The following is a 57,847-nucleotide window of genomic DNA, read 5'->3' on the forward strand; positions in this document are numbered from 1 at the left end:
GACCTAAAAGATGATAACTCTAAACTTAAATAGTTCCTGGTCATAGGATTACTAACTGGTAATTAATAATCCACAAAGATCGGTACATACTATGCTTGCTTCATTTTGAAGGATATCTGTTCTCATATATATTTATGTGGTGACACTTTAGCTAGTATGTAGGTGCTTATTATAGAATAAGTTCACTGAACATGACTCGCACAGCTGAACAACTGATGGAGTTCACTCACGTGTCAGCAGTTGTTCACATAGTGATAGTTGTACAAGTATCCTTAGACTTGAGGTCATCATAGTCATCTTGTGTACACTGAACTATGCTTTGGTTTAGTTATTAGTCTTCAGGGACAATTATTAGGGCTCTACTGGGTATAGGAATTTGTACACGAAGATAGTGTATGATCAATAAAGGATCTACCCCTTCCAGTGAAGGAAGCGAATGTTCAAGGCTGATCCACTTATGCTAGTTCAGGAATCTCTGGCCAGAGTGAATGAAATTAGAAAGGAGTTTTTAATTTGCATAGAACTAAGCATAGTAAATGGTAAGCAAGTGATTAAATTAGATAGGCTTGACACAAGATCCATGCCTTGTATTTAATCGGGACATTGTAGGGTAGAAGGAGTTTATTGTACGGTAACTATTCACTGAATAGGTTCTTGGTATTCTAAGCAGTGAATTCGTATTATCCGGATAGTCGCTATATGCTGAGAAGTATCCCTCACGGTGTAGAATAAATATGATTAATTAATTAATCATATTTAATAAATTAGAGAATTTATATAAATAATGATAAAATAGTTTTATTATTATTTATTTCTACTACCAGCTTAATATTGAACCTACAGGGTCACACCATAAAAATAGAATGATTTAATGGTGGAGGAATTAATTAATAATGGATGATAATTATTTATTTATGAAATAAATAATTAATTGGCAAATTTAATAATTGATTAAATGAGATTTAATTGATTATAAGTTAATTAAGAGAAGTTCTTAATATTATTAATTAAGAATTTAATTTTTAGAAATTAAATCAAGAGAGAGAATTATTTCTAAAGTATTTAGAAAAAGGATTAATAATTAAAAGGTGTTTTAATTATTAATGAGAATAATAAATGGAATAATAATAATAATATTTATGGGAAAATTTCAGCTGAAAATTTTGCCTATAAATATACTATTATAAACCCTATTTTTATTCTAACCCAAAACCCAAAAGTTTTAGAAAAACCCAATTCTGTCCACCTCCTTCTCCACCTTAACGTCGTTTTCTTGGTGGATACCGGTGGAGTGCTTCACGTTTGAGGAGCAGCTGCTAAGGATCTCCGATCGTTGCTCTTGGATCGCATATTAAAGGTTAGTAATCGATCCCTATGTTTTTACGACGATTTATATGCTTTTATTTGGATTTTGTATGTGTAAAAGTGTTTTGCCATGCTTCCGCTGCGATTAAAATCCAACAGTTCAACCATAAAAAGCTCAAGAAAAGCATAAAAATAGTAAAACACATTCACTCCCCCTGTGTGTTATTCATTTCCTAACAAGTGATATCAGAGCAAAATCTGAAAGTAAACAGATTCAAGATATTGGAAGAATGAATACACAAAAAATCAGTAGCATCAAAATTTCTACATTTGACAAAGCTAACTACACTCTTTGGAAAAAAAATGTTGTTGTTTATCAGGATGGCCAATCCACTCTATATTCAGATTCTCAAAAATGGGTCCTTCACTCCTTTGGTTAGAGTTGAAGAATCAACATATGGTGATATGGTCATTCCAGCTCATTATGCTCCAAAAGACCCTCCTGAGTACAGTGAGCCTGAAAAGGAGAAAGTTTCCCTGGATAGTGGCTTGCAATTAATATTGATAGAGTCACTTGATAATGTGATGTACAACAACATTGTCAATTATGACACTGCCAAGCAAATATAGGAAAATATTGAAATACTCTGTGAAGGAACTGGGGAAGTTAGATCTAATCAAAGAAGGATACTGATTTCACAATATGAGGGTTTCATGGCCAAGCCAAAAAAAAGTATAACTGATGTGTTTGAAAGATTCAATAAGCTGATAAATGACTTGCAGCTCCATGATAAATACTATGAAGCTGAAGAAGTGAACTTAAAGTTCTTGCTTACTCTCCCTGATCATTTGGAACATAAAATCTCAGCAATCAGGGAAGGGAGAGATTTGAGCAGAATAACACTGGAAGTTCTATATGGAATTCTTAAAATATATGAACTAGAAATAATTCAAAGGAAATCATTGAGATCTGGTCAAGGACATGTTGTAGATGGCTCAAGTGTCTTAATTATCAATGAAAGCCAAACATCTAACGATGAGCCAAGATCTCAAACTCCAGTTGCCTCACCAAGTGAGCAAAGAACAAATGATTCACAGGAACAAGTCATTCTGGAATTGGAAGAAGATGAGTTCTACACTCTTGATGAACTGGATGAGCCAGATCAGTCAATGGCCTATATTGCAAGAAAGTTCTCTAACATTAGAATAAAGAAGTCAAGATTCTTCAAGGCTAAAGGACAGTCTTTCAACAAAGACAGCAGCTGGAAAGAAAAAGGGAAGTACACATCTGATAGCAAAAATGGTTACAAAACTGGGTTTGTTGACAGATCAAGGATAAGGTGCTTCAACTGTGATGAACTAGGCCATTTTGCTACAAAATGCAGGAAACCCAAGAAATCAAAGAAGGATAATGCAGAGGGAAAGAGTTGGGATGATTCTGATAATGATGAAGATGAGGAAGTTGGAAATTATGCTTTAATGGCCTTGGAGCAGGGAGAATCATCCTCATCAAAATCACATGACTTAAATGTGAGTCAATATAAGGAAACTGTATAAAAGATGAGCACAGAAATGTTTCACATACATACAAGTATGGTTGCTGCTAATGAAGAAGTTAGCAGACTGACAAAGATAAATGAGAATCTTGAAAGTGAGAAATAAGAAGCTGGATTATTATTGGTGGAGCCTGAAACTGTAAGACAAGAAAATGCATATCTGAAGAACAAGCTCAAGTGTGCAAGTGAAATTGAAGCAGTGCTAAGGGAGAAGCTGGAAAAGAATGAAGTTAAATTGAAATCCTTCAAGAATGCATCTGAGTTAATTGGACAGTACCATGAGAAAAATAAGCCATGTGCAAACATTGCTATTGGTCTTGACTATGATGCCTTGAACAGCAAAAAAAAGATATAGGTGACAGAGGAAAAGCAACAGAAAATGAAAATATTCCAGCAATGCTGAAAAGGTTGTCTCACCTATGTTCAAGACATGTGAAGTTAATTTCAGTGAAGAAGAGTTGATTATCAAGCAAGAAACTGCTGATGAAGATAAAGAGAAGAAAAATGCAGAAGCAACTCCATCTTCCAAAGCTAAAGAGAAGCTCATGGACAAACAAAGTTCCAAGACACTCGTCAAAGAGACCAAGACTGAAGATGCAAGAAAGAAGAAGAAAAATAGAAATGGGAAAATTGGGATAAACAAAAGCAATAATTTTGCTTATGTTGCAGATGCTCCAAGAAAGAAGTGTGAAAATGTGGCTCTGTAAATCATCTTACTCACCTTTGTAAAAAGGATATTAGCAAGCCAGCTGAAGGAGCCTGCAAATACCCTGAAGTAGATGCAAATGATCCCTACTCATTCTGTGACAAGTTTGACTGTATCCCTTGCAACTTGAAAGTGATGAAAAGTTGTCACAAACTAAGAGTAAACCTCAAGAAAACAAAACTTGGGTCTACAACAGATAGGGAAAATGCTCAACAGTCATTCAATTCTATTTTATCTTAAACAACTAATTATACTTCTGCTAAATCAGTTAATAAGAAGAAAGTACCTAACACTGCTTGGGTTGCTAAACACACTTAAAATTTATTGTGTGCAGGGCAAAGTGAAGAAGGTCATATGGATCATTGATAGTGGATGTTCCAGACATATGACAGGTGATAAGGCCCTGCTATCATAGTTTGAGGCGAAGGCTGATCCTTTGGTGACCTTTGGAGACAACAACAAAGGATTCACAGTGGGATATGACAAGATTGTTTCTAAAAATGTTATCATTGATGATGTAGCACCGGTAGCTGATCTTGAAGTGAATCTTCTCAGTGTTAGCCAGTTTGCAGATAAAGATTTTGAAGTCTTATTCAACAAAGAAGAATACACTTTTATCAGCAAGAAAACTGTTAAAATTGCTCTGAAAGGAGCAAGGAAAGGAAGCTTGTTTGTTACAGACTTGGACTCGACAAATAAGGATGGAATTTGTTGTTTCTACACCAAGGCATCAGAAGAACAAAGCAAGTTATGGCATAAGAAGTTGTCTCACTTGAATTTCAAGGCAATTAACACATTGGTCAAAAAGGAGTTAGTAAGAGACATGCCTAAACTGGAGTTTGCTCAAGTTGAATTTTGTGAGGCTTGTCAGAAAGGAAAAATGAAAAGATCAAGTCACAAGTCAAAAACTGTGAATTCTATAAGTGCACCATTGCAACTTATTCACATGGACTTGTTTGGACCAGTAAATGTCTTATCAATTTCAAGGAACAAATATGCACTTATGCTGGTGGATGATTTCTGAAGATACACTTGGGTAGAGTTCATGCACTCTAAAGATAAAACTCCACACATTATAATTGAGCACATCAAGAACATAGAAAAACAGGCTGACGATCACAATTGTGTAAAAAGATTGAGAAGTGACAATGGAACAGAATTCAGAAATGCAATATTGAATGAATTCTGCAAAAATAAAGGCATTGTTCAAGAATTTTCAGCTGCTAGAACAACTCAACAAAGTGGAGTAGTTGAAAGGAAGAACATAACATTAGTTGAAGCTGCTAGAACAATTCTGCAAGATGCCAAGTTGCCAAAAAGTTTTTGGGAAGAGGCTGTTAACACTGCATGTTACACTCATAACATATATCTCATTAGCAAGACACATGGCAAATCACCATATTCAATCATGTCTAAGAGAAAGCCTACTGTAAAGCATCTTCATGTGTTTGGAAGCAAGTGTTACATTTTAAAAGACAACTCTATATATGTGGGAAAATTTGACTCAAAAGTTTTTGAAGCAATTTTTCAGGGATATTCATCGGAGAGAACTGCCTACAAGGTCTATGTGATAGATCAAAAGAAGATTATAGATAGCACAGATGTGAATTTTGATGATGACAAGTGTCCAGGCTTGGAATGTCTTGATGTAAATGAAGTTGAAACCCTTGCATTTGAAAACCTCAACATTGATAGTGATTCTGATGGTGAAGATGAAGTCAATGCACAACAGATGTTGAATGAAGATATTACTGAACAGGAAAATCATGGGAATGGAAGCTCATCTCAAACACCTGAATTTGATAGCAAAAACTCAGGGGGAGAAAGAGAAGAATGATATATCAATCATACCAATCATGAAGAAAATGATGTAAGCACAAGTCAACAAACTCATACAAGGAAGTGGGATAGAAGTCACACTAGAGAAGCAATTATTGGTGATCCTACTGCTGGTGTGAGAACTAGGAGTGCAACTGCTAATGAATGTCTACATGCATGCTTTTTGTCTCAAATGAAACCCAAGAAAACTGAAGAAGCTCTAATGGATCCTGATTGGATATCTGCTATGCAAGAGGAGCTTAATCAGTTTGAAAGGAACAAAATTTGGGAGTTAATTCCTACACCAAAGAATAGAAACATTATTGGAACAAAATGGGTGTTCAGGAATAAGATGGATGAAAATGGTATAGTTACTAGAAACAAACCAAGGTTGGTTGCAAAAGGCTACTCACAAGAAGAAGTAATTGATTATGATGAAACTTTTGCTCCAGTTGCAAGACTTGAAGCAATAAGGATTTTTCTAGCATTTGCTGCACATTCAATTTTTAAAGTGTATCAAATGGATGTCAAAAGTGTCTTCCTAAATGGTGAGTTAGAAGAAGAAGTTTATGTGCAACAGCCACCTGGCTTTGAAGATCAAAAATTTCCAAATTTTGTGTACAAATTACTCAAGGCTCTATATGGACTAAAGCAAGCACCTAGAGCATGGTATGATATATTGTCAGAATTCCTACTGAAACATGGTTTTACTAGAGGTACTATAGACAAGATTCCCTTCTACAAGAGACATGGGGAAGTTATGATCCTAGTTCAGATCTATGTGGATGATATCATCTTTGGTTCTACAAATGAAAAGCTTTGCCAAAGATTTTCTAAGCTTATGCAGAGTGAATATGAAATGAGTATGATGGGGGAATTGAGTTACTTGCTTGGACTACAAGTCAGTCAAAGAAGTGATGGGATCTTCATCAGCCAAACTAAGTATGTCAAGGACTTATTGAAAAAGTTTGGTATGGTTGATTGTTCACTTGCTTCTACACCTATGTCTACAACAACAAAGTTGGATGAAGATAAAAAAGGCAAGAGTGTAGATATTTCAAGCTATAGAGGAATGATTGGATCATTGTTTTACCTAACTGCAAGTAGACCAGACATCATGTTTGCAACATGTCTATGTGTAAGATTTCAAGCCAATCCAAAAGAGTCACATTTGATGGATGTGAAAAGGATTTTCAGATATTTGAAGGGGACTACAAACTTGGGATTATGGTATCCTAAGGGAACTGGTTTTGAAGCTGTTGGTTACACAGATGTAAATTTTGCTGGATGCAGGGTTGTCAGAAAGAGTACTAGTAGAAGCTGTCAATTTCTTGGTCAAAGACTTGTATCCTGGTATAACAAGAAAAAACAATTTGTATCAACTTCTACAGCAGAGGCTGAATACATAGCTGCTGGAAGTTGTTGTGCTCAAGTGCTTTGAATTAGAAATCAGCTAATGGATTATGGCCTAGTGTTACAAAAAATTCCTATCACGTGTGACACTACCAGTGTTATATCTATATTGGCTAATCCAATTAATCAATCTAGAACAAAGAACATTGATGTAAGTTACCATTTTATTAGAGAACATGCTACAAATGGTACCATTGAGCTCATTTTTGTTCCAACAGAAAAATAATTAACTGACATTTTTACTAAACCTTTGGATGAAGTAACTTTTATTAGACTTGTAGGTGAAATTGGAATGTTTAATTCTTCATCATAAGGCAAGAACTCAGCTAATGTTTTGTGGCAGATTAATTTCTAGTAAATCAAAATTAATTTGATTTAATTGGAAATTAACTGAAATATGAATTATAAATATTTCAGAAATCTCTGCATATTTATTTTTCAAAACAAAATACTTAACTTGGAATTTTTCAAATTCTAAATAAACTACTCAGTTGTTAATTTACATTCTTAATATGTGAAATTAACACAAGGCAGAATTAAAGTGTTCAAAAGTATATAGAGAACTGAGTTCTCGATAAATCTAACCGACTTATCGACAAGTCATTTTAAGACTTCTCGAGTGAGTTCTCGATAAGTCAATTTACTGACTTCTCGAGTGACTTCTCGATAAGCTTTATTATGACTTATCGATAAGTCCTTGTAGAGTTCTCTAGTAGTGTTAATTCACAAGAGTTATTAACAAGTATAATTTTTAGACTTCTCAATAACTCAGAACTAAAATAATTCAACTTAATAAATTATTTTGGTAAAATACTTTTGGTAAATTTATTCTAATTTTATTTTGAAGTTATTCAAATAAAAGTTAGAATTAATTCAGTCCAATTTTTGGACAAACTGAGTATTTATTTGACATCTCGATAAGTCACTTTTTAGTTCTCTATAAGAGTAATTTAAAATGACTTCTCGATATATAATTTCATTCTTAAAATGACTTCTCGATAGACTAATTCCAAACATCTATTTTTTAATTCTTGACAAGTCATTTGCTTTTACTATAAATATCCATACATCTCGATACATATACATACTTACAATTTTTGAGATCTCAAGTGACCTAGCCTTTCAATCCAAAACCAACAATGGCACAAAACAACAATTTTCGAGATCTCGTTTTTACTCATTTCTCAAAAAAAAATCTTACCCATTCACACTCACTAAACAACAATGGCACAAAACAATGTTAGAGCAACTATCCCAGAGAAAGGAACAAACTACCTCGCTTTTACTGATGGTAACCAAGCTCCTGACAGTTTCAAGGGGTTTGTGAAACTTTTGGCTGAATCTTATCTTGCAGGAGCTTTGACCGCAAATCATGTTCTGTATCTGGATGTTCTACATGAATTCTGGACTACAGCAGTAGTGAGGACTGATATGAATGACAACACTCTCTCTATGGTGGTGACATTCACAATTGGAGGCCAACTAATAGAGTTCAATGAACAAGATGTGAATAGAGCTTTGGGGCTGCCAACTGAAAATCTGGTGGAGGTACCAACTCCTGATGAACTGACTGAGTTTATGGACTTCATCAACTATGGTGGAAGAATCAACCTGTCAAGCTTGAATATAACAAATCTAAGGAAGGAGTGGTCCTTTATCTTTGATTCTGTGGTGAGGGCCTTCACATACATGAAGACACGGTATGATAATATTTCAAGTGTGGTACAAAAGCTGGTGTACTCAATTGCCCACAACCGACACTTGAATGTTGGTCTATTGATCCTGGAAGAACTTGCAACCAGGATAACAATGCCCCTGTCAGCTAGAGGTAAGGAAATTTTCTTTCCTATATTTATTATGTCCACTTTAAATCATAAAGTAGAAGATATACATTTATTAAATTGTATAGATAGCACAAAAATAGGCAATTATAAGCAAGTGTCCAATATAATATTTGGTTCACTTACTACAAAGAATAAAGTAAATGTAAGTCTGAAAATCACTTTATTCATGTTGGAGAGGTTTAGGACTTACTTTTATCCAATGCCTAACATGAGATCAAATGTACAATCTAGCACAACTATGATCCCTGAATCTGTGGAAGTACAAATACAGGAACACCCACAGGGATCTTCTCAAGCTAAAACCATTCCTTCAAAACCTATAGAAGCCAGGAAAACAACCACCTCATCTTCTCAAAAGGATGAGGTGAGTAAAAAGAAGAGAAATGGGGTAACCTTAGAATTTATAGCTGAGAGTTGTGAGGATTAAATAGAAGCTGAGTCACCCTTGGTCAAAAGATCAAAGAAGAGTAAGAAATCTGAGTTGACCACTCAAGCCACCTCTGTATCCTCCCAACATGATGCAGTTGTAAAAATGGGGTCTAAAGAGACTCTAGATACATCCTCTCAACATGGTGTGTCTATTGAAAAGAGCATTTAACCCAATGCACCCTGTACAGGCACAGCCTACACCTGAAGCAATTCAAGTGTATGGTAGGAGAAATAAAGATGATACACACAGTGAGAGCACATCTTTTGAAGCTCCCTCATCCATTCAGGGGGAGCTGCCAACACTCACAGCTGAACAACAATCTCTCATATCTCAAATTTCTTCTCTACCAACAACACTTGAATTCAATTCTCAAGTGCAAGCTCACTCAAGTGACCTGGTTCAAGAAACCTTGCTCACCACCCATACAATTCATTCAGATGGTGAGAGGCTACTAGCTGGGATAGACCTTGATGACACCATCAAAACCATGGGGGATTCATCAGTTTTTACTGAAGACCCCATGGAGATACTAAATGCACCTTCATGTGCAAATTAGTCTTCACAGACTATAAGGTTTGAGGGTAGTACTCCTGAGGGGAAGCTATCTAAATCCTCTCCAATTCAATTGAAGGTTCCTCATGAAGGAACAACTCCCCTCAAAACCCTATCAGAAATTGCTTTGGCAGTTGATGCTAGGAGTACAATTGCCAATGATCCTGCAATGAGGGAGACAAGTTTATCACATTCAAGTGACAGTGCTTTGCAAGAAGCACAAGGGTTTGAGGCTGGTGTACATGACAGTAACACAGTCAAATTCCCTCCAATTCAATTGGAGGTTCCCACTACAAGTGGAGAATAATACACTGTCAAAACCACAGAGCGGCCTGTGAGTCAAACTGTGACATCAGTCACAGGTGGTTCTAATGCTCAACCTTCTACCTCTCAATCACATCTCATCTCTCAATGGCTCCAAGACACTGCAAATCAACCATTTACAATTGAAGATCTTAGGGTTGATCAACTTGGTGGCCTGACTAAATTCTCACAACAACTACTCACATCAAATATGTCCAATCAAGACTACCAAACTATCATGCTCTCCTACCAGGATGATGTTGAAGAAAATCAAGCAAAGATTGTTGATGAAGCTGGTCAAGATGCTAACTATGATGCTTGGTTGGACAAGGAGTTTTCAATTGAAATGGATGTTGTGTTGGCAAAATTCAGGGAGGAGTACATTACAATCTTGGGAAGCAATGCCAGATCCCTCACTCCACAAGAGGTGTATGATGCCATCAATGAGGTCTACAAGGCTCAAATCATGGCTTTTAACAATTTTGAAAAAGCTCTACAAATAACATTGAATGGTCATCAAGACAAAGTAATGAAGCTGGTCAGAGAAAAGATGGACCAAATCATCCCTTTTCAAACTGAGATCAAAACTCAATTCAAGCACTTCTCAGAACAGATGTCTAGATATGATCTCAGGGGGATTGATAAGAGTTAAATCAACTCAAGGAATCATTTGTAGCCTTACACAAAGTTGTTCAAGATCATATCAGTAAAACCAATGACACAAGGTTGAAGTTGGATCAAATGCACACTACAAGATACACTCCTTCACCTTTGGTCATGGATGAAATTCAGAAACTTGTGCAAGCTACTTTTGGCTAATCTACTACTATCTCTGCTACAAGCTCCTCTTCTCCAGACATCCAAGCACTCAAGACTCAAGTAGCTTCTTTGGCTAACTACAATGCTTCTCTCAACACTCAAGTTCAAGCTTTGACTTCTCTAGTCAAAAGCCAACAGACATACATCAAGACACCGGTGGACTCTCACAGGGACCTTCAAATGCAAAACTCTGTTGCTTTGGGAGCCATCATGGGAAATATCAACATCCCTCCACCATCACTTCCAGAACAGATAAGGCCTGAAATTCCTACCCCCTCCTCAAGCCTGCCAACACGACTAAGGGGGAGTTAGAGGCTAGGTTGACAAAATCCAGATCATCTCAACAAGTCCAAGATACTGAAAAGAACTTAAATCAAGAAGTAGATCTTGACATGGAGAGACTCATTAGGGCTGCTGAAGGACCAAGTTTAAGCAGAGAATTTGATGAATTGCTTAAGGCCCTAAAAACTTCTCTCAATGATAATCACTTCACATAGAAAAAGGCCCTAGACTGGACAATAAACTACTTAAGGGTGGTCATGGTGAATCAAGACAATTTTCTCCAAAAGGGGATTGTGGTCAATATAAATGACTCAGGGATAGACAGATGTATGCAGGTGTCCCTCAATTATCCTGTCTCAAGGAGGGCATCTGAATTGGACATTATGATCAACAAAGTCAAAGTTGTAACTCATGAAGATACCATGCTGCTAACTGAATTGAAGAATGCACAAGTGGTTATTTTTCCTAAAGCATACCTACAGCCAAACAAGGGTATATTATACATTTTTCCAAACACCAGACACTTCAAACATTTTCAAATCCCTAAACAATATGTCATGGCCAATAAGAAGCTTATCATGATTCTGGAAACTGACTTAAAATCAAAGAAGAATAAGAATAATGATGATGTAGAGATGATACAGCTTTTGGGGAGATACTTGAGTGATGCTAAAGCTAACTTGCCTAAAATTCAAATCAACAAGGATAATTTGGATGATGATGAACAAAAGAAAGATGATCAAAATTCTTCTGGCTCAAATTCAAGTCAATCCACTAAGCCATCTGGAAACAAGGGTGGAGAGAAGAAGAAGAAGGATGATAAGAAAAATGATGAGTAGAAGAGAGCAAGTGAGAGAACGAGCAAGAGAAGACATGATGGTTCAAAACCACAGCAAACCCTAAAAATCCAAACAGCTCTAGCTCAACCTCTAGCCAAAACTTCTGTATCAACAACCTCAATCAACAAACCACTTCCAACCTCTAAACCAAAATTTATATACAATCAAACAACTTACTCTTTTCTGAAAATTCCAATCATCGCAAGCCAGACAAATCTCAAGAAAATCATAGCCTTACCTTTAGCCAAGCCTTCACTAAAAGTTAATCTCAAATCTGTTGGAAGAAAGCCTAAGAAAGACAAGCTTACAGAGAAAGGAGAAGTCACTGAAAGGGCCATCTGGAACTGTTTCAAGCAATCCGACTTTCTACCTTTGAAATGGTGAATCTCAGATGAAGATCATTTTCAACAACTTGCTGAGGAAATAGTCAGAGTCTGGGCTTCCACAAAAATTAAGAGAATAATAAGTTTGCTAAAGGACAAGGATACTGCTACAAGGACATGGAGATCAGTTATAGCTGAATGGTTGATTACAAGGGAGAAAATAAGAAAAAGAAATAAGGCTGAATCTGAAGAAAGAGTGAGGAAATATGATGAGGAAATAGAGATGTTCATTAAAAGATCAGAAGAACTCAAGGCCAAAGGAATGAGTAGAATCTCTAAGGATGGGAAATTTCTAAACATCAAAACTGGTGGATTCTCAAGATTTAGGATTGATTTACTAGATAGTGGTTATCCAAAGGTAGCAAGACAAAAACTTGTAGAAGCTCTAAGTGGAACACCTATAATAGAAGAACTTGAGATTCTTGATCACTTGAAGGATGTTCTTAGGGAAGAAGCAGATACAAAAACTGTCTTTATCTGATACTTGTAACCATTAAACTTTGTAAATCTCCTAATGTATAAAAGTTGTAATTCTATCAAGCTTTATGTATTGATTTCATTTTCCATTTTTTTTAACTTGGGGTTAGTCTTGTTAACATGAATGAATTTGTGTTAAGCAATCTTCTCACAAATTGGGGGAGATTGTTGTGCAAGACATGCCTGTACTTTAACAAGACTAAGTCAAATTGACAATTCTAAGTACGTTGTATTGTAATCTTAGTTTGCATTTGTACATGTAACATTTAAAGTCTGTAAAAATATAAAAGAGCAGACTGCAGTCTTTTTGTTTAAACATCATCAAGCTTAAGGATTCTATCTGAAAGAAGATCAAGAAGATCATACCTCAGAAGAATTATGAAGAAGCTTGGAGTTGAATAAATCTGTTTAGATAAAAATATTCTAAGTCAAAGATCTCTACAAGTCACAAATTTAGTGTTATAGAGAAGTTACTCGAGAACTCCAAATGACTTATCGAGAAGTCAGAAAAGCTTATAGAGAACTCACAGAGATATCGACAAGTCAAATTGAAGACATGAAGATTGGAGATATCGACAAGTCATTTCCTCACTAGAGAACTTAGAGATCGACAAGTCAACATTCATTAAAGAACTCCGAGTTATCGATAAGTCAAATTCCAGTAGAGAACTCAGAGATATCGATAAGCCAAAATTCACTAGAGAATTCTGAGTTATCAATAAGTCAAATTTGACTAGAGAACTCTGAGTTATCGATAAGTCAATAAGTCATTAGAGAAATCAGAGATATCGATAAGTCAAAGTGAAGATATGAAGATTAGAGATCTTGATAAGCCAAAATTCTCCTATAGAGAACTCAGAGATCTCTACAAGTCAAATTTACTATGGAGTACTAGAGATCTCAATAAGCCAATATATTTATCGAGATGTCAAGTTCTCAATAGACCAAATGGAGATCTCGAGGCAAAATCTCAAAGTACAATTTACAGATCAGTTCAATATCCAAGATTTACAATCAACAAACAATCCAAATAGCTGGATTGCCAAGTCTACAAAAAGCAGCTTGAAGGATGTGCAAGATCAATGGTGAAGATTAACTGACAAAGGAAGATCAAAGTAAACATAAGATGCTAAGATATGCTAAACCAAAAATAGAAGATACACTTTTCCTGAAATGGAAATGATAAGTGACAATTTACTAAAGTTAATAGCATGTCTAATTGTACACTGTGAAAACCAATAGAAATTTATAAAGTTAACAGTGGTCCTTTAGTTAGTTGCAACATTTTGAGATAGAAAATCTTATAACACTCTCAAGAAGAAACAAAGCTCTTTATTAACAAAGAGCCTAGAATTTTTGTAGCAAAACATTCTTAATTTTAATATAAAATTAAGTGAGTTTTGAAAGATCTGTGTTCTTGATTATTGCATGTTTGATTTCTGCAATAACACATTTCACTACAAGATTTAATTAACTTTGTTCAACCATAAGAAACTCAAGAAAAACATAAAAACAGTGAAATACATTCAACCCCCCTCTGTGTGTTAAATTTACCTGTAAAATTATATTTGAATTATTAATTTTAAAATTAAAAAAATTGACCGATCATTATGATAGAGTTAATCATAACTACAGTAAAAACTCGATAAATGAATGTTCGATAAATAAGTAATCTCAACAAATTAATATTTTTTATGATCATGGCTTGAGCAAATTTTTTTAATAAACATTCTCGCAAAATGCGTTAATAAATAAAAAAGATTTAGTCTCTATAAGTACTATTTAAATATAGATAAATAATTATAATAGTTCATTTAATATATTTATATATATAACTACATTTAATTAAATATATACTTTCCATTTTATTGATCATTATTGGTTTATGACTGAGATATTAAAAATAAGATATGGAATATATGGTTGATTATATGTAACCGATCTTCTCCGATTGCCGATTTTTAAAACAAGGACTACACCAGGTGAATAAACATAATCGTACTTATTTCATGCATACATGGATGTAAAACTAATTTAGAATGTTAAAGAAATTAACATAATTAAATTTCACATATATATTATAATCATAATAAATTTTAGGTACATTTGAATATAAAATATTGTAAAGAAATTATAAAAAAGTTTGAAATAATGTCTAAAAGAATAATTCATTTATTGATAAATAAATAAAATATTAATTAAGAGATAAATAAATAATCTGTCTAAATTCTAAATGAATATGTAAGCTATTTATTTATCGGAATTTTAGTGTAAAATTAAAAATGATGATAAATTATTGACAGAAAAATGATGATAAATTAAGATACTTTTGGGCCGAAATAGAAAGGGGGTTAACCCGGAAAGAATCTAGGGCACGGCTTTTGGGGTTTTTTCCAATTCAATTTCACTCATTCCCCTGCACTCACTCACTCCCCTCTATCTCACTAGGTATCTATCTTTATTTGCATCTCTCTATTTATCTTCACGTTTTTAACTTCTTTTATTTCTATATATTCTCAATTACACTGTCCTTTGTTTAATTATACGACTTTGTTTGTTTGTGTGTGTGTGTGTGAGTTTAGAATATACCTGTTTAGTTAAAATCTTATTGCCATTTCTAGTATGTTTTATTGAATTCAAAACTGTATTCGTAGTTCAGGGTAGACTTACATTGTGTACTGGCGTATTTCTCGTATTCTTCGATGGTTTTTTTTAAAGACAATTGTTATTTTACTCTTTCTGGACTCGTATTCTTAGTTAAAATATAAATTTAAGGTCGCTATTAGGCTTATTAACTCATTTGAACGGTATTGTAATCGATACCAATTAGATTTCTACTTTCTGTTTATAGTCAGTGTCTCAGTGTTAATTTGGTAATTGTAATTTTGTTTCTCTTTAACTGCATGTGCATGGAGTTCACTGTACTTTACATTTATTAGATTAGAGTTAGTTGTATTTTACTTGGTTCCGTAAGTTAATAGGGATGGGCTTCGGAACACTTTGGGGTCGGCATCTCGGGGAGAGCTATCCTGCCCCTGATCTCCACCCTAACTCACTCCCAGAACAGGGATTTTTTTTCCTCCCCAATCCCCGCTCCGAATGGGGGATTTAACATTTTTTTATCAAATAAAATTTTATATTTTTAATGCTTTTTAAATAAAAACAATTTAATAAATAATGATATGTAAGTATATCTTGTATTAAATATCATATTTTAAATAGCATTTTATATGTATTTATACTAAAACATAAAATTAAAATTATCGTAATTAAATCATATTCTATTCTGGAAATTTAATATATTAAAAAGATTAAAAAAATTAGAATTTCAAGTATGTATATACATTATATTTATTCATAAGAATTTAGTTAGTATACATTATACCAAATTCAAGTTCAAAAAAGTATCAATAGTTCAATACTATATTTTATGCACCTTTCTAGAGCTCAGAGTCTAAATTATCTTGAAGTTTTTGTTAAAATTTACTAAGCAGGACAAATTCGTTTCATAACATATTCCTTTAATGGTCCGTGAGATGACATATTCTGCCCATGAGTAGGTATCTAATAACAATGAGGTTGCATAGGAATTTTAGGATATCTAGTACCCTCTTGGTTCAATTAAACACAAAGGATATTGTTAAACACATGGATATTATTAAACCCAAAGGATATTTAGTTTAGGATAGATCTAAACAAGTATATTGGATAACATATGGCAGCAGAAATTTCAGATAATACTTGAAGTAAACATAATCTTGTAAGTTGTAAACACATGGCAAAGCGATACTTTCCCCCTCAAACCTTAAATTTATATTATTAATACACGTTTTTTATAAATTCCAAGACGGCTATCCTTTTTTCCTCTTCAATTTCTCATTACCCTTCTCTTCCTCTTTCAGCTGGTCAAAGTGTCCAATTTACATCAAAGAAACAAACACATAACAAGTGTATGTCCAAGAGTCCGACACAAAACATAATAGCTGCATTAACACACACATTCTGTTACAAATTTAGTTTCTCCAGTATTATCAAGCAGTGGAAGAACTAGAGGAGGGTAGGCTAGTTTACAATCTCAACCGAACTTCAATCATCTATAGAATATATATATATAACCTTGCTTTTAAGGTAAAAAAAATAAAATATTATTCCCACTTGTCTTCCAAAAATTAACAAAACAAATTTTTAGCTTCGGCTTTATCAAAAATCCCGGTTCCGCCGCCGCTACCGTAAACTGAAAAGGCATCTAAAATTCAAGAAAAATAGGAAGGAGGGAATAAAAATTATATAAAAACTACACAAACCTGGTTGATCAGTAATAGCCTTAGGATAAAGTAGGATGACTTCTGCTAGCAGGTAGGTGGTCTTCTAATTAAGTTAATTGACTGATGAGCCCTTGTTGAACATGGTGAAGAAGAAGAACAAGTGAAAGGTTTATGAAAAGGAGCATTAAAGAACTTAGGGGTAGTTATGGTAAACCCCATTTTGGTGGCCATTTTTTATGGTGAAGCTATGGAGATGGTGATGAACAAGAGAAAAATGAGGTGTGCATTTGATATAATTTTTACAAATTGGAAAATGATAAAATCAAGTATAAGGCTACTTTCTTCATGTGTGGAGGAAAATTTGTGAACAAATCATGTGTATATATTCTCTATTTCTTACGTTATGGTATGCCAGGTCAACAACAGAAAAATGCTCACCATCTGCCACGTCCATCTGCCACGTGCTCCTTGTTTCATGTGGTTTCCTGTTTTCCACTTGTTCTTCATCATTCCACGTGTGCTTATCTTTTTTCTTCTAATATGTACTAGAATTGTCGGAACTAATCGCCGATTAAATGCTAGACGGTGACTAATGGACTTGATTATGTATAAAATTGGGCTAAAAATCGGTTTTGGTAAAAATCTGTCGAAATCGGTAAAAAAATCGGTTTAAACAGTCAAAAATTGGACTTATTGATAAATATTAGTAAAAAAATTAAGATAATAGTCAAAATTAAAAAGATAGAAAGTGTAAAATAAGAAAACAAATATTATTCTCGTATATATAATTATTAATTTATACGGTTCAATCACAAACTTAGTTTTTCCTCTCAAATTGATCCTTAGTTCAAAAATTAGATATTGAAATTTTTAATTATTCAAATCAAACAATATATTTAAGTATTTATATATACATATATGTTATTATATATATGTATAACTAAAATAATAAAACAAATGTATATAATAAAAAATATAAAAATATTATAAGATTAATTTTGATCGGTGATGCGATTAATTTTCGGTTATCTGATTAAATCCTGAATGGTGTCTTTGCTCTCATTCCCGTCTTTTACAACAGTGTGAAATGTTATAAAAAGTTCTTAAATCTAGAAAATTTAAAATTAATATGTTTTTAAGTGTAAAAGATGAATTAATTTAAAATTTAATTTTTATTCACAATACATATAATGAGTGAACTTTCAAGAAAACCTTCTAAACAATAACTAGAGAACCCGAAACTTAAAATGTAGTTTTAAGTATTTTGATTCAATTACAAAATAATTATATTATTCACATTTAAATATACATTTCAATCACTGATTAAGTATTACAAAAGAACATAAAATTTTCAAAATTTTAAATAAATTTATTATGAGATTCAAAAATATATAAATTTCCCAAAATTTATTATACTCAAAAACTAATTCCAGTTTTTTTTAGAATCTTCTTAAAATTTACAAAAATTGTTGATTGTTATAAACTTTTTAAAAGATTGTAGGAATATATTTTTCTTTATAATTTTGAGATGGTTCACTCGATATATTTTTAGAGGGTTAATTCTTTAGTCTACTTTCAAATAAATTTTATAACCTAATGGTAATTAATTATCTCTTGTCATCCCGGACATGATTCTCGCTTATCCAGAAATTTATAAAATAATAAATACTATTTATTAATTTGTAAACTACGTAAAAAATGTTATTGTTTATTCTTTTAGAAATTATTTTAACTTTTTTCATAACCATTTTAAATTAAATCAAATCAAACATACCCATTAAGTATCGCTTAAATATCGCTTAAAGCAGTGTTTGAGGAGGGTAAGATGTACGCAGGCCATGCCCCTGCTCCGAAGAATAGGAAGACAGTTTCCGGGAAGACCTCGACTAAGTGCATGATATAAGTTCTATGTGATAAATGTAAACAGTAACAAAAATGATAGATATTAATACAACAATAAAGTAAGAAAAGTGCACTAGACAAACCTGAGCCCATGGTTATTCACATGGGACGTACCTACAAAGGCCGCCTCTCAGAATTTAAGATGCTTCGTGTTCCCATACTTACTGATATTTATGACACCACTAATCTCGCAATATCTCATCTACTATAATGCATTTTTTGCCCCCAACCGATATATCTTTAATCTTTAACTCCTCACTCTATCCTGATTTCCGTCTCCATTTTGTCAAGTATTTTCCTTACTTCAAAATCTGAAATCAGGAGAAGGGGTGAAGATGGGGGTTCTGGAATGGCGGTTTGGGTAGGGGGTTGTGGAGTGGGTGTTTGGGTAGGGGCCTTTGGAGTGGGTGTTTGGGTATGATATTTTGGATTGACATTTTTTTATAACCATAACGAAGGAAATAGAAAATGATTAATGAATTTAGCAACCTTTTTTATCATCTATAAATTTGATAAATGTAGATATGTTTAATTCTTTTAATTAAAATGCAGATCGTGTTTTTGGGCCAAATCGTGCTTTTGGGCCAAATTAGAAAAGGGGCTTAACCCGGAAAGAATCTAGGGCACGTCTTTTGGGGGTTTTATCAATAAAATTTCACACTCCCCCTGCCCTTGCTCAATCCCTTGCGCTGCTGCTTCTCCGCTAAAGGTATCTCTCCCTCTCTCTCTAATATACATTCTTAATTGCTCTGTATGCTCAATCACAATGTCCTTTACTTTCCTCTATCTATACAACTTTATGTATGTGAGTTCTTTTTTGTCATATATGTGTGTGTGAGTTCTAGAATGCTTCCGGTTACTTTAAAGCTAATAGCCATTTCTAGAATGTTTTGTCGAGTGATAAACCATGTGTAGGTAGTTCAGGGTGGAATTATATTGTGTAATGACGTATTTCTCGTATTCTTCAATTGTTCAATTTAAATTCAAGTGTTATTTTACTCGGCTTTGTTCTTTAGTTAAAATATCAATTCAAGGTCGATATTAGGCTTAATAACTCATTTGAACGGTATTGTAATTGATACCAAATACCAATAATATTTCTACTTTCTGTTTATAGTCCGTGTTTAATTATGTAATTAAAGTTTTATTTCTCTTTAAGTACAAGGAGTTCACTGTAATCTACTTATACTTGATTACGAGTTACTTGTATACTTGGTTTCGAAGTACCACAGTCAAGTTCGAAAAAGTACCAATACTATGCACCTTTCTAGAGCTTAGAGTGTATATCCTTTTGAAGTTTTTGTTAAATTTTAGTAAGCACGGCAAATTTGTTTCATGAAATATTCCTTTAATTGGTTCTTTAGATGACATATTCCACCCACGAGTAGGTATCTAATAACAATGAGGTTGCGTAGGACTACCAAATAGGAATTTTAGGATATCTAGTACCCTCTTGGTCCAATTTAAAATATAAGTTACATCATCGTTGATTTGAAATTTACTCTCTTTTTTTAAATAATATTTATGCATCATGATCAGGAGTGGGCAAAAGAGAATGTCTTCTGAGACAGTAAATGGGGCATCGGTAGCCAATTCATCTGTGACCGATTTTAAGCATGATAAGAGGAATTTAGATTTACCAGGTAAGATACTACAGTATTTCATTTTATTACGTAGCATCTTATATAGACATTGCTGTTGTATAGTGTCCTTTTGCTCTTTATCTCTCCCATTGTAATTGAATTTGCAAATGCTACAAGTCTGGTACTGTACACGGTGTTAATACAAATTACCAACTGCTATACACTTAGAACAAAAACACAAGTCCTCAATGATCTTGGGATTAAATTATGAATCAATTTTTTTTCAAGTACAGATTTTATTACATTTTTTTGGTAGATATATGGTACTTTGACATTTTAAAGAATTATTAATGTTACAAAGACCAAGATATGATATTGTTCTAATAAAGATTTTGATTGTATTATTCGAAAGGTTATGTTAGTTTATCACTTTATCGAGACATGGAAGCAGTTGAAGTTTGATAAAACTTTTTTCTATTAAGCAGAAGCCTGTGATTTAGGATCAAGTATATATATATATATATATATATATATATATAGTATTCGAGTACGGACAGTTTTGTAGTTGACAATAGTTGTATTTTCAAGATTGGCTATACACTAGAAAATGGTAATTTATCAAAGGGGAGAAATACTTGTGTTCGATACATACTGGTTGGCTAGTAGTGTTTTAGTCCAAGACACTTGGTCAAATGTGTCATTTTTGTCAGTAACAAAATTTTATGGTCCATTTGTGTAAAAAGTGAAAGTAGCTTTAATGTTATTAAGTTGAAATCTTGAGTAGGAAATACTTGAATTGGTACTTATTTGATATTCGTAGTTTGACTTGACAAAAATCAATAGTACCCTATTGGAATGTGACCTTCAGTTCTTGTCATTTTGTTATTTTTTTGCATCATGTAAGTTATATACTGTTGATTTAGATGTCCATCCTGGCGATAACTCATAGGTAAGAAGGTACTTTCTGCTTAGAACCATGAAAGTAATTTTAAGTAACAAGCAACTTGTAACGTGTAGCTCACAAATCCCTAAACATCCCTTCAGACAATTAAATTGTCTGCAATCTAATGAGGATTAGTCTGCTGTAAGATCTTGAGGTGCAAGTGTTCTTAGGATACAAATGTTTTAGATTCTGAAATGAAATACTTATTTAAACATAATAACTAAGTCAACAATCTTGAAATTGTTATATAATTTTAAGCTATATATCTTTTGCAAACTATGTACGTCTGAAGTTAAATTTGAAACCTACTATTTATGAAGTGATACAATCTTATTTGAGCACCCAATAAGGGAGAGACTTTTTTTTTTGCTAATTAATTACACACACCAGGAAGGCAGGAACAAACTCCTGACCTTCCGCAAGTGGGACAAGAGCTCAACCACTATTGCTTCCTAATTTGTAAATTCCTGCAATTTAATATCGGCTATCATGATTGTACATATAAATGATTTGCATGCATGTACTGTGTTTGGGAGTAGAATTTAGTTTAAAACATAATACATGCCCTTATTTTAACATTACTGAAGTTTATATATATTCTGATTGAAAACGGGTAAATATTCTGCCAGAAAGCTCAAACTACAAAGTTAATAGGGATGCCTATTGCTTTACGGAAGAAGATCAAGGTTATTCATGCGAGCAGGTGGGAACCTCTAGTGCTAAGAAACGTAGAACGAATAGTACAAGATATTTCATCATTAAGAGTTTGAATCATGAAAATATTCAATTATCTATTGAGAAGGGAATTTGGGCTACTCAACTCATGAATGAGCCAATCTTGGAGGAAGCCTTTCATGTAAGCTGACTCTCATTTTGATAAATATGAATTCTTCTGATTATTTCTATAATTCTCAGAGATTAAAAAATATTTTCTTGCAGAGTTCTGAAAAGGTGATTTTAATATTTAGTGTCAACATGAGTGGTTTCTTCCAAGGATATGCTCAAATGGTGTCTTCTGTTGGCTGGAGAAGAGACAAAGTTTGGAGTGCAGGAAGCGGTGGAAACACTCAGTGGGGGCGCAGTTTCAAGGTCAAATGGCTTAAGTTACATGACTTGCCCTTCCAAAAGACTCTTCATCTAAGAAATCCTTTGAATCATAATAAACCTGTGAAAATTAGTAGGGACTGCCAGGTAATATTGATTATTAATTTATGAAAATTTTATTTGGTCCTTTTGTCTTGTATGTCAATGTCAGTTATTCGGTAGCAGAGCACACGGTTTTTTTAGTGACCTATTTATATTCTACTCGTTTCAGGAGCTACCTCCGGATATTGGAGAAGCACTTTGTGAGCTCCTTGACGTTAATAATGACAAGCAGATAAGGTATTTCTTTCTATATGCAATATTGCATTGTATGTAAATAACAGTAAGTGGCATATATTGGTAATTAGTATATATTAGTAATTAGGAATTGAATTTGACAGGGACAACCTTTCATTTGAACGACCTCATGTAGAGCCTTCATGGTCTGCCCGTGACGAGGAATTTAATTTTCCTCCGATACCTAGGACAGTGGGAGGAACTTCAATGCTTTATCCTTCTTTACTTTACCAACACCAAGTTGAATCGAGTAGACCCCATTTTGCACATCATAGATCAGCTCAGACATATCTTCGTGATAATTCACCTGTCACCTCCGGGTCTCCAAGAATTGCTTGTGCCGAACGTTCTCATGCCAAAGGTGGTGAAGTGAATGTTGATTTTGATAATGGTTGCTCTTCTCAATTAGATATATGGAGATTCCCTGCAGAGGGAAGCTCTGTTGGCAGTGTCCTGACTGATGATGATATACTTGAAATGGTATTGCTTCACCATCTTAGCTCGTTAATTATCCTTAACCATCTTCCTGCATAATTAAAGGCTGGTACTTTGAATGTGGTATGAAATTTAAACTAGCACAGTACACCTATTTTAGATTTTTACGCATCTGTTTGTGCACATCTGTTATTCATAATTATCATTCTAGTGAAATCATTCTGTTTTTCCATATGCAGAACTATTTTTTGAAAATGAAATGGTTTTTTTTAATAAAAAGTTCCAGTCATTTGCTTTTTCCTTATAATATTTTTGACAGAAATATTATAATATACGCAATAAGGAAGAGAATGTAATGTTGCACTCTTATATTTCTGTAGACGCCAGGCACTACCTGATATATAATTTGTTGCCATAGATGCACTAAATATTTCAAGGCAGCGGGGATCAAATTCCTTATATCCGAAATCATATTAAAATCAGGTTACTTCTATCAAATATGATGAGATCAGATTCCTTATACCTGAAGGACGAAACCATATTATAATCAAACTACTTCTATCATATACGATGAATGGAAATTCAGTACCTTTTGTGCAGAAAAAAGAGAGAAGAGTTGAAGCGAATGAAGACGCGTCTTTCTTTGTTGTGTTTCTCCCATTATTCTAGTAAAACACAGTACCTCCTTCAGTTGAGTGTTGTGGGGACTAATGTCTTTCGGTGTCTGTAGATAGATGTTTGTGAATATTATCCTTGATTAATGCATAATATACATTGTCCCTCTTTCTTTCTTTCTTTGTTGTATTCCGAAATTTATCCACTTTGAGTAAAGGTATAATTAGTCTTTTTTTTTTTGCATAAATGCAGACTTATGAAGAGTACCTGGAGGCCCATAACAAAAACAACATACCATACTATGCAGTTAGTATACTTTCCTGATGCTCTCTCCTTAATGGATATGCTACTTTTATATAAATTTGTGATTTTCCTTTTCCAAAGTACTTGATGATATCAGAGTTGCATATTTAAGTGGTCTCAACATCCTACATCGGAATCAGTTTTTGCGTATTCATTTGGATTTTGTGCTGTCAAGGGCTTAAGGGTTATTGTGAATATTAACTAGAGTAGATGTAGCAGTACATATTAGTCACCTGTAGGTTTCTTGGCGAGTACAGGCGAGGTTCTAGCATGAATATAAGCTTATATTTAATTTGTTGGTCCTCTAAATGAATTAAAATAGGAAAAGGTTATCTTGTTTTCAAGCTCCACTTCAAGAATGTAAAATATCATTCCAGGATCATCTAATCTAATAATATAAATGTTTTGTCATGACTCGACTTTGTTCATTATCTCATAAGCTGATTAACAGTATTAACTGCTTTTCACTTTTATCTAATCAGAACAGATCAATATATCCAAACCTGTTTCTCACTTTCTTGCAAATAATTCTAAGCTAGTAATTTGTTTATTTGCTAAACATCCAAGCTTATTGTTATACATAAATTTTTCAAGGACTAGGGGTAGCCATGATTGGTAATTCGACCGTTCTGCCTTTGATAAGAGTCAACTGTATACTCCTGTCCAGATATGGAACTTGTACCTCGGCCTTTAACTTTATTCTCTTAATGTGGTTGTGGTCTTGAAACAGAGTGTTTTTGAAGATATGTACAAGGTTCTTTTTACTAATAATGTCATGTAAACTCTGATGCTTGACAGGCAGCTAGACCATCACGGAAAAGTCAAGAGTCATCATCTACCAAAGAAAAGAGTGATGATTCGTAAGTGTAGTTAATTGGCTGCTAGTACCATTATGTGCCTTGTAGTATTCATTGTGTAATTTTAACTTTAATTTTGCAGATACTCTCGAAAGGGTCGAACACACAAGAAAAGTCATAAGCAAACTCTGGAGTAACAACATTAAAGAAGATAGCATTCTCAATGTGTATATGATGATATTGTACTATTATTTGGTTTCATCATGGGTCTGTCATAATGCGCATGTTGTACTTTATTACATGAATGCCCTGAAGGAACTTGAGTTTTTAATTGCTCCAACCAAACCTGTACAAAACGTAGTAGGAACTTGAATTCTGATTCGTCATCGTACGTTAAGATTCCCCATCCCGATTATTATGTTTGACTGAGATGAATTTTATCATTGAAGGATTGAAATAAGTTTATTTGAACGTCAACATTCTTCAGTTGTGTGCCTGTATTTTGTATAGAAGTGTGTTCTTGAACAAAGTATTTTTGTGATCCGAGTAGCATACTATATGACATGTTACTGCTGTTCTAAGTCTAACTATGTGCATGATTATTTATTCTATCTATTGTATGATACTGATATCCCAAGTGTGGTACTGATATTCCAAGTGTATTATTTTAAGAGCTTGATACTCATAAAAAGTATTTTTAATGTAGATACACTAGGGATAATCTGTAGTTGCACAACTTGGTTAAAAAATTGCTGCTCTATTAAATATACCCTGTACTCATATAACTTGAGTAAATTTATAGATATTTTTCTCTAATTTTAATTAAGTTCTTCATAAAATTTTAAGTTATTAAAATCGCACTCTCTTCATAAACTAGTGGATTATTGCAACAAATTGGTAAATTGAGATAACAAATTAAATATAACAAATTAATAAAATATGACATTAGGAGGCATGGGGTGATTTGGTTATCTTTCTGGTAATTTTGTGGAGTACACCGAAATTTGTTTGACTCTTATTTTTGGTACAAAATGACGACACTAAATAAAAAAAAAATAGTAATAATTATAGCATGTTACACGATTTAGGTTTGGTACCCGATTTAGCATGTTATATCAAAGTAAGAAAATTATCTGAGCTCTTAAAAGTAGATATTAATTTATCTCAGATAAAAAAGCTACAAATAATTTTTAACCTGCTCAACTGCGCCTGTTTTTTTTTTAATTTATCTCGATACGAAAACTGAATGTACTTTCATTGACCGATTTTTCAAATACTCATTTTCGTTATCTCTGATCAAATATTCACTTAAGTTTAAGAAGTTGTTTGGTTTGAAAAGTGTTATGAGTTGAAATCAGGAATTGGGTTAAGATGACATGAGGTTGAGTTATCATTTATGATTTTGGGTGAGTGGTGGAATGAATATTTTAAATTCAAAATAGTTTTTAAGTTATTAATTTTAGTTAATTTAAATATTATTTTAATTATTATATTTAATTTTAGTTCATTAAATTAATTTTGTATTAAACATTTATATTTGATTACTTAAATAAAATTGGAATCATATAAATAAAATTGATTCCTCATACCCCTTACTGATATCAGTCTCTCCCCTTCGATATCAAAAACTCATATCTCGTAAATGAATGGGTTTGCTGGAACAAAAATTATAAATCAAATATAAGGTGTATGCGGTTGAAATGAATGAAATACTTAAATATATCGGAACGCCTCTAACCAAACGACACTTAAATGGGTTACCTGGCAATTCATTCGTGTCGTATAATTTCGTGTCGTATATTTTCGTGTTTCGTATACTCGAAGGTCAAATACAAAACCGACATGTTTAGAATCCGTATATTTTCGTGTCGTGTACTTTCATTTCGTTTCGTGTTTTTCGTGTAAAATTGAATATTAATATTAATTAAAATAAATAAGTAAATAAATAAAATATAAGATTTTTAGGTACAATTTTATGAAATATAAAATATATATTTTTAGATGACATTTGTATACATATTATAAAATTAAATACCCATTTTAAAAATCAAGATGCATATATCTATTATAAATATACATATATTCATTATAAATATTAATATTTAAATATAATACTTTTTTATGTCGTGGTCGTATAATTGAAGTGAAAACACAAAACCGACACTAAATTTCGATCGTGTATTTTCGTATTCGTGTATTTTCATGTCGTGTACTAAAAAGGCAAACACAAATACTATATTCCTGTGTCATTCATGTCGTGTCCAAAATTATCCGGTTTCATTTACCACCTCTTTTCGCGTACACCGCTTTCCGAGTACACCCGAATGCTCGTCCAATTTGACCAAAAAAAATCGAGAACATAAATAAAAATAGTAGGGGTGAGCGCGGTGCGGGCGGTGCGATTTTTTTCTCAAACCGCAAATCAAACCGCACATGCGGTTTGATCAAAATTCCAAACCGCACTGCACCGCGTACCCTTAAAAACCGTATAAACCACACCACGAAAATTCGGTGTGATTTGGTGTGGTTCACTGCGGTTTACACTTTAAAAGTTCGAAAGATTTAAATAAAATACAAAACTTAAATTTAATCAAATTTCTGAATAATATAACAGAAATTCGCCAATATTCTTCAATAATACAAATTAGAAATTACACACTTGAAAGTTTAACTTTTTTGGAAAATCAATTACAAAAAAAAACTTAAAAGTATAAAGCAAAACACATAAATAGCAGCTCCAAAATTTGATCATGAATTATTATTAACTTTGAAAAAATAAATTTGTAAACAATGATCATGGATTAAGTTCAGGGCTAACTATTATAATCACATAAGAAATAATAGGATATAATGTAATCTTGGTACTTGTGAGAAGTGCTTGTGCGGAGCAAACAATAACCTTATTAAGTATTGTGCTGTAAATATTTAGTGGGATGACCCGATAGAAATATAAGTATATTAAATATATATAGGGGAATGATCAAATAGAAACCCAAATTAAAATAAAAACTAGAAACCAATCCTAGCTGTTCAATCCTTATTTCAACTTTTAATCTGAGCCATCCAATTAATTTAATTAAAAAAGACATAAAAAGACAAAAATTATGTGAATTTAATATCATAACTGTTTTTACTTTCTCTCTCATCAACAATTATCTCTCCTCTGCTCTCTCTCTTCAAGAGTTCTCTCTATTCAATCGTTCTCGTCTCTCTCGATCGATCTCATCTGTTTTCCGATTGAATATTAAATATTGATCTCATCTGTTCATCTGTGTTGATACTTCTTTGTGATTGATTATTCTATCTTAGTGTTTTCAGGTTATCGTCAAATTTTATTATCTGATTAGTACTCAGAGATGATTATATCTGATTTGAATAAAATTAGAGACAATCAAGGTAAATAATCTCGTTTTCAGCTTAAATTAGCTCTTGATATTATGTTTTTATTTGTTCATTTGTTGATCTTTATCCTGATGAACTTTTTATTTAGTATTATTGTTGTAGATTTGTTTTTTGTTTTGTTTTTCATTCGGTTTATGTGTTTGAGTAGATTTTTGTATATAAATTTGTGAAATTTATATATTTTTGTAGAGTGTTCAAATTTTTCGTTTGTTTGTGTTTATTTTAGTGATCGTCTTTTAAATATTAGTGGTTTTATTTGATATTGTAATGTTACTTGTCTTTTATTTGTGTATTTTAATTATATTTTTATTATTAGTTAGTGAGAATTATTAAAAATTAGATTCTTTATATCTTACGTTGTTTGTCTTTTATAAATATGTTTATTTTTAGGTTCTACTTGTGGTGATTCGTCTCGGATTAGCAGTGATATTTGTACTGAAGTTGTTAATGAAGTGACTTCAATTGAAAGTGAAAGTAGTGTAAGCATAACTCCCAGTGGTAGTTTGAATTACATACCTTGTTCTGTTAATGATACTAGTATACCCTTTACCAATCAGATTTTTGATTCTCTAGATAAAGGTTACAAGTTTTACAAGAATTATGGTCGATTAGGTGGTTTTACTATACGGAAGACAACTGAGAAGACATATGATGATGGACGTGTTCTGCTGAAGTATTTTGTTTGTAGTTGTGAAGGTTTTAATGATCTTAAGGATGATGCAAATCCAGCAGTTAAGAAAATGAGGATTGTTTCTAGGAGATGTGGATGCAAAGCGAAGATGATTTTGAAGTATATGTTTCCTGATAAGTATATTGTTAAGACTTTTGTTGAGCTACATAATCATCCGTTAGCTGATAAAAATGGTCGTCAGTTTTTGAGGGTTAATAGGGAGATGGATATTAGTTTAAGAAATCTTTGTTATAATGGTGCAAAAGTTAATATTGGTTCCAGCAAGATGTTTAGCTTTGCTAAAGAAATGTATGGCGGATATGCAAATGTAGGTGCGAACTTGCGAGATTTTCGAAATTTCAGTAGGGGTCTGAAATTATTCATTGGAGATAATGATGCACAAATGATTATTGATAAATTCAAACGTATTCAGCAGAATTCTGAAGGCTTCTATTTTGCTTTTGATGTTGATTCTTCTGGTCACCTAAACAAGTTGTTTTGGTCTGATGTTATTGGTCGGAGGAACTTTCAGTTGTATGGCGATGCAGTGTCATTTGATGCAACCTTTGATACCAATAGGTAATTTTACTAAATATCTGTAGTATTTTATGCAATGATTGATAATGTTTACTATTTAAATTCCAAGTGTTTAAGATTCTTGATGTTTTATTTAGTGCTTAATATACTGATGGTTTTGTAGATTATTTTTTTGCACGTCTGTTTTTTGTAGATTCAAGTTTTTAATACTCTAATTTTTATTGTATTATTTGTTGTGATATTTTTTAAAAAAACAGGTATAATATGATTTTTGCGCCTTTCACTAGTGTGGATAAGCATTATAGATGTGTGACTTTTGCGGCTTGTCTTTTATCACATGAGAGTATTGTTGGTTATAGTTGGGCTTTTGATCATTTAGTAAAGGTAATGGGACGAAATTCGGTTGTCATTGTTACAGATCAATGCCCTGCTATGAAAGTAGCTGTTCGTGACATTTTTTCTGAAGTGAATGGTTTAGTTGCTACTAAACACCGTTTATGCATGTGACATAATATGGAAAAATTTCCAGTAAAGGTATGATTTTCATTTTTTTTAACAGCCTAGTATTAATACATTATATTATGTACTTATTTTATTTGTTATGTAACCTTTGCAGCTTGGTAATCGATTATGCAAAGAAACATATTTTATGGAAAAGATGAAAATGTACATATGGCCACCTGTAATAGAAATTGAGGAGTTTGAGAGGGGATGGGAAACAGTTCTCAAGGAATTTAACTTAGAAATCAATAAGTGGTTGGACGATTTGTATGCCTTAAGGGCATCATCGATTCCCGTTTTTTTTAGAAATGAAGCAATGTTTGGGTTAATGAGGACTACATCGAGATCTGAAAGTGAAAATTCTTTTTTTGCTCAATTTCACAAACAAGGAGATACATTATCTGAGTTTTGGTTACGATTTGAGAGTGCTATGGATAGACAAAGAAATGAGGCTGCTAGATTGGATGAGGAATCAAAGTCAAGTGTGCCTACTACATTTTCCACATGGTTTATTAAAGATGATGCTGCTCGTTTATTCACACGTACTATTTTTTACCAAGTTCAGGAGGAAATTTTTGCATCTTGTGTGGATATGCAGATTAAGCGTATGAGCAATGAAGTTGATGGTGTTACTTGTTTTGATATCAAGGATGTGAAAGTCAATGACAAACTTTTTAAGGTACTATTTTTAAATATTATTGTTTTTATTCCCCCTGCCTACTATTCAAAATAAATATTGCAATCACTTTTGATATATTATTCAAATGATCAATTCCATAATTTTTTCATATTATGTAATTGCAAAGAATACAATTGTATGTATTTTATGAATTTTTACTTCAGTTGTATTGTTTTCTGATTTATTAAGTAGTTATTTGATTTTTTTACATGTATTATTTTAGTGATTGGTAGATGATGTTTTTGTGATTTGTCCTAAATATATTTGTGATTTTTATTTTGTATTTTTGTAATTTTTCCCCAGGTCTCTGTGAGTATGAACCATGCTGTGTGTTCTTGCAAGAAATTTGTTATGTGCGGTATTGTATGCAGACATTCATTTTGTGGGTTGAAACATCAGAGTAACAAAGTTCCCTAAAAGTCTTATTCTTAATCGTTGGATGATAAATGCTGAGAGTGGAACTTCATCAAATTTAGATTTGGTAACCAGTGCTTGTTTTAAGTTGGAGCAGGTATCTTTGAAACTGACAAATATCTGGTTTGATTTTCGTGAATCTGTTGACAAGGCTGGAGTTAATATGGACAAGTTGGATTATGTACACTCAACTATAAAGCAATTGAATACTGATCTTGATGATGAAGATGAATCTGCTGTTACTTTTACCAAAAAAGATCACATGGCTGCCATGGTTGGTTAGCAACCTTCGGAAGAAGTAACAATTCTTGCCCCTAATATTTGCAAGAATAAAGAAAATTATTTTAAGAGGCTGATGAGTGATAGGGAAAAGCATTGATCAAATCGAAAAAACGGTTTCGGAAGTGCATACTATGTCAGGCAACTACTCATGATGTCAGGAAATGTGAAAAAAGGAAGAATGCGAAGGCCAAATAAAAAGTGAAAAAAGTAAATAATGTGAAAGTAGTAGTTGTTAATGGAGAGAAAGCTGGATGACTGTTTTTGATGATATTACTTTTTAATTTTCATATATTTCTTAAATTGTTGGTAATTTTACTGTTTGGATATTATGGTACATTTCAAGTGACTAGTTCGCCGATATTGTTTGTTATAATTCTTTTTTAATATTGATTGTCAGTCTTTAAATTTTGAAGTTGCTATTACTATTTTTCTGGTTAATTTTATATATCGATTGTTATTTTAATTTGATTTTTATGAGGAATTGACTAAAATGTCATTATTTCAGTAAAAAATGCCCAAAATGTCACTTTTCAAAATTATGATCTAAAATGTCACTTTTTAACTGGGTATCGTGTAGAATTTTAAAACAGGGAAAAATGATACACAAAATACTATTTTTGCTATTGTTTTTAACATTCCAAGGTTACAAATATTAGATGAACTAACGTTTTGTGTGTATGTCTTTTTTCTTATATTTTTCTTACTTTTAAGTTTTGGGTTTTTTTGTCTTTCTTCTTATTTTTAAATTTCTTTTGATGTATTGTTTAGGGGTTCGAAAATATCAGTTAATATTACATTTTTGATAATTATTTTTATTTAATATTTTTAAAATTTAAGATTATACCGTAATTTAACAATTTTTAACATTTAGGGTTCACCAATCCCCTTTTGGGTTTAGAAATATTAAAAAATAAATTAATAAATATTACACTGATTTAGGGTTTAGGCTTTAGGGTTTAGCCTAAACCCTAAACCCTAGAGGGTATGTTAGATATATTTGATAATGTCATGGCTGTTAGGAATATGTGTATTAGTTTGATGATAAGTTAAGCAAAACACTTAAGTAGAAATCTAGTGTTTGTAGCCTCAACGGATAAGACCATCTTGGCTATCCGTTGAAGGAGTAGCTTTACTTAGCAATAAGTTTAGTATTATAGCACATTTCACTCTCTGGTTTCAAGCTGTAATTCTTAGATGTTGTTAGGAAATAATCAGTCATGTTGACTACTAATGGATGTACAAATAGGAGGGCTAATTGTAAATATTTCATGCCTTGTAATTTTGTATAAGTGAAGAAGTGTCAACGGATATTGAAGACCTTCAACGGATAAGAAACAAAGCTTCAATGGATGTCACTAATGCTTCAACGGATAATATCCATCAACGGATAAGTGCTTCAACGGATAATATCCATCAACGGATAAATGCTTCAACGGATAATATCCATCAACGGATAAGTGCTTCAATGGATAAAGACTTCAACTGATAATGCATCAACGGATAAAGCTACAACGGATAAAGCCTCAACGGATAAGGCATCAACGGATGAAAGCTTCAACGGATGCTTAGTTCATTAGCAGTTGATGGTGACAATTCACAAGCTAACAGAGGCACATGGGTTGACAGAGACATACTGGAATGTGGAAGCCTCTAGGAGGAATCAAGAAAATGCAGCATTTCCATTCTGATGCAAACAAGGAAGTATTCAAAGATTTACAGATTATCCTAGATTGCATTGGATAGAGAAATGAAGAAGAAACATGTAAAGAATCTTTTCAATTGTATTTTACAGTTTGTCTTCACTTGTAAACTTGGTGATATATAAACCAAGTAGCAGCTAGTAATTAGATATGAATTTTCCTTGAGCTGTTTAGAAATATCAAAAGAGAAAATCATCTAGTTTGTACTAGGAAGCAGCTGTGATTTAATTCTTTGAATCACAGATTTTCTGAAATAACACATCTCCGGTGGAACAACAAATCCACCAGAAAAGTTTTTAAGTTCTTTGTGTTCATTACATTTGTGTTTGAATATATATCTGTCTGCATCAGCTTCAAGCAATTCACACACATTTGATCACTCAAACACTTAGCCTTAGAAACTGCTCAAAACTTGAAAAAAGTTTTGAGATTTACATTCAACCCCCCTTCTGTAAATCTCATTGTTAGTCCACTGGGAATAACAATGGCTAATATGATTTATGTTTAGTTTTCAGATCTTACTTAAACAGGATAAGTCAGTACTTACTGGAAGTCAGGACTTAAGGATATCAGTACTTATATTATCAGGAGATAATCATCAGAAGATGGATATCAGAACTTAAGTGCTGAAGTATGTTCAGATAAGGATAGTAGTTGATTAAAGGAAAGAAGATCGAGATAAACATAAGAAGAGATATGCATGAAGAAGGAGTTCTATGAAGAATAAAATACTTGGAAGAAAAGATATCTGATTGATATATTTTAGGAAGCAGAATTATATTCCATATCAATTAGCGATTATCTTGTAACTGTGTAGTATATAAACACAGACATAGGGTTTACACTAAAAGTGTTATCATATTCGAGAAGATTATTCATTGTAACCCTAGCAGCTCTCGTGATAATTATTCATCACTGAGAGGTAACAGTTCCATACTGTAACAGAGTTTATTGTTTCAATAAAGTTTGTTTTCTGTTACTTGAAATATTAAAAGTTCGATTTGATTATATTTATACACTGTATTCACCCCCTCTACAGTGTGTGTGACCTAACAAGTGGTATCAGAGCCTATCTGTTAACACACATACAGTTAAAGATCCAAACACAATCATGTCTGACACAGAAACTCCAACTAAGCCTACCAAAACTGAAGAACCACCAAAGACACAAATTCAAAGTCGGTATGAGACCATCAGAGTTCCCATACTGAGACCATCTGAATATCCTATATGGAAGGTGAGGATGACTATGTTCCTGGAAGCAACAGATCCAGAATATCTTGATAGAATCAAGGAAGGGCCTCACAAACCAACCAAGCTCATTGTTGCAGTTGCAGGTGAAGCAGCAAAGACCGTACCAAAGGAGAAGAGTGATTATACTGCTGAAGATATAGCATCAATTGCTAAGGATGCTAAGGTACGACACTTACCGCATAGTGCCATTGATAATGTAATGTCAAACAGGGTAATTAACTGCAAGACTGCTAAGGAGATATGGGATGCTCTGGAAACAAGGTGTCAGGGAACCGATACAATTAAGAACAGGAAGACAATACTCACTCAAGAGTATGAACACTTTGACTCAAAGGCTAATGAGTCATTGACTGATTTATATGATAGATTTGTCAAACTCTTGAATGATTTGTCATTGGTTGATAAGGAGTATGATCTTGAAGATTCAAACCTTAAATTCCTGTTAGCTCTTCCTGAATGCTGGGATTTGAAGGCAACAACAATAAGAGACAACTACAATCTTGATGAAACAACTCTTGATGAAATTTATGGAATGCTCAAGACTCATGAACTTGAGATGGAACAAAGAAGCAAAAGGAAAGGAGGAAAGTCAAGGACAGTTGCTCTTAAGGCTGAAGAAGAATCCCCCAAGGCAGCTACCTCAAGGAAAGACAAGGGTAAAGCTTTTTTCACAAAGTCTGATACTGAGTCATCAAGTTCTGAAAGTGGTGATGACTCAGATTCTGAAAGCTTGCCTGAGACTGATGCTGATGAGGAGATGATGAAGCTATGTGCTCTTATGGTGAAAGGGATCACAAAGATTGCATACAGGAAGTTCAGGAAGGGAAAAAAGTTTTCCAGGAAAGGCACAAGTTCTGATAAAAAGAATTTCAGAAGATTTGAGGGCAGAGGAGGAAAGTCTGATAGAGGAGATTATACCAATGTCAAATGCTATCACTGTGATGAGAAAAGCCACATATCTCCTGATTGCAAGAAAGTGAAGGGTGAAAAAGGCAAGGCTCTCGTCATAAAGAAGAAAAGCTGGACATACACCTCAGACTCTGAAAGTGAGGAGAACTATGCTCTGATGGCAAATGCTGATAAAGAAAGTGTTGAGAGCAGTTCTGAAGCTGCTGAAACAAAGGTACCTCAGACTACTTATGCTTTTCATACTGATGATATTATTGAGTTGAGAAGATATCTTAAAACCATGTTTGTTAGTTATAGAAATCAACTTTAACATGTGAAAGATTAACTTCTGAAAATCTTGCTTTTAAGAAAAGAAATGATTTCTTAGAAAATGAGTTAGTTATGTTCCATCAAACTCAGAAGGATAGATATGATGTTTTTTATGTTAGGGATGAAGTGCTAAAAATGAATGAATCTCTAAAAACTGAGTTAGAAAAGGAAAGAGAGATTATCAGGACTTGGACTAACTCTGGCAGAACAACTCGAAATTTGCTAAGTAGTGAAAATTGGAAAGAGGGCTTAGGTTATGGAGATGATAAGAATGATAAAGGAACTGTAGAAATTAATCCTGTTGTTAAGCAAAAGCCAAAGTTAAAACCTGTTAAGTTTGTAACTGTAAAGTCTGATAATGAGAAATCAGAAGTTAAAGAGGAATTAACTTCTGACAAACTAAAATATGAAAAGACAGCTGAAGTAAACATAGGCTTAATGACTAAGAAGCAACTTAAGCATAAGCTGAAAGATGTTAAGAATTCAAACAAGGTAAAATTACCTAGGAAAAATAGGAATGGAAAGGAAGGTGTGAATAAAAGCAATGATTATAAACCTGTTCCTGATGCTCCTAGGAAAACATGTCATAACTGTGGAAGTTCTAACCATCTGGCTTCTTTTTGCAGGAAGAATAAGAACATAAACTCCTTACCTTCAAAATCAGGAGTTAAGAGTCAGTCTGTTAGATATAAACCACAAAATCCTTGTTTTCGTTGTGGTAGTTTATGGCATTCCATTTATACTTGTAAGGAATATCATAGTTTGTACTATGATTATTATCAAATAAAACCTTCTTTGAAGAAAGTTTCCATTGTTCCTTCTAGTGTAAATTCTGATTCAAAGTCTGATAGTGTAAGTTCTGATAAGAAAAATATTAACATAAACTCTGATGCTAAATCCGCTGCAAATGTTAACAAACTTAATAAGGCCAAAGGATCCAAGCAAGTCTGGGTCCTTAAAACTAATAATTAGTGGTCTTTGTGATTGCAGGGCAACAGGAAAAATATTCTAGTTCTGGACAGTGGATGTTCAGGACATATGACTGGAAATAAAGCCCTGCTATCAGACTTTGTAGAGAAAGCTGGCCCAAGTGTTTCTTATGGAGATGGCAACATTGGAAAAACATTGGGATATGGCAATATTAATCTTGGGAATGTCATCATTAGAGAAGTAGCTCTGGTCTCAGGACTTAAACACAATCTGCTGAGTATAAGTCAAATCTGTGACAGAGGTTATCATGTTGATTTCTTTAAAGAACACTGTGAAGTTATGAGTAAATCCAAAGGCAAAGTTGTTCTAAAAGGATACAAGCGTGGTAACATTTATGAAGCTAAGCTTTCAACAAGTACTGATGGTTCTGCAATCTGTCTGATGAGTAGAGCATCAATTGAAGAAAGCTGGAATTGGCACAAGAAACTCTCTCATTTAAATTTCAACAATATAAATAAACTAGTCAAGAAAGATCTTGTGAGAGGACTGCCAAAGTCAGTATTTGCTCCTGATGGCCTTTGTGATTTTTGTCAGAAGGCCAAACAAAGAAAATCTTCATTCAAGAGCAAGACTGAATCATCAATTCTTGAGCCTTATCATCTACTACATGTTGATCTATTTGGTCCAGTGAATGTCATGTCTATTGCAAAGAAGAAATATGCGTTGGTCATAGTGGATGAGTTCACCAGATACACATGGGTGTATTTCTTGCACACAAAAAGTGAAACTGCATCTATCTTGATTGATCATGTCAAACATCTGGATAAATTGGTCAAAGATTCTGTGAAAACCATAAGGAGTGATAATGGCACTGAGTTCAAGAATTTGATAATGGAAGAGTTCTGCAAAAACCATGGAATTAAGCAGGAATTTTCTGCTCCTGGAACTCCACAGCAAAATGGAGTTGTTGAAAGGAAGAATAGAACTCTCATTGAAGCTGCACGTACAATGCTTGAAGAAGCAAAGCTTTTAACCTATTTCTGGGTTGAAGCTGTGCAGACTGCTTGTTTTACTCAAAATACAACACTCATTAACAAGCAAGGAAAAACACCATATGAGATGGTGAAGAAAAAGAAGCCAAATCTGAAGTACTTTCATGTATTTGGATGCAAGCGTTTTGTTCTCAAGACTCATCCTGAACAGCTATCTAAATTTGATATAAAAGCTGATGAAGGAATCTTTGTTGGATATCCACTTTCCACAAAAGCCTTCAGAGTCTATAATTTGAGAACAAGAGTGGTCATGGAATCTATCAATGTCTCTTTTAATGACAAGAATATTACTGGTCTTGAAGATTTTATTGATCATGATCAGCTGAGATTTGAAAATAAAGACTCAAGTTCTGATACTGAAAATCCTGACAGTCTAAGTCCTGATACTGTAAACTCTGATGGATTAAACTCTGATGTTATTGAAACTGTGGTGACTACACCAAAGGAAGATGCACCTATGCAGGGGGAGCATACTCAAGAACATACCACATCTCAAGAAGCATCAGAACATACATCTGGCTCTTCAAGTTCTGATTCGTCAAGTTCTGATAAGCCAAGTTCTGATAGTTCTGAAAATCTAAATTCTGAAGAATCCAACTCAGAGAGCATAGTTTCAGGGGGAGCATCAGAAAATGAAAATGAAGACAACATGGATCATGGGGGAGCATCCAGTTCTAGAGAAAACCTTCCATCTGCAAGGAAGTGGACTAAATCACATACACCTGATTTGATAATTGGAAATCCTGATGCAGGTGTCAGAACTAGAACAGGTACTTCAAACGAATGTCTTTACAATTCTTTTCTCTCTCAGACTGAGCCAAAAAAAGTGGAAGAAGCTCTTCAAGATGCTGATTGGGTGCAAGCAATGCAGGAAGAGTTAAATGAATTTGAAAGAAACAAAGTCTGGACCCTAGTGCCAAGACCAAAGAATAGATCTGTTGTTGGTACAAAGTGGGTGTTCAGAAACAAAACTGACAGTGATGGCATAATTACAAGGAATAAGGCAAGGCTGGTTGTAAAAGGATATTCTCAACAAGAGGGAATTGATTATGATGAAACATTTGCACCAGTTGCTAGGTTAGAAGCCATAAGGATATTTTTGGCTTATGCTGCTCACAAAAAGTTTACCGTCTTTCAAATGGATGTGAAAGGTGCTTTTATCAATGGAGAATTGGAGGAGGAAGTATATGTTGAACAACCTCCAGGCTTTGTAGATTCCAAACATCCAGATTATGTCTACAGGCTTGATAAAGCACTTTATGGACTTAAGCAAGCTCCTAGAGCATGGTATGAGACCTTAGCTCAGTTTTTTCTGGAAAGTGGATTTAATAGAGGGACTATAGACAAAACACTGTTCTACCTCAACCATGGAAAGGACTTACTTCTGGTCCAGATTTATGTTGATGATATCATTTTTGGGTCTACAAATGACAGACTTTGCAAGAAATTTGCCAAACTGATGCAGTCAAGGTATCAGATGAGTATGATGGGGGAACTTAGCTATTTTCTGGGCCTTCAAGTCAAGCAGAATGAAGAAGGCACTTTTATTTGTCAAACTAAGTACACCAGAAACTTGCTGAAGAAATTTGGAATGCAAGATTGTTCAAGTGCATCCACTCCCATGGCCACTGCAACAAAACTGGACAAGGATACTGGTAAATCAGTAGATATTACTGATTACAGAGGTATGATTGGCTCTCTACTCTATCTAACTGCTAGTAGACCTGATATCATGTATGCTACCTGTCTTTGTGCAAGATTTCAAGCAGATCCAAGAGAACCTCACTTAACAGCTGTGAAAAGAATTTTCAAATATCTTAAGGGAACAGCTGATCTGGGATTATGGTATCCCAGAGAATCAAATTTTAAACTAATAGGTTACTCAGATGCAGATTTTGCAGGTTGCAAAATTGACAGGAAAAGCACAAGTGGAAGCTGCCAATTTCTTGGAGGCAGATTGGTTTTTTGGTTTAGCAAGAAACAAAAGTCAATTTCCACATCAACTGCAGAAGCAGAATATATTGCTGCAGGAAGCTGTTGTGCACAGATTCTTTGGATGAAGAATCAGTTACTGGATTATGGGTTAACATATTTCAAAATCCCTATTTACTGTGATAATCAAAGTGCTATTGCTATGACAGGTAATCCAGTTCAACACTCTATGACAAAGCACATCAGCATCAGGTACCACTTCATCAGGGAACATGTAGATGAAGGTACAGTGGAATTGCACTTTGTTCCAATAGATCAACAACTAGCAGATATCTTCACAAAACCATTGTGTGAAGCTACTTTTACAAGATTGGTAAATGAACTTGGAATGGTTTTAGGTTCTTTCTCTAAATCTGCTTAGTTTTGTTCTGTTGCATCAGACTTTATGATCAGTATTTACAGAATTCAATCTCTTTGTGTATTATGTGCTTAATTGAAAAATATGTTTAAGTACTGACTGTTGTCTGATCAATGTTTCTAAACTCTGATAGTGATATGTCTGTTTAGGTAACTATTCAATCCTATGAGGATAACTGTGCTAGATGTTGACCTAGTAGTCTTCAATAAACAAGGGATCCCATGTAAGAAGTAATTATTTCTGTGGAAATCTATTGACACAAGCAAATTCTGATAATTGAGCTTAGTTGAGTTTACTTTGTCTATCTTATTACTAAGTCACAAACTAGAATAATGCTACTCATCTGTTAAGTTCTGATGCTAGTAAATCTGTTGAATGAACTAAGTGCTGATAAACCTCACTTATCAAAAGAAAAAGAAAGCGAAACAAGGATTAAAAATCAGGTACTCCTTTGAGATCTAGAGTAAAAATGTGGAAGGGAAGACCCAACTGCATTGCTGGTATTAAGTAATATGCATCAGAAAAGCAAATAAAATATTTTCAAAGTGACTTTTCACACTCTATGATTACTGGAGAAATACTCTGATAATAGCATAAATTCTGATAAGCAGTCGTGACTCACTTACACTGAGAAACCACTGTAAAAAGGAATTTAAAAAGATGCACAAAATTAGCACATAATAGTTGAGGTGGACTCAAGCATGAACTCATTCAACAGTAGGTTTCAGGATAATGACAGCTCTTTAGCAAAGTTTTAGTTATGCCTTATTTCTAAGATGTACAGAAGTGAATCAGACTTTACTCCTTGTCTGATATTTAGCTTAATGCACACACTAAACACTCCATATTAATGATGAAAATCACTGTGGTGATCTATGTTGTTTTAGATGAACAGTCATTGTGTCATAATGCACAAATTCTGAGGACAAGTTCTGATTGCATGTTCTGATGATTATGTTCTGAAGAATATAAATCAGAATTTGTGTGAGGACTTACTAAGATAGGCATTCATTTTTCGAGTTAAGAGATTATGTTCTGATGACCGTTAAGTTCTGATATAAGTCTAAGTTCTGATATTAACGTCTGATTCTTTACTTGACTTATTTGTGGATAAAATTTGGAAACAATCTCAGTTTAAACCAGAAAATGTTGAAGTGGAAGATTAACAGTCATTATATTTAGGGATAGTGGTACTCGTACATGAACAGTCAACTTTTACTTGTTTCTTGTGCGCATTAAACCTTGTTTTCCCTTTCCAATAAATGTTTTCCTTTTTCCAAGTCTGGGGAGATGAGGTAAAATTAATTATACCTGTCAGCATTAAATTTCTTTGCGTCTCCTGGCATTCTCTTGCCTATATAAACAACCACTTCACATCAGCCTTCTCATGAACTCTTTTATCACAAACTCACCTTCATACTTTTTTCTATCAAAAACACTATGGTTAGATACAATATGTTTTTGAACTATGAAACCTTCAACATGGAGCTGAGCTGTGCCGATTGGCAGCAGGAATGGCACGTTACTGCCATTCCTGATGAGATATGGGACTCCGTTCCCCAGGAGGTACTCACCCACCTCCTGTTCTTCTATATGGATTACCATCGCCATCTGGAGCGATTGGAGGAGGAAAGGCTGGAAGCTCTACGCCAGCAAGAGCGAATCATACGACTCGCTATTCTGTTTGTCGAGAGTAGGAAGAAGAAATGATTTATTTTCTTCTTCCTCTTTTTCTTCATCATCAGCCTTGCCCTGCTTCTTGAGCTAGGACAAAGGCTGTTGACGTTAGGTTTAGCAGCTTAGGGAAATCTTTTACAAGTTCTGATGTAATTTAAATTTCATGAATGTATTCTCTTGATATATTAATGAAATTTGTTTTTGTTTCAAGATCCTGTCTCTGAGATATTTTGTAATGCATTGATAAATACTGATCCATATTCATATTCTGATGACCATATAAATTCTGTTCTAATTAAGTTCTGATTTTATTTTATTAGTACTTGCTCATCTGATTTATTATGGTCATTTTCACTCGAATTTTTTTTTAATCTTGATGTTGCAGTGAAAAATAATTAAATAAGTGGGAACAGTTTCAATTTTGAATTAAAACTGTTTCACCTTGATTAATGGAATAAGTGGGTAAGTGGAACGAGTTTTCTTTGAAAAACTGCAAGTAGGTAAGTAATGATTACTGTTTTCTCGTGCCCATTAACTATTCGTTTTTACTGCATGTCTGACAGGTGTCCAACGGTTACATTTTTTTTTCAAAAGTATAAGTAAGACAGAGAGAGGATTTTTTAATCTTTTATTTCCCCTTCATACTTTTTCTCTCTATTTGCTTTTACTCTCCTTTTTCTTCTAACGTTGTTCTTCATATAGACATTCTATCAAACACCTAACAGGCACTTACACATCTCGATTAATTTCATGGCACCAAAGGATTTAATCATTGATGGAGCTAAATTTGTTCCAAACAACTATGCTGCAATTCTTGATAATGCTGAAGCTCTGTCTGAATTGCATTTTGTGCAAGACCTTCTTGCACACAGTGAAATCGGGTATGCATTGACCCAACCTTCCGTCTTCTCAAGCCAACAAGTTCTGACACTTTGGAGGACTATAAACTTTGATAATGGTGGTCCAAATGGTACTCCTAGTATTGTTTTCGAAGTGGGTGATTCTCCATATGCAGTCACTCCTGGTACAATATGTAAGGCTATACATCTCCCAGAAGGATGTACTTTTTTAATTCCAGAGGAATCAGCTCTTCAGGAGTTAATGGCCAGTTTGGGGTATGAACAGAGTTTGGCAAAGCTTGGGCAGTTGAAACGGGCTCATATCAGAAGGGAATGGAGCTTCTTCTTCGACTGCATCACTAAAGTTTTTGGGAACAAGTGTTCAAATTTTGATGCCATCCCCAGAATGAGTCAGCACATCGGGTATGCCATTATAAACCAAACTCATTTTGAATTTGCAACGCCTATAATTGGTTTTATTGGGGATAGGATGACAGAGGATAGGAATGTTGTCTACTTTGCTAGATTCTGTCAACTTATATATACTTTTTGTACTGATGAACCTCAACTAACCAGTACCTCAACTCCACCTTTTAAAGTTGCAAAACGATACTTTAATGACCTGGTACATGCTGACACTAAGAAACCAGTGGTTAGACCTTTACAGATTCCTCAGTCTGTAAAACAGATCTTAGTAAATGCTGATCCTGATACTTATAAATTTGTTTATCCTGATGTCCAACCAACAACAACCTCCCAAACACCACAACAACCATCAGCACCTACCACCCATACTACTCAACCTACACTAAGGCAATATCTTAGATCATATCTCTCAACTTCACAGACAGTTCAACCCTCATCCTCAGAACCTCCTGTGAACCCTTCATCTTCCAAGACAAAGAGGACAAAGACTGTTCCTCAAACACCTCAAAAGAGAAGGAAGATTGCTTTGAGAGATGAATATGATACTGAGGAACAGGTTCCTTTTTCAGAACCTGTTGTTAAAGAAGCTGAGAAAGTAACTTCTCAGACGGATTCTGGAATTGGGGGATCTAGGCTTCTCAAGAGGCTTAGAAGAATGACTGTTCCTGAAACTCCCAAGGAATCCATATCTACAAAGAGATACAAGAAACAGAGGGCAAAAAGGCCAGTTTCAGATGATGAAGAAGCAGCAGCTAAGGAAGGGGATCAGGAATCTCTGATCTCATAAGAAAAGGAATCTGCTCCAGTCCCTACTTCTCCATCAACTCCACCTCAGGAAGCTGTTACTGCAAAGGCCAACACACCATCTGTGTCTCCTGTTCAAAAGTCTGTATCTCCTGTTAATACAGGCACAAGTGCTGATACAGATATTCAGACCTTGGTTGTGCCTGAAGTCATTTGCTTAGAAGCTCCAAAAGCAACTAATCTATCAACAACACCTGTTACTGATGCTGCTCAAACTCCAGAATTATCTACTACACCTTCTCTGCATCTAGATGCTGATGATCAGAATATAGGTGAGCATCAGGATATGGCTGTTGATCAGAACTTGGAACCAGATCAGCAATTAGAGGATGCTGAAGCCTCCATTGCTACTCACACTGTTGTTCTATCAGAATATTCTGATTCTGTAAGTTCTGATGCTGCAAATGCTGGAGATACTAGTGATGCTGCTCCAAATGCAGATGCTGATGAAGCAGGTCCTTCAGAACATGCTCCTCAACAAACTATTCTTAAATCTAAACTTGTTAAGAAGTTTGTTACCAGAGAAGCACCAGTGTCTTGGAGTGAAACTCCTGCAGGACAGGAGTGGACTAAGGAATGGAACTCAGTTTCCTGTGTTCCAAATGAACAACATCTTGTTGAGCACTTGACAAAAGCTGATGAAATGTTAATTTCTGGTGATTTCAAAACCCAGCTTAGAGTCACTGCATTGAGTACTAAACATCTTCAAGGTCTCCATTCAACTACTCATGCAGAGCTACACAAGATTCAGGAAGAATTCATCAAACAGGAACATGTTCAAAAGATTGATAAGAAAAAGTTCTTCCAACCTACCTTTGACATGATTGCTTATATTGAGAAGACTCAAGAGACACAACAAGCTCAGATTGATGATATTCTGAAAAATCAGGCTTCTCGACAATCTCAACTTACTGAAATCCAAGCCTCAGTGGAATTGCTTGTCTCTCTTCTACTACCTGCTGATGCCAAAAAGGGGGAGAAAGTAATTAAGTCCAAATGTAAGACTGACAAGACACTGAAAGGGAAGGATGATGAAAAAGGATGATCAAGGAAACCCTGGAATGGGTAGAGGTCATAGTCAAGGTAGAGGTTTCTCATCAAGAACAGCTGAAATCACAAGTCACAGGACAAGTTCTGATACTGGGAAAAGAATTAGTTCTGCTGCTGATAAAAGGATAAGTTCCGATGAACTTTTAGATCTTGATGAAGAAATGTCAAGACAGTTATTTCTTTAGGAAAATCCAGGAATGGACTTGGAGAGTTTAATGGAAGAAGAAGCCAGACTTAAATCAGAAAAAGTCACATCTAAATCTGAAGCTTATGATAAAGAGACACTTCCAAAACTCAAAGGCATTGTGATAAAATAAAGGACAAATACTGAAGCAACATTGGCTAAATCACAACCGCAGATAGATCCAAGATCCAAGGGTAAAGAAAATGTTGGTGAACCTATCGAGGTTTATGTGCCTCCTGAGAATGAAGAAATTACTGATGAAAAGGATGATCTTGCTCTGACTTAGAGAAAAGTTCTTAAAACAACCTCTGACATGGCTCAAGTTGTTCAGAGTCAAGAGACTGTAAGTTCTGATATTTTGAAGAAGCAAGTAACCTCTGACATGGCTCAAGTTAACTTGATATCAGAAGACAGACCAAAGACACTCCTACCAGGATTCACTAAAGCAAAACAGACTCAACCTTTGAAGACTGCTGCAAGTGGTTTTGAAGTAAGAGTAGTTATAGGAAAGGAAGCAAGAGATAAAACTGGATTGGGAAGTGCTGATGAAAGAAGAATACAGAACACTACCAATGATCCAACTTTCTTGAGTGAACCAGGTATTGGAGCAACTCCTGAGAGATTGAATCAACTGGAATCTGTACAAATGGTTTACCATACCTACTTGAAAGAACACATCTTGTTGTACTTCATGACAGATGGTAGGATTTATCATATAAGGCAAAATGCAATTCCTTTGAAGTATTTTGAAGAATTGGAGCATGTACTATTCTTACTTCAAGTGGATGACAGATTGACAGGAAGTGCTGCAAACTATTTGAAGGATCAGATTCTGAGACAGAAAAGACTTTATTCTATTAAGTCTGATATCACATATGTTCCAAATTATAACTACCTTTCTGGGTTACAGGGCTATGGAATTCAATCTTGAGTCTGATAAAGCTTATTTGATCAGACTAGATCAGGATATAAGAAAAACAAAGATTAATGATCTCAGGGCTGCAATCTTTCAAATTGGTGAAGATAATGCAGAGCTTAAAGATGCTAAAAGGAGAATGATTGATAAACTTAGATATGCTGAGAGATGTTTGTTGAAGAACTATCTCAGATCTACTCCTGACATCAGAGAAATCAGAAGATGAAGCCAAGTCAAGATCTACAACTGCTTAAATTCTGATATTTGTACAGACTGAAGTTTTTATCAGAAGTTAAAGATTGGTAAAGCTTTAAGGACTGGAAGTTGTAGTTATCTAGTCTAATTCTCATGCATTTGTACTTAATATTTTTGACATCATCAAATATCTGTTAAACTTGTATATTTTGCTAATTTACAAGTTGGGGGAGATTGTTAGATATATTTGATAATATCATGGCTAATATGATTTATGTTTAGTTTTCAGATCTTACTTAAACATGATAAGTCAGTACTAACTGGAAGTCAGGACTTAAGGATATCAGTACTTATATTATCAGGAGATAATCATCAGAAGATGGATATCAGAACTTAAGTGCTGAAGTATGTTCAGATAAGGATAGTAGCTGATTAAAGGAAAGAAGATCTAGATAAACATAAGTAGAGATATGCATGAAGAAGGAGTTCTATGAAGAATAGAATACTTGGAAGAAAAGATATCTGATTGATATATTTTAGGAAGTAGAATTATATTCCATATCAATTAGCGATTATCTTGTAACTGTGTAGTATATAAACACAGACATAGGGTTTACACTAAAAGTGTTATCATATTCGAGAAGATTATTCATTGTAACCCTAGCAGCTCTCGTGATAATTATTCATCACTGAGAGGTAACAGTTCCATACTGTAACATAGTTTATTATTTCAATAAAGTTTGTTTTCTGTTACTTAAAATATTAAAAATTCGATTTGATTGTATTTATACACTGTATTCACCCCCTCTACAGTGTGTGTGACCTAACAGGCTAAACCCTAGAAACCGAAAATGTAAAATTTAAAGAGTAACAAGTGATACTTATATTATTTTTAGTGATATATTATTTGAATGCTAGTGATTTACAGGCAATATGTTAGTGATCATTGTAGTTTATTTTTAGTGATCATTGTAGTTTATTTTAGTGATCATTGTAGTTTATTGGTCTATACTTGAAAATTTACTTGTATTTTTTGTAAACAAAATTAGGTTTCAGTGACTAACAATCATAATGTATGTTCTTGCAATAAATTTATTATGTTTTGGACTAATCTAACATTATAAACATTACAATTACAAAAATCTTTAAAGACTGATATTGTACTTTTCAGAGCTTCTTTAGACTTTAACCAACTAATTGGATATGTAATGCAAATGGAATCATGTATAATTGCTAAATAGGTGACTTAAAATTTAAGTTATCAGAAATGTAATTCCATTGCAATATCCAGAAGTAGCAAAAGAATAATCCATTTGAAGTATCACACTGATGGCTAACAATCATAATATCCAGTTATGCAATAATCATGTACTTCTCCAAAGTCACTACTAATATCTGTTGAAATTCCCATCTAAATCAGTTTAAGATTAATTTAATTATCCAGCTTCATTGAAAGGAGTTGTCAAATTCTGTGCAAACGTGACACTCTTCCTTTTTGCAGATTGATCTTGTCTATATTCTGTATTTTTATATTCTTGAGAGGATTTAGATGATTGGATCGCCAAATTCAGAATTTTTCTTTACGCAGCTTCAATGTAAAGCTCTTTGCCTTCTTTCATTATTTCTCTCCTTTTTTCATTGAGTTCTGAAGAAAGAATAACACTATTATATTTGACTCTGAGGGTTGTAATTTGTTTTTTCTGGCCATTCTGCAAAGAAGATTTTAAAGAAAAATTATTGATATCATATTCACAATCAATTGGTTATCCAACATAACTTTAAAATTGATTTGGTAAGGAATATTTGTGTACCTCTTCTTTGTTAAATCCGGCATTCCAATTCTTAACATCACCTTTATATGTTTCCATGTGTCTACTAAGGAAGATTCCACAATCAGCTGAGTTGTTTTTTGTCTGCCATTTCATCTTCATGTAATGAGGCTTCAAGTTCTTCATTCTACTTGACAGATTGTGATAGCATTTTGCTTTCAAGTACTTTACAAAGTGAGAGTGCTGCAAATAAATTGATTAGTTTAACAATAAATGATTATAAAACAACTACTTAGTGATTGAACTACTGATAGTATGCGATTCATACCAATATTTTTGGTTTTTTTCTATAGCAAATCTTTGCATCGATTTCTCTGTCTATGTTATCAATTATCTCATATGTTGGGTTTCACATATTGTAGCATATCAAGTAAAAATGCTCGTATGCAATAGTGGGGAAAAAAACCTAAAAAATTTAAAAATGTTATACATAACAATGATATATATTTGGATTTGTCAAGATAATAAGTATATTTATTACCATGCCAATATTTTTAAGTTTTTCCCTATTGAACCTGTTGAGCATCTCATCCATATTTTCAACAAATAATGGATAGGTCAGAGTAACACTCTTCGAAGTATCCAAAGTTGGGTACTGTTAATGATAGATTTTGTAAATGTTAGAAATTTTGAAGATAATATAAAAATGGAGATTGATGCAATTATTAAGATTGTTATATTACCACAGAACCAATGGTACAAAACAGGCGCATATGAGACTCATCTGCCTTGTATTTCTCATTGTCATTCAAGATAATCACCCATGTGTCTATAACAGAAGTGGATATATTTTGGTTGACTTCCAATGTCTGCATATCCTCCCTTAAGCAAAAGAAGTCTATCCATTTGAATAATTGTTCCCTGTCAATAACAAGTATATATATTATTACTGTTAATATCTAGTTTAATTTAAAATTATATACAACAAAGTTGTAAATAATGTACTTACATTGGATCTCTTTTTTGTATCATGAATCTCCAAAGTCCCGTTTCTTGACTTGTAAAGTAGCTGCCATTTATGTCTATAATTCTTTCCATGTATGGGGATTTCCCAAATCGACCCAATTTCAGAATTCTTGTGCTTTTCTCTCTCAGTGCTGGTTTTGGAGTTATGAAGTCATCTTTTTCTTTTACATCTTCAATCTGACCATATATGTCTCCATCTATTCCAAGCGAGAAGGAAGGAATTGCTTCATTAACATTAGGATCAAAGATGGTAGATATGTCAATATTATTGTGTACTGAGTGCAAATAATCAGTAATGTCAGTTTGATCAATGTCTTCAGGTGTCAACTGAAAATCATCCTCGAACACTGAGACATTTTCTGAAGCTGTTCATTGGCTTTCTGCGAGTACTTTTCATTTTGTTTTTGATTAAAAACTTCATTGATAGTTTCTTTAACCATTAACAACTATTCATTATGTGGATCTTCCTGCAATGCCAATTTGAGGTCTGTATTAAACAACATCTTTGTTTCAATTAAGTCATGTGCCCTGTCTAGCAAATCTTGCACTTTGTCTAGTAAATTTGATAAGTGAAGTGTTATACATTAATGATTAGAGTTTTCAACAGTAGTGATTAAAATCATTCAAATTAGTGCTCAAAGTGTTTAATATAAGAAAATAAGAGTGTCTTACCTTTGTTTTTGTTGTTTTTTGTGCTTCATCTTGCATTTTCTCTGTTCCAGCAGGATTATGTTCCTCTTGTTCAGCCTCATTTGTTGTTTCCACTTCATTTTGTCTTTGTAATACCTTTGTTCTTCTTCAGGTTTATTTTGTCTTCCTTCCCAATCATTTTCCTGCTCCCAATCATTAACAATGGTCTCATTTTCTAGATCATTCCATGAACGCCAATCAGCGTTGTTATGATTACCATCTTCATTGTTATTGTTGTCTTGAGTGTACATTTCTTGCTCCTTGACATCCTTGTAGTTAAAGTTATAAAAAAAATGTTATGCATAATCATTTTATAGAATATGTATTTAAATAAATTTGAAAGGCACTGAATTCATACATTTTTCACAGTTTGTTTTGACAAATGATAAGTGGCATTTTATACCACTTAGAACATCTTAAAATGGCTTAAATTGGTGCCTTGAAATCAAGTATTTTGTGTATTTGATGCAATTTTCTAGTGTTTATGCATTTCAGGGTATTAGTTGCATTTCAGAGGAGTAATCATCAAGAATAAGCCTTGGCATGTGTTCACCATTGAGAGAGGAAAGAAAGGGGCAGATTACGTCGAAAAAACGGAGCAAACTCAGGAATTTTCCAGTAGGGTCCTGAGCGCCCGCTCAGCTATGCTGAGTGGCCGCGCAGAAAGCTGAGCGCCCGCTCAGCTATGTTGAGCGGCCGCGCAGGGTTGGGAAATTAAATAATTATTTTTAGACTTCTACTTCTGTTTGGCTTCCAACTTCTATGTAATCTGAGTTTTATGGGACTAGTATATAAGTAGATTTGGAGACGTTTTTCATGAGGTTGGATCGTGGTATTAAGCAAGGAGCGAAGGAGATAAGGAAGAAGGCCGTTTTAGCACACAACAATGAAGAGGAATCATATTTTCTTGTGATTCTTGTTTCGTTGTAACGTTGGATGCTAGTTTTCTTACTTTGAACCTATTTACTCTTGTGACGTACTCTGGTTTAATATAATTAGTTTAGTTATTATTTTCTTGTGTTTGTTTATCATGATTTCATATGAACCCATGATGACGATAAGTGCTATTATGGGCTAATCGTGATCATGGGGTTGCAATGGATTTACTATGGAATTCTTTAGTTAATTGTTTAATACTTTAGTGTGTGATGATTGTATGATATCTAGTATTGGTTGTGCGTATTCGTCTTATGTGCGTCGCGAACATATAAGATAGGGTGTTAATCTCTTGTGAAGCGACGGTGGATCTTGAGATTTAGAACTTGCCATGCTAGCATAGGTTCATGTACGGTGTGCATGATTAGTGGGTAACTCTAACAGTTTTATTTGCCCTGTGTAATCAAAAGGAATAACTTGTGCTTAAATCATTGTGTTGTCAATTTCTGTAGACATATAGGAACTCAACATAATTGATGCCTATTCAACTTCTATCTTAATTGTGGATGCTTGGTAGAATGGTATTAGTACAATGAAAGTTGGCTTTTATCAGTTTCGTGTTATTCGATTAATATCATCACTGTCACATGCTAAAGGTAATAACAATAACTATTGGAGGAAGTAGTAATGAAATTGTGATCTCATGAGTGTTTTAATATTGTTAATTTGAAGTGTTAATTAAGTGATTAATTAAGTAATTAATTGTAGTTAATATTTAGTCAACAATTCTAAGTGTTAGTGTCTTAACATTGAGAAGTAATCATACATTGGTGCGTGAGTTTAATTAGACAATAATTAGTCTGAGTCTCTGTGGGAACGAACTAGAAAGTATTCTATATTACTTGTGAATGCGTATACTTGCGTGAATATTAGCGCGTGTTTTCGCCCTAACAAGTTTTTGGCGCCGCTGACGGGGACTCGGCGTATTTGTTTATTTTATGTACTTACCATCATTGGTCATAGGACTCAGTGATTAGGACGTAGTTGTTACTTATTGTTTCCGGTTGTGTTTCAGGTATTTTAGCGAGCGTTTATGCAAACTCGTTCTCGTACTCGCAAGAGGACTTTAGATACAGCTGAGGAGACAGACGAAGTTCTTGATATTCCGGAGAAGTTAGATTTTGAAGATTCGGATTCAGGAACTGAGCGGAAAGAACCAGTAATCATGGGTGATCGTATTATTCAGGCTGATCCAGCTCTTATGGATTTTTCTCGGCCAAAAATTGATGACATTCAGTCAAGTATTCTTCATCCGGCTATTCAAGCTAACACCTTTGAAATCAAGCCGGGCACTATTCAGATGGTGCAGAATTCTGTTTCTTTTGGAGGAGCTGCGACTGAAGACCCCAACATGCACATAAGGAATTTTGTCGAGATCTGCAGCACTTTCAAGTATAATGGCATGACTGATGAGGCTATCAAGCTGAGGCTTTTCCCATTCTCACTGAGGGACAAAGCTAAGGACTGGTTACATTCTGAACCAGCTGGGTCCATCACTACTTGGCAAGATCTTGCGCAAAAGTTTCTGGTGAAGTTTTATCCGATGGCAAAGACTGCTGCTATGAGGAGTGCTCTTACTCAGTTTGCGCAGCAACCTTCAGAATCTATGTGCGAAGCTTGGGAACGCTACAAGGAAATGTTGAGGAAGTATCCACATCATGGAATGCCCGATTGGATGGTGATCACTGGGTTCTATAATGGTTAGGGGGCCCAATCTCGGCCCATGCTCGATGCAGCAGCTGGAGGCGCCTTATGGGCTAAAAGCTATACTGAGGCTTATAATCTTATCGAGACTATGGCTGCAAATGAGCATCAAAACCCAACTCAGAGGATGATGCCTGGGAAGGTAGCGGGTATTCTGGAAGTTGATGCAGCCACCGCTATTGCAGCGCAGCTTCAAGCGCTGTCAATGAAGGTTGATTCTCTGGCTACATATGGAGTTAATCAAATAGCTATGGTTTGTGAGCTTTGTGCAGGTTCTCATGCTACGGATCAGTATTCTCTTGTCAACGAATCTGTTCAGTATGTGAATAATTATCAGCGACAACAGCAGCCTGTGCCAGCTACTTATCATCCTAATAACAGAAATCATCCAAATTTCAGCTGGGGTAATAATCAGAATGCTATTCAGCCACCATATCAGCAAGGTGTGAGTAAATAGTTTAATCCACCTGGATTCCAGCAAACACAGCAGTATGCTCAAAGGCAATCATATCCTCAACAGGGAAGTGCAGCTGCACCTACTAGTGCTAATTTTGAGGAACTTAAGCTATTATGCAAGAGTCAGGCGGTTTCTATCAAGACCTTGGAAAATCAAATCGGTCAAATAGCCAATGCAGTGCCCAATCGTCTACCTGGCACACTTCCCAGTGACACGGAAGTACCAGGCAGGAAGGAAGCTAAAGAGCAAGTCAAGGCTATTACCTTAAGGTCTGGGAAAGTTGCTGATGCTGAAAAGCCAAAAGAAGGAGAAGCTAAAATTAGAGATGAAGAAGCTAAGCAAAAGGAGAAAGCGGCGGAACCAAGGAAGACTATTGTTGAATACACTCTGCCTGAGGGTAATACAGGGGAAAAACAGCTCTATCCTCCACCACCTTTTCCTAAAAGATTGCAGCAACAAAAGCTGGATAAACAGTTCAGTAAGTTTCTGGAGGTGTTCAAGAAATTTCACATCAATATACCTTTCGCTGAGGCTCTGGAGCAAATGCCTAGTTATGCGAAGTTTATGAAGAGTATTCTTTCAAGGAAGGTGAAACTGGATGACCTTGAGACCGTTGTTCTCACGGAAGAATGCAGCGCTGTTCTGCAGCAAAAGTTACCTCCAAAGCTTAAAGATCCAGGTAGCTTCACCATTCCTTGCACCATTGACAAGTTGACTTTTGACAAGTGCCTTTGTGATTTGGGAGCAAACATCAATCTGATGCCGTTGTCGATCTTTAAAAAGTTGGATTTGCCTGATCCAAAACCCACATACATGTCTCTACAATTGGCTGATCGTTCTATTACTTACCCAATGGGCATAGTGGAGGATGTGCTAGTCAAGGTGGATAAACTCTTCTTTCCTGCAGATTTTATTATTCTGGATTTTGAGGAAGATAAGAAGATTCCCATAATCTTGGGAAGACCTTTCTTGGCTATTGGCCGTACCTTGATAGATGTGCAGAAAGGTGAACTTACTATGCGGGTACAAGATCAGGATGTGACCTTCAACGTCTTCAAGGCAATGAAATTTCCTACAGAAGATGAGGAGTGCTTAAAAGTGGATGTGATTGATTCTACGGTTACTTCGGAACTCGATCGCATGCTAATGTCTGATGCATTGGAAAAGGCCTTAGTGGGGGATTTTGACAGTGATGATGAAAATGGCAATGAGCAATTACAATATCTAAATGCTTCTCCCTGGAAGCGAAAGCTAGACATGCCGTTTGAATCTCTTGGTACTTCTGACCTCAAGAATGCTGAAGGAAAGCTCAAACCATCAATAGAGGAAGCACCTACCTTGGAGCTCAAGCCATTACCTGAACACTTGAGGTATGCTTTTTTAGGTGATGCATTTACTTTACCTGTTATTATTGCATCTGACCTTTTAGGTAGTGAGGAAGACAAACTCTTAAGGATTTTGAGAGAATTCAAATCGGCTATTGGATGGACCATAGCAGATATCAAGAGGATCAACCCTTCATATTGTATGCATAAAATTCTGCTAGAGGAAGGTAGTAAGCCGACTGTTGAACAACAGCGCAGACTTAATCCTATCATGAAGGAGGTGGTGAAGAAAGAAATTCTGAAATGGCTAGATGCAGGCATCATTTATCCTATTTCTGACAGTTCTTGGGTGAGCCCCGTATAATGTGTACCTAAGAAATGAGGTATCACTGTGGTAGCAAATGAGAAGAATGAGCTCATCCCCACTCGAACAGTTACAGGATGGAGAGTATGCATGGATTATCGAAAGTTGAACAAAGCCACGAGGAAGGATCACTTCCCTCTTCCATTCATTGATCAGATACTTGACAGGTTGGCTGGTCATGAGTATTATTGTCTTCTGGATGGCTATTCAGGGTATAATCAGATTTGTATTGCACCAGAGGATCAGGAAAAGACTACATTCACTTGTCCATTTGGCACATTTGCTTTTCGCAGAGTTTCGTTTGGGTTATGTGGTGCCCCGGCCACTTTTCAGAGATGTATGATGGCTATATTCTCTGACATGATTGGAAATAATGTCGAGGTGTTCATGGACGACTTCTCCATCTTTGGACATTCGTCTGATGAATGTTTGAATAATCTTCGTGCCGTACTCAAAAGGTGCGTGGAAACTAATTTGGTGCTCAATTGGGAGAAATGTCATTTCATGGTGCGTGAAGGCATTATTCTTGGGCATAAGGTCTCTAGCAAAGGTCTGGAGGTGGACAAGGCCAAGGTGGGAGTCATTGAAAATCTTCCACCACCTATTTCTGTGAAGGGAATCCGTAGTTTTCTTGGTCATGCGGGTTTTTATCGGCGATTCATCAAGGACTTTTCAAAGATATCTAAGCCGTTGTGCAATTTGCTCGAGAAAGATGTGCCTTTCAAATTTGATGATGAATGTTTGGCGGCATTCGAGACTCTCAAGAAGAGTTTGATCACTGCACCAGTTATTACAGCACCAGATTGGACAGAGCCGTTTGAAATGATGTGTGATGCGAGTGATTATGTGGTAGGTGCAGTTCTGGGGCAGCGCAAGAATAATCTCTTTCATGTGGTCTATTATGCGAGTAAGACCTTAAATGGGGCCCAAATGAACTACACCACTACGGAGAAGGAGCTCTTGGCTATAGTCTTTGGTTTTGAGAAATTTCGATCTTATCTTCTTGGGACTAAAATAACAGTATTCACTGATCATGCGACCATTCGCTATTTGGTTTCCAAGAAGGATTCGAAGCCGAAACTCATTCGTTGGGTGCTCTTACTTCAGGAATTTGAGTTAGAGATCAAGGATCGAAAAGGTACTGAGAATCAAGTAGCTGACCATCTCTCTAGGTTGGAGAATCCCGAGTCTGCTTCACAATAAGGACATTAATCAATGAATCTTTTCCGGATGAGCAGTTGTTCGCAGTTCAGGAGGAAGAGCCATGGTTTGCAGATATTGTAAACTATCTTGTCAGCAATATAATGCCTCCTAATTAGACCTCAGCTCAAAAGAAGAAGTTTCTGCATGAGGTGAAGTGGTATATGTGGGATGAACCATATTTGTTGAGACAAGGAGCTGACCAGATCATCAGGAGATGTATCCCGTTCTGTGAGACGGATGGGATATTACGGGACTGCCACTCCACGATTTATGGTGGACACTATGGTGGTGAGAAGACGGAAGCTCGTATTCTGCAAGCAGGTTTTTTCTGGCCTACTTTGTTTAAGGATGCTCATCAGTTTGTTTTAAGGTGTGATCGTTGCCAAAGAGTGGGAAATTTGACGAGAAAGGATGAGATGCCGTTAAATGTGATGCTTGAAGTCGAGGTCTTTGATGTTTGGGGAATCGATTTTATGGGGCCTTTTGTCTCATCCTGCAATAATCAGTACATCTTACTGGCAGTCGATTATGTCTCAAAATGGGTAGAAGTCAAAGCTTTACCGACAAATGATGCAAAGGCAGTGCTGAATTTTCTTCATAAACAGATTTTCACAAGGTTTGGAACACCTCGGGTAATCATAAGTGATGAAGGGTCGCATTTCTGCAACCGTAAGTTCACTTCTATGATGCAGCGTTATAATGTGAATCATCGAGTTGCTATTGCCTATCATCCGCAAACAAATGGTCAAGCGGAAGTGTCTAACAGAGAGATAAAGCGCATTCTAGAGAAGGTTGTTTGTCCATCAAGGAAAGATTGGTCCTTAAAGCTCGATGAAGCTGTTTGGGCTTACAGAACAGCATACAAAACTCTACTTGGTATGTCCCCGTTTCAGTTGGTATACGGTAAGGGATGTCATTTACCTGCGGAGGTTGAGCATAAGGCCTACTGGGCGTTGAAAAAGTTGAACCTGGATTTAGATGCAGCTGGTAAGAAAAGAATGCTTCAGCTTAATGAACTAGATGAATTTCGACTTCAAGCGTACGAGAATAACAAAATGTACAAGGAAAAGGTGAAGAGGTGGCACGATAGGAAGCTACATCCTAAGTTATTCGTGCCGGGGCAACAAGTTCTCTTATTCAACTCTCGTCTCCGACTTTTTCCTGGGAAGTTGAAATCAAGGTGGTCTGGACCTTTTATTGTCAAAACTGTGTTTCCACATGGAGCGGTGGAAATTTTTGAGAATGATTCGGACCAAACATTCAAGGTTAATGGTCAGCGTTTGAAGCACTACTATGGGGACATGGAAAACCGAGAAGTGGTTAGTGCCATTTTATTGACTACTTGAGAAAGGTACGCAACGTCAAGCTAATGACGAAAAAGAAGCGCTGCGTGGGAGGCAACCCATGATTTGTTGTTACAGGAACCCTTAGATGTTAATAACCTATCCAAAAACACAAAAAAATCAGAAAAACGAGACTGAATTTTTTTTTTCCAGTGACCCCCTGAGCGCCCGCTCAGCTCTGCTGAGCGACCGCTCAAGGGTCGGCTGCCAGAATTTTTTTTACAGTTCATAAAAATACAAAAAAAATCAGAAATTTAAAAAACCCAACACAGCCCATAAACCCACGATTTGTTCCTACTACCCCATCATTTTATCCCTCAACCCCACTCCTAATCTAATTTAACCTAATCCACACCCTATATATACATACACCTATCCTACATATCTCCCATAAACTTTCTACACTTAAACTCTCTCCCAAACACAAAAACTCAGTTCTTAAACACTTTTATTCAAGATTCAATGGCACCCAAGAGAGCACGAACTATTGATAGCAGCAGCATAGTCCCTACTGCTGATTCATCGAGGGGTACTGCTGCAAGGCCTCGTTCGAATGACAGAGCTGCGGAGGAGGAGTACACTAGGCTTTTGGGGAAGCCGATTCTGAAGAAGAGAGGGTTTTTACCATCGGGGAGGGATGGTGAGTTGCTACCCATGATTGCAGAGAAGGGGTGGATAGCTTTTTGTGAGTCGCCCGAAGCAGTGCCGATGAGCGTGGTTCGCGAGTTCTATGCGAACGCAAAGGCCGAAAAGAATGGGTTTTCTGTGGTCCGAGGGTTGACGGTTGATTATCACCAGCGGCGATTCGCCGTGTGATTGGGAAGTGAGAGAGAAAGCCCGAGGAGGAGAACTGGAATGAGAAGACTGCTAAGGATTTGACTTGGATTTGATTTGTGCTACTCTCTGTAGGCCGGGCACAGTTTGGACCTTCAAGACCGGCACTAATGAGTATCGTCACTTCCCGGCGATCGCTATGAACAGGTATGCCCGTGCATGGAAT

General features: G+C 34.8%; 2 protein-coding genes and 1 non-coding gene across 4 annotated transcripts; 2 read left to right on the top strand and 1 right to left on the bottom strand.

Moving 5' to 3' along the window:
* Nucleotides 1–15,053: 15,053 nt before the first annotated feature.
* LOC141684753 (uncharacterized) lies at nucleotides 15,054–25,479 on the top strand. Of its 2 annotated transcripts, none has more exons than XM_074489861.1 (10): nucleotides 15,054–15,175; nucleotides 19,447–19,603; nucleotides 20,434–20,537; nucleotides 22,050–22,276; nucleotides 22,360–22,611; nucleotides 22,736–22,803; nucleotides 22,905–23,280; nucleotides 24,103–24,156; nucleotides 24,952–25,013; nucleotides 25,093–25,479. In XM_074489861.1, the coding sequence occupies exons 3-10, from the start codon at nucleotides 20,450–20,452 to the stop codon at nucleotides 25,145–25,147; spliced, it is 1,182 nt and encodes a 393-aa protein (XP_074345962.1). In that variant the 5' UTR covers nucleotides 15,054–15,175; nucleotides 19,447–19,603; nucleotides 20,434–20,449; the 3' UTR covers nucleotides 25,148–25,479. The 2 variants fall into 2 exon arrangements, with proteins under 2 accessions (XP_074345962.1, XP_074345963.1); XM_074489862.1 differs by lacking the exon at nucleotides 15,054–15,175 and adding an exon at nucleotides 16,236–17,271.
* A 2,827-nt stretch (nucleotides 25,480–28,306) lies between these two features.
* LOC141686331 (protein FAR1-RELATED SEQUENCE 5-like) lies at nucleotides 28,307–30,066 on the top strand. Its single transcript, XM_074491372.1, has 3 exons — nucleotides 28,307–28,346; nucleotides 28,743–29,601; nucleotides 29,817–30,066. Exons 1-3 carry the CDS (start codon nucleotides 28,307–28,309, stop codon nucleotides 30,064–30,066), a joined length of 1,149 nt encoding a protein of 382 aa, XP_074347473.1.
* A 21,943-nt stretch (nucleotides 30,067–52,009) lies between these two features.
* On the bottom strand, nucleotides 52,010–52,116 carry LOC141688207 (small nucleolar RNA R71). Its single transcript, XR_012561666.1, has one exon. It is a non-coding gene; the product is annotated as a small nucleolar RNA R71 (small nucleolar RNA).
* Between the last annotated feature and the right edge of the window lie 5,731 nt (nucleotides 52,117–57,847).

This window comes from Apium graveolens, chromosome 9 (assembly GCF_009905375.1).
Source record: "Apium graveolens cultivar Ventura chromosome 9, ASM990537v1, whole genome shotgun sequence".
NCBI classification, from domain to species: Eukaryota; Viridiplantae; Streptophyta; class Magnoliopsida; order Apiales; family Apiaceae; genus Apium; species Apium graveolens.

Excerpts from the sequence above, each read along its gene's own strand:
- LOC141684753 (XM_074489861.1), top strand. The coding sequence starts at position 20,450 with ATGTCTTCTGAGACAGTAAATGGGGCATCGGTAGCCAATTCATCTGTG. Across the intron at positions 22,277-22,359 it reads TCTTGGAGGAAGCCTTTCAT|AGTTCTGAAAAGGTGATTTT; the intron begins GTAAGCTGACTC and ends ATTTTCTTGCAG. Across the intron at positions 22,804-22,904 it reads AATAATGACAAGCAGATAAG|GGACAACCTTTCATTTGAAC; the intron begins GTATTTCTTTCT and ends TGAATTTGACAG.
- LOC141686331 (XM_074491372.1), top strand. The coding sequence starts at position 28,307 with ATGATTATATCTGATTTGAATAAAATTAGAGACAATCAAG. Across the intron at positions 28,347-28,742 it reads TAAAATTAGAGACAATCAAG|GTTCTACTTGTGGTGATTCG; the intron begins GTAAATAATCTC and ends GTTTATTTTTAG. Across the intron at positions 29,602-29,816 it reads GCAACCTTTGATACCAATAG|GTATAATATGATTTTTGCGC; the intron begins GTAATTTTACTA and ends TTAAAAAAACAG.